General features: G+C 50.8%; 4 protein-coding genes and 1 non-coding gene across 6 annotated transcripts; 3 read left to right on the top strand and 2 right to left on the bottom strand.

Annotated features, from left to right (window-relative positions):
• Nucleotides 1-3403: 3403 nt before the first annotated feature.
• INSL3 (insulin like 3) lies at nucleotides 3404-5545 on the bottom strand. Its single transcript, XM_061149173.1, has 2 exons — nucleotides 4567-5545; nucleotides 3404-3742 (listed from the first exon to the last, which is right to left on the bottom strand). The coding sequence occupies exons 1-2, from the start codon at nucleotides 4754-4756 to the stop codon at nucleotides 3537-3539; spliced, it is 396 nt and encodes a 131-aa protein (XP_061005156.1). The 5' UTR covers nucleotides 4757-5545; the 3' UTR covers nucleotides 3404-3536.
• A 1051-nt stretch (nucleotides 5546-6596) lies between these two features.
• JAK3 (Janus kinase 3) lies at nucleotides 6597-23604 on the bottom strand. 2 transcript variants are annotated; one of them, XM_061149869.1, is made up of 25 exons: nucleotides 23471-23553; nucleotides 22529-22685; nucleotides 20541-20737; nucleotides 19993-20116; nucleotides 19561-19672; nucleotides 19157-19302; nucleotides 18474-18768; nucleotides 17764-17886; nucleotides 17501-17658; nucleotides 16968-17079; nucleotides 16567-16753; nucleotides 15641-15768; nucleotides 15279-15410; nucleotides 14488-14572; nucleotides 13569-13696; nucleotides 12739-12871; nucleotides 12504-12655; nucleotides 12214-12364; nucleotides 11468-11607; nucleotides 11207-11396; nucleotides 10484-10608; nucleotides 9786-9958; nucleotides 9317-9434; nucleotides 8859-8969; nucleotides 6597-7912 (listed from the first exon to the last, which is right to left on the bottom strand). In XM_061149869.1, exons 3-25 carry the CDS (start codon nucleotides 20722-20724, stop codon nucleotides 7805-7807), a joined length of 3315 nt encoding a protein of 1104 aa, XP_061005852.1. In that variant the 5' UTR covers nucleotides 20725-20737; nucleotides 22529-22685; nucleotides 23471-23553; the 3' UTR covers nucleotides 6597-7804. The 2 variants fall into 2 exon arrangements, with proteins under 2 accessions (XP_061005852.1, XP_061005851.1); XM_061149868.1 differs by lacking the exon at nucleotides 22529-22685 and having other exon boundaries at nucleotides 23471-23604.
• Nucleotides 23605-44874: 21270 nt separating this feature from the next.
• RPL18A (ribosomal protein L18a) lies at nucleotides 44875-48305 on the top strand. The gene is made up of 5 exons (XM_061149866.1): nucleotides 44875-44986; nucleotides 46326-46505; nucleotides 47065-47194; nucleotides 47817-47926; nucleotides 48150-48305. The coding sequence occupies exons 1-5, from the start codon at nucleotides 44969-44971 to the stop codon at nucleotides 48240-48242; spliced, it is 531 nt and encodes a 176-aa protein (XP_061005849.1). The 5' UTR covers nucleotides 44875-44968; the 3' UTR covers nucleotides 48243-48305.
• On the top strand, nucleotides 47564-47697 carry LOC133063017 (small nucleolar RNA SNORA68). The gene has a single exon (XR_009694328.1). It is a non-coding gene; the product is annotated as a small nucleolar RNA SNORA68 (small nucleolar RNA).
• Nucleotides 48306-54415: 6110 nt separating the features above from the next.
• Nucleotides 54416-67764, top strand: SLC5A5 (solute carrier family 5 member 5). The gene is made up of 15 exons (XM_061149172.1): nucleotides 54416-54772; nucleotides 55627-55692; nucleotides 56039-56090; nucleotides 56275-56342; nucleotides 57234-57388; nucleotides 57778-57918; nucleotides 57992-58121; nucleotides 58889-58977; nucleotides 59687-59799; nucleotides 59874-59944; nucleotides 60368-60454; nucleotides 60535-60728; nucleotides 65340-65464; nucleotides 66215-66330; nucleotides 67426-67764. Exons 1-15 carry the CDS (start codon nucleotides 54416-54418, stop codon nucleotides 67588-67590), a joined length of 1929 nt encoding a protein of 642 aa, XP_061005155.1. The 3' UTR covers nucleotides 67591-67764.
• The last annotated feature ends 1262 nt before the right edge of the window (nucleotides 67765-69026 follow it).

The following is a 69026-nucleotide window of genomic DNA, read 5'->3' as shown; positions in this document are numbered from 1 at the left end:
AGTGTCTTTTAATTTTATTGCTGCAATCACCATCTGCAGTGATTTTAGAGCCCCCAAAAAATAAATAAATAAAATCTGACACTGTTTCCACTGTTCCCCCATCTATTTCCCATGAAGTGATGAGACCAGATGCCATGATCTTAGTTTTCTGAATGTTGAGCTTTACCTAGACGGTGTATTAAAAAGCAGAGATATTACTTTGCCTACCAAAGTATGAATAGTCAAAGCTGTTGTTTTCCCAGTAGTCATGTACAGATGTGAGAACTGGACAGTAAAAAAGACTTGATGCCGAAGAATTGATGCCTTTGAACTGTGGTGCTGAAGAACACTTGAGAGTCCCTTGGACTGCAAGGAGATCCAACCAGTCAATCCTAAAGGAAATCAACCCTGAATATTCACTGGAAGGACTGATGCTGAAACAGAAGCTCCAATACTTTGGCACCTGATGCTAAGAGAGCCAGTTCCTAGGCAGGTGGATAAGAAGTACGGGGTCCCCGAGGAGGAAAAGGGGGTCTGGAATTCTGGAGGAGGAAAGGACAAACTTTTTTTTCTACATTCCTTAGTAAGGATTTTATAACAATAATGTATCCTCCTTGAGGACATGTTTCTCTTTCCTGAAAACCTGACTAATCCTATTATCTTAAATGTATATTATGGGAGTGGGTCTAGTAAGATCTTCTCAACCTTGAGACATTCTTTTGATTTATTGTAATAACCAATTAAAAAGTATATAATTCCCTTGCTAAGACTAGGGAACAGAGCACTCTTCATCCCCCTTCTGATGTCTATGTCAGAAGCTTTCTCTGTTCCTTTTTCACTTTAATAAAACTCTGCTACACAGAAGCTCTGGAGTGATCAAGCCTGGTTCCTGGTCCCAAAGCTAAATCTTCAGAGATCACGAATCCGGCATCGTTCACTGTAAGCTATCAATGCGAGGGGCCAACTCATTGGAAAAGACTGTGATGCTGGGAAAGATTGAAGGCAGGAGAAGGGGATGACAGAGGATGAGATGGTTGGATGGCATCACCAACTCAATGGACATGGGTTTGAGCAAACATGGGTTTGGGTCAAAAGTCAGAGGATAATTCCAAGTTGTAATGAATCTTGCTCCTCCCAGAAGCCTTCACTTGGAGATCCGTCTGGCTAAGAGGTGCATGTGCATCCCAGAGGAGGGTCCTGAGACAAATAACCAGGGGAGGGACAAAGCAAGATGACTGGCCTGAGTGAAGATAAAGACCCTAAGAACTTCCTCCTTATAAAGGATTTAAACTTCCCGAAAGTGCAACTCTCTCTGAGCTCACCCGTGTGCCTTTTCACATGTACTTTTCAATAAACTTCTTACTTTACTCTACACCTTCTGCCTCCTCGCCTGAACTCGTTCTTGACTAGGCAGGCAAGGACTAGGGATTCTAGCCCTAACTGGCTCAGCAGTTAGGACTCCCAGTCTGGGAAACTAAGACCTTGCTTCCAGTTACACCTTGCTGCTGTTTGCTGCAAGCTGCTGTTGAGCGCTGCGCATGTCCAAAATCAAGATCGTGTGGGCTTAGGGTGAACTCTGACTCCAACGAGAGTGCTTTTATAAGAGACCTAATTGAAAACCCAGAGGGACACGGGAAAGAAGGATGATGTGAAGACAGGGGCAGAGCTTGGAGAGATGCACTGACAAGGCAAGGATTGCCAGGAGCTGGGGATGACTTCCCTGATGGCCCAGTGGCTAAGACTGCAAGCTCCCAATGCAGGGCGCCTGGGTTCGACCCCTGGTCAGGGAACTAGATCCCACATGCTGCAACTAAGAGTTCACATGCTGCAACTGAGGCCCGGTGCAGCCAAAAAAAAAAAAAAGATGGCCAGTAGCCACCAAAAATTGTGAGAGGCAGGGGACAGAATATTCCTGGGGGCCTTTCAGAAAGAACCAACCTTGCCAACACCTTGATTTCTGGCCTCCAGAACTGGGAGGGTATGTTTCTACTATTTTAAGCCGCCCAATTTGTGGCCATTACAGCAGCCTTAGGAAACGAATATACATGTGAACAGATCACATAGTCAAATATCATTTTTTTCCCCAAGAAGGTCAAATCATATAATTTCCATCTCGGGATTAAGGGAGGATGCAAGTGAAAAGAATGGTGAGTGTTGGACCAATAAGTACCTACTGTGACACATGGAAAAAGACCATAAAAAGATACATGCACCCCAGTGTTCATTGTAGAACTGTTTACAATAGTCAGGACATGGAAGCAACCTAAATATCATCAACAGAAGAATGGATAAAGAAGATGTGCTACATATATACAATGAAATATTACTTAGCCATACGAAGTAATGAAAGTGTGCGATTTGCAGAGATGTGGATGGACCTAAAGATTGTCATACAGAGTTAAGTAAGTCAGAAAGAGAAAAACAAATATTGTATAATATCGTTTACATGTGGAATCTAGAAAAATGATGCAGATGAACTTATCCGCAAAACAGGAACAGAGACACAATGTAGAGAACAAATGTGTGGGTACCAAAGAGGGAAGCGAGGGCAGGATGAATTGGGAAATTGGGATTGACATATACATACATTTATATACAAAACAGATAACTAAAGAGAACCTACTGTATAGCACAGGGAGCTCTGTGGTGACCTCAGTGGGAAGGAAATCCAAAAAAGAGGGGATATACATATAGCTGAGTTACTTTGCTGTACAGAAACTAATACAACATTGTAAAGCAACTGCACCCCAAAATGTTTTTTTAAAAAATCTATCCACCATGAGGGGACTCCCCTGGTAGTCCAGTGCCTAAGACTCCATGCTTCTACTGCAAGGGGCACAGTTTCAATCCCTAGTCGGGGAGTTAAGGTCCCACATGCCATGCAGCACCGTCAAAAAAAAAAAAAGCCCACTGTGACTCATTCACACATTCATGTATTGTGTCCACTGATAAGTGGACCTTAAATGAGCTTAAGGCTTGAGACATGACAGAGACCTGGATTCAAAAAACTTGGCTGCTCCCTCCCTGTCTGAACTAGGCAAACAGCCAGCTCCCTTGGCCTGTTTCCCCACTGTGTATTGTGATGACTCTCCAATTATTATTAAGTTTCTAGAAGTGTTGGTGTGTCTGCAGCTGTCAGGGAAAAACCCCAAATGAGGGCTGACCTTGGCTTGTCCCTTTTTCTTGTGAGAAAATGCAATGTTGCTTCAGATTCTGCAGGCATCTTATTTATTTACTATTGAGGAGACAACAAGAAGGGTGTTAAAGGCAGGGAGCGGGGCACCTGGGGCTCCTCTGAGGTGAGAACATTTGAGAAGAGTGTCTGGCATCTCTGCAAAACCAAGGATCCTCCAAGCCAGATTTGGGGTCTGGTGTTCTCCCTAGTTGGTCTCCCCGAGGACAGGGGGCCTGGGTGAGGTGGTGAGCACCTTGTCCTAGGAGGTAATCAACAACATCCCCCTAGATGTGGGGCTTCATGGTGCTGTGTGGCATCAGGAGTTCACCAGACTGGACCCCTGTGGGTCTCAGGCTCCCCCAAGGCCACGCTCCAAGAGGATTCAGTGGGGACAGAGGGTCAGCAGGTCTTGCCGGGTGCAGCCGCTGAGGCAGCAGTGGCGGGCAGGGTTGATGGCAGTTGCCCGGCGGTGGTGGTGATGGCGAGAAGCCTGGGGCAGGGGTTGTGGGGCCAGAACCAGCACAGGGTCCCCACTGGCCATCAGCCCATGGAGGAGATGTTGTCCTTCCAGCCACCGTAGGAGCTCACCTGGGAACAGGGAGGAATTCAGCAGAGGGAGGAACCCGAGAGGACCCCACCCACACTGCCCCCATGGCAGCCAGACATGCATCATGCACACAAATAGTAAGCATTTATTAAGTGCCTACTCTATACCAGGCGCAGACTGAATCACCCCATCCAGACATGTACACTCTCAACCCACACCCACACTCAAGTCCCCAGCTGGGCACACTCCCACGTACCACCTACGGTAAGAAGGCATAGAGGCTTCACAGAGCAGAAGACAGTAAGGGTGGCATGTGACGCGTGCATGTACACACTCAAGAGAGCCACTTGCTCTCGTAGCCCCTCCCAGTTCCCCGACCCCACCACGTGCATCTCGGCACATCCATCTGCATCTGCCATCTGCACCCAGACTGCACACAGACTCACACACATAGGACGCCTGTGCCTGATGTTGTGCATAATACCCTCTCCCCCAGGGCCGGGTCTACCGTGAGGAGAGCTAGGCGCTGACCCAGAGCAAGCAATTTAAGGGGACACCAGGAACACTCAACAGTCAAGATCACTCCTATTATAACTGAATATTTTACTAGTAAAATTAACGCAAAAATTCCTGAAGAGCAAAATGTTGAAGTTGTAAATAAAGATAGGATCAGATCTGACCTTGCACTTGTTAAGACTCTACCTGGCTTCGCACTGATTCCCTTGCCAGGCAGGGGTTCCTCCCCGCAGACTCGCACGTGCCAGAGCAGGAAGCCAGAACATGCATGCAAATCAGTCTGCAGACACCGGCACCCCTACCCCGCCCCAGAGACCCCAGCGCACAGTCCTCGCCCGCCCCTACTCACGGTCGCCGCCAGCCACAGGTCGCCGGTCCTCGGAAGACCAGCGCGGGCCGCCGCACAGCCGCACGAGCGCGCGCACGAAGTGGTGGCCACACAGTTTCTCAGGCGCCTCCTGCGCGGCTGCAGGACTGAGGGCGATCGCAAGGGCCGGGCCCAGCAGCACCAGGGCCCAGGTGAGCGGACGACGGTCCATGGCGGTGAGCGGCACCGGGCCCCAGCGGGGATCCCCCTTATAGGCGCCCAGCCTGCCCCAGCTGGGAGCCTTGGAGAAGGGACACAGCCTTCCCAAGGGACGATGGCTCGGGGAGGTCAAGGGCGGGGTCAGGGCAAGCCTAGTGGAACCTCTGATAGTTGAGTTTTCTCATTTTTGTGATGTAAGTGCCTGACATCCTTGGATTGCTCAGGCATCAGCTTCAACCGTGGCTCCCTGATAAATATGACTAAAGGGCAGGACCACCTCTTCCCACGTTTGTTTCATTTATTTTTTTCCACGTTTGTTTTAGACATCTTGACTGATATCAGTCTCTTTCCACTGGGGCCACTTGGGCTTCTTAGCTTTGCTTTTGTTTCATTTGTTCTTCTTTTCTTATGCTTTAAACTCCAACCCTTGTTAAATTCATCAGTAAGAGTGAGCCCATGAAGCTTTAGGCTCCCATGTTTGACCCCAGTAAAAGCAGAACCCAGGCCAACGCTGCTTTCTCTACAAGAACCTGGCCCCAGGTGTGCTGGGTCATTTCCAGGTGTGCCGTGTGATTTCTAAGTAATAAATCTTGATTTTTCCAAACCTTCCTGATGGTTATTGCTGAAAGGCTCTTGCAATCGTAATAACTCCCAGGGCCAGTCCAACCACCACATTGATTATTCATAGGCTGTGTGTATGCATGCTAAGTCGCTTCAGTCGTGACCAACTCTTAGTGACCCCATGGACCATAGCCCACCAGGCTCCTCTGTCCAAGGGATTCTTCAGGCATGAATACTGGAGTGGGTTGCCATGCCCTTCTCCAAGGGATCTTCCTGACCCAGGGATGGAACCCATGTCTCTTATATCTTCTGCTTTGGCAAGCAGGTTCTTTACCACTAGCCTCACCTGGGAAACCCATTGATAGGCTGAGAGCCACACAAAATGGCCATGGTCTGTCTTCCTGGGTGTATCTTTCCCAGGGGGACCATTGAAGAGTTGTGTTTTTTTTGTTTTTTTTTTTTAACTAAAGAGAAGAAATAAACTTAGATATAATTCCCTGGGGTGGTGCTGGTGAGCATCCAACCAATTGAGACCAAAGACATTCAGAATCTTGTTATCCTTATTACTGTACAAATAAGGAAATTGAGGCTCAGAGAGGGGATCCTGTACTTGCCCAAGGTCACAAGAGGCTGGGCCCCAGGGCTGGGAGTGTTTGTTGGTTCTGCCTCCACATCAGGGTCTCCTTGGGTTGAACAGGGGCTGGAGGCCTCTACTGGGTGTCAGTTTTACCCAGGAGGGAAATTAAGGCATAGAGGTTACTCAATCCAGTGCAGGGGAGACCCTGAGCTGAAAACCCTGTGTTGCAGCCCCCTACCACTTTTCATCAAAGCAGACTATGACAGTAGGTACAGAGATCTCTGTCTCTCTCTCCCAAGCTCCCTGGTCCTTCTCCGTGTCTCTTTCTGTGTCTCTGTCTCCGTCACTCTCCAAATCTTTCCATCAGTCCTGAGGAGCAGAGGGCTGCCGTGGCCCCCAGTAATGTTGGACCTATCTCCATAGCCTAACCCTCCCAATAGGGCCTTGCCCTCTGATCTCCCCCAGAGCAGCCTGTTCCCTCCACCCCCAAGAGCCTGTAATCAGCTCCCCAGGACAGAGCCAAGGCCAGCAGCTGGGGTTTGGGGGAGGGCTTCTGTCCTTGAGGGCCTCACCCTCCTGTCCCTCCTCCCCCAGCATGCCCTGAGGCTCCCATTGAGGCCCCCAGGGGTCTCTATCCCCCAACTCTGATCACATTTCTCCCTGGCTCACACATCCCCAAGAATTCCCATTGCCCAAGTCCAGCAACAAACCATCCTTTCCACTAAATTTCTTTATTCATTCAATGAACACTCCCAGAGTCCTCTTTGTGCCCACCCCAGCCCAGCTCCCTAAGGAGCCTCCAGGTCAGAGGAGACAGAGCTGGATATAGACGTCCCCCAGCCCTAGAGCTGGAAGTATAGGGCTGAATGGGAGTAGTGGGAGAATCCCAGGGAAGGCTGCAAGGAGGTGATAGCTGGGGTTTTGAGAGATGAATAAGAGTTTTCCAGGGAGGCAAAAGTTGCAGGAAAAGCTTGCAGGCAGGTATGAAGGAGTGGTGGGGGCTGAGCCTGCACTAGATGCCTTCCCACAAGCTTCCAGAAGTTGACTCTGTAGAGCCCAAGGGCCAACACTATTGCCCATTGGACAGAGGATGGAACTGAAGCCAGAGAAAGGAAGCAACTCGCCCACCATCACACAGCAAGTAAGTGGCAGAGCTGTGGGCTCCAGCCTGTGCTCTTAACCCCTGTACTCCGAGCCTCTTCCTCTCGCCATGCCGTTTCCTCTGCCAAGAATGCCTTTCCGTCCTTCAATTGATGAAAAGCTCCTGTTAGGCACCATTGTCCACTGTATGATCCTCTGGTCCAGAGAGAAAGGGCCCCAGTTTACAGAAGCCCTGGAACACTCAGGTTCAGAGCCTGGGGACCTCAGCCTCTCCTGGTCTCTTACACAGTTCTAAACAGTCGCACAGGCTCCCCCTCAAAGAGTGGATTTTCAGCCCGGACAGTTGCTCTTGTCCTTGGCTTCCTCCAGCTAAAGAGGGAGATGGGACTAGAAGCCTGAGATGACATATTTAAAGCTACATAATGGCTCCTCTGAAAATGAGAACATGAAGGTGCAGGCTAGACCGTGAGAGGTTGGGAAGATGGAAGGTCCTTAAATGTGGTCCCTTGTTTCTGGGGAGTGGATGGAGCTCATTAGACCCCATTATGACATCTGTCTTGAATCTTTCCAAGTTCAAAAAGCCACAGGCTGCTGTTGCCCTGCCAACCAGGGTTGCTCCCCCACGTGCAATGTCAGGCACCCTATGAGGGGTCTCTGTGAAGCAGGAGGACCAGAAAGGAGCAGGTTCCTGCTCAAGGGCACACGGCAAGTCCATGGAGACCAGAGCCTAGAGGTCTGTGTGCAGGAGATATGAAAAATGACAGAGAATGGTGTTCTCCCTCTAGACAAGCAGGGAAGGTGAGAGTCTCATGCCTCTGGACACTATCCCCGGGTTCCACTCCACAGTGCATCCAGCTGGGGGCCCAGGGCACTGAAGGATGGCCGGTCTTGAGGGTTAGGGGCCCAGCACAGCTTCATGAGCTCATGAACCTGAGGGGTGGAGAAGAGACAACAGGGTCACATAGGAATGGCAGAAAGGACATGACTCCTGTTCACAGTTTTAAAATATAAGCTAGACTCTATCCTGCTCTTGCTCCAAAGCCTCCCGTGGCTCCCTATGGGTCTTAAAAAAAAATTTCATCCCCTCCCGTCTCCCTCCCTCTACCATCCCCTCCATCACCTCCTCTCGTGTTCCATGCAGCCACATCTGCCCCTGTCTCATTTTTCAAATACACCAAACTCGTCTCCACCTCAGGGCCTTTGCCCCTGTTGTGTGCTCCACTGAAAATGCTCTCTCCCACCTCTCCCCTTGGATGATATCCTCTTCCTGCCTCAGGCACCACCCCCTCTAGGAAGCTGCTCCTGACTATACCTCCCTTATCTCTTTCTAGACATTGGTCACCACCAGAATGTTCTTGTTAGCTTCTGGTGGTTACAAGGAGGAGGGGTATTATCTGTTCTGTCCTCCACTGGGTCCCCAGCACCCAGCACAAAGCCCAGCGCACAGTCAGAGCTCAATAAATGCCTGTGGCCTGAGCAAATTAATTTGTGAATGACCAACCACATGTCAAACACTTCCACAAAAGCTCTGATGAGAAACTGTAAGAGTCATTTATTGAGCACCGACTGTATGCTAGACTCCATGATGAGCACTGAAGACGTGTTAGCAAATTGGTCCTCCCCCACCCTATAAGGCATTGTTATTCCCATTTTGGAGACAGGTAAACTGAGGCTCTGAAAGTGTTTGTGCTTTACCATACAGTGAGAGAGCAGCAAAGCAGAGGCCAGAAATCCCCTTCAGCCTCATTCCCTGATCCCTGCTCTCAACCAAGAGATATCTTGGGTGGAGAGTAATTCAGAGGGATCAGCAGGCTTGCTCAAGACACCGCGGTGAATCTACAAAGTGGGAAACTGAGGCAGGCCCTCCAGAGCTCACCTCACTAGGACAGGCAGGAGGTGCGGGCAGCCTCTGGCCCTCGGCCAGCAGCTCCAGGAGGCGGCAGAGGGCTGGAACATCTCTCTCACATCCCATCATCCGCAGGAACTCCTGGAGCCAAGGGAGAGGGCCCGAGGTGGGGGAGGGGCCACCCGGCATGGAGCCGGGCGGCGGGGGGGCGCCCGTTATCGTGGGGGTCAGCCACAGTGAAGGGAGGAAGGGGATCACCCGCCCGTGGTAAGGGAAGGGGGCCCTCCTAACGGGGAGGAGGAGTTGTCTGTGACGGATGCGGAAGGCAGCTGCCTGTGATTGGAGGGGAGGAGCGGGGAGGTATCAGTCACAGTGAGAAGAGGTCCTCCCGGAGCATCCAAGGCTGGGACCGGGTGACCCTCAGCACAGAGGACTGGGGCTGGTCTGAGGGGGAAGAGGGTTTGGGGAACCCAGGGGTGCCGACTCACGGCTGAGGGGCTACAGTTCTTGTCACTGTAGGTGAAGAGCTCGTACAGGACCACCCCGAAGCTCCAGACATCCGACTGGCGCGAGAAGATGTTGTCCGAGAGGGACTCGGGGGCGTACCTGGAGGGGGCCAGGGAGGTCTTGGAAGGCGACAGTAAGGCAGAGGACAGGAAAGGGAGCAGCCCTGGACTGGGGTGGCTGGTCCCGGTAGGTGGCTATGAGAAAGTCAGTCCCAGCCAGTTCTGAGGCCTCAGCTTCCCTGGCTGTGGGATGGGAGGATGCTCCAAGGCTGTGGGGTGCCGGGGCGCGGCCAGAGCAAGAGAAGGCGCGTGATCGGGGAGGAGCCAGGGCTATGGGGGCGTGGCCACAGCAGGCCCAGCCCCGCGGGAGGCAGGGCGGAACCGAAAAGCCCCCGAGGCGGAGCGGCCCGGGTAGTGCGGCGGCAGGGTGGGGCTGGGAGGAGGTCCCTACCAGAAGATGGGGCTCTGGCCTGGCTCGCGGACCACGTAGTAGTCTTTGTCGAGAGGCAGCAGCTTGGCGAGGCCGAAGTCGGCGATCTTGACGTGCGTCTCGCTCTCCACCAGGATGTTCCGGGCCGCCAGGTCGCGGTGCACGCAGCGGCAGGAGCCCAGGTATTCCATGCCCTACGGGCGGGCATGGGGTGCGAACCCCCAGGATGACTCCGTAGGAGCCCCAAGTCTGACCTGGAATCCTACAGCAGCCCCAACCCAGATCCCAAGCCTAACCCTACCCCTGACCCATCTTGCACTCCAGTCCTCACGTTCTTATTGTTTTGGACCTACTAGAAGTGTTAGTCGCTCAGTCGTGTCCGACTCTTTGCGACCCCATGGACTGTAGCCCACCAGGCTCCTCTGTCCATGGGATTCTCCAGGCAAGAATACTGGAGTGGGTGGCTATGCCCTCCTCCAGGGGATCTTCCCGACCCAGGGATGGAACCCAGGTCTCCCGCACTGCAGGCAGATTCTTTATCGTTTGAGCCACAAGAGAAGTCCCCGACCTTAGCCCTAACTCAACCGCATTTCCAACCTGACCTAGACCCCAAACTTCAACCCTCAGCCTTCCCGGCGAATCCATGCAGACCCCGCCCATCGAGCCAGCTCTGTGGACGCGGCAGGTCCACGGTCGCCCCGCCCTCCTCCGCCCCGCACCTTGCAGATCTGGGAGGCGTAGAGGAGCAGGCGGGCAGCGTCCAGGCGGGTGCGGTGTCGCTGCAGGAAGTCGCGCAAGCAGCCGCTGGGCAGATACTCCATGACCAACCGCAGGCTCTGGCGGCCTAGGGGTGGCGGGGGAGGCAGGGAGGGGTCACCACAGCGCCTAACTTCGTCTCCTCCCCCTCCCCATTCTTCTTCCCCGATCAGAGTGGGACCGTGTGTCCCCTCCGGGCCTCAGTATTGCTTTCTATAAAATGGGAACGGCAACAGTGACACGTATCGCTAGTCTATTTGAGTACTTTCTATAATATACATTAATTCTTTTTAGCCTCATAACGACCCGTTTTTTTCAGGTGGGGAAACTGACGATGCCAAGGTAGTCTTAGGCTTCCCCGGTGGCTCCGCAGTAAAGAATCAGCCTGCAATGCGGGAGACTTGCAGGAGATACCGGTTCGATCCCTGGATGGGGAAGATCCCCTGGAGTAGGAAATGGCAACCCACTCCGGTATTCTTGCCTGGAGAATCCCACGGACAGAGGAGCCTGGGGGGCTACAGTCCGGGGGGGGGGGGCGGTCACAAACGAGTCGGACAAGACTGAGTGACTAAACCAACAAGGCAGATCTGGATAAACAAGATCAGTCAGTAGCGCCCCTGCTGGCGTTCTGAGACCACCTGAAGTGGTCGTGCAGGATAAGGGCGTGTAACTGAAGAGCGGTTCACCTGGGCCATAGCTGACACCCCGGTACTTGACGATGAAGTCGCTGTGGAGGGCTTTGAGGATCTGGATCTCCCGCTGGAAGTCCCTCTGTTGTTCTGGCCCGCTGTGCTGCAGCTGCTTCACGGCCACCAGGGCCCCTGTGTTGTCGCCCAGCGGGTCATAGCGGCACAGCTCCACGCTGCCAAAGTTGCCCTGCGGGACAACAGGGCTGGTGTCAACATGCATGAGTGCTACCCCACCCACCCCAGCCTAACCCACCTCACCTTGCCCAGCTGTGAGATGTACTTGAGGTGTCTCTCCTCAAAGATGGTAGGGTCCTGGCATGCATAGAACTGGGTGCCATTCCAGAGCCCATCACGGGGTGCCAGGGTGCCAGGTGTGGGGTCTGAGAGGAGCTCATAATCTGGGGGGCAGAGGCAGTGAGTGAGCAGTGTACTGGGCCCTGGGCCCCCGCTCCTAAGCTAACTTGCTGTGTGACCTCCATCTGCATGCTCACCCTCTCTGTGCATTATGGCAGAGCCACTGCAAGCCAAGAGGTAGTTTGTAGGGCTGGGAAAAGGTGCCTCTTGGCAAAGGCAGCCCTCTTATGCAGTGTACATGCTGCACACAGACAGAAAGGCTTTCCCCAGACTTCACTGCCATGGGGTGATAGGGGAGAGAGACGTACTGGAAGCTCCTTTAGGCCTGGCCCATGAAAACCTAGAGTGGGACCCTCTATACTCTCTTTCCTGTTTGTAGAGAAGCCAATAAGGGCCTCAGGCCACAAAGAGAGAGTTTCTTGCTGACTTGGATACACTCATGGAATGAGAACTACACATCCATCATGTGTGACCTTGAACTGAAGGGCTTGTCTGTTACAACAGCTGTTGAAGCTCATACTGACTGTAGGTCATCGATCAGTCCAACCTTGCCTGGCACGCAGGGCAGGCTCCACACACAAATCTCACTCTTCTACGGGGTCCAATATGACATCCCAGCCCTGCCCACCCTGCCTGGCCCCAGTGGGCACCTGAAGTGATGAGGCTGTTCAGGTCACGGATGACAGCGCGGAAAGAAGGCCTCTGGCCTGGCTCGTAGGCCATGCACTGTTGGATCAGCAGGGCCAGCTCCATCCACTTGGGGGCAGGCAACTGCTGCCGTTCCTGGTAAAACTGGAGCTTCTAAAGGCAGGATGAAGGGTTGGTTACCCCCAGTGAACCCTCAGAGGTACCCCCGAGACCCGCCCATCCTCCCCAAGCTGGACTTCATTCTGCCCTTCGGTCAGATGAGAGCTCTCGAAGCCAATGCTGGCGCTCTGACCTTGGCAGGCTCCAGGGCGCTGATGGACACTGTGACACCACTGAACACCTCCCAGACCGTGGCTCCAAAGCCCCACTTGTCAGCTTCCAAGCCAAGTGTTCGGGCCTCCTGGAGACATTCAGGGGCCACCCAGGGGATCCTGTCAGTGAGCACTGGTGCAGGAGGCAAGGATGGGATCAGGGATCCACTTTCTTGCCCCACTAGGTCCCTCCCTCCTTCACCCCTCAGCACTTACTCTCCAAGCTTAGCACAGTGGGGCTGACACCCGGGTCACTCAGCTTGATGAAAGGCAGGTTCCCATCAGTCCCCTCACGAGCCAAGAGCACCTTCCGGGCTGAGACATTGCCATGAGGGAGACCTTTGTCTTCCTAAGTGGTCCAAGCACAGGGAAGTGCCGAGGGTTGGGGTGGGGGTGAATGAATATGCTGGTTGGCGAACTCCTACACATCCTTCAAAGCCCACCCTGTACTGCTCAGACCATACTTGAACATCTTTCCTAGACTACTGGCAACACACCTCCCATGTCCCTCGTCTTCTTGAACACTGCTCCTTCATCCCATGGCTCCTTACTCCCTTCAGACTGGCACTCAAGGCCCCTTGAAATCCAACTCTTGGCCACTCTTCCCATGGGCTTCTCTCTCCCACATCCCCACTCTGGTCTCCTGCCAGGAGAACAGACCTGATACGCCCCTGGACAAGCAACACATCTTCTAAGCTGCAACCTTTGCCCAGGCCTTTCTCTCAGCCTGACATGCTTTCCTTCCTTTTTTTTTTCCTTAATGAGCTTCTACTCAATCTTCAAGACCCCAACTTTACTGTTCTTTCTTCTGGGGAAGTCTCCCCCCGGGGCCAGCCTCGTTGCTCACCAGTCCTCTCAACTTCCATGAATGATCAGCTGTCTCCTGTTCTTACACCTCTGAGCCTGTATGTATGCTGTTCCCTCAATCTCAAATGCCCTCCACTTGCCCTCCACCCTTGCCAAACTCCTATCCATACGACAGAACCCACTCTCAAAGCCCCGTCCACTCTATGAATGGAGGCTGGAGCAGGCAGACGAGCACTCACCAGGTAGTTGAGGGCATAGGCCAGCTGTTTGATCACCTGTAGCTTCCAGCTGGCTGGCACTAGGTGGCCACACTTGCGTAGATATGTGTCCAGCGCTCCCAGGCGTACAAATTCTTGAACCATGATACCTGGTAGAAGTAGGAAGGGGCAGGGTTGGGAGGTAGGACTATATTGTATTCAACAGGCTCTGTCCCCAACCCCAGCTTCAAGGGTCACTTGAACTCTCAGCTCTGACTTTTCCCTCCCCATTCCTCCATCCTTACCCAACTCACCTCTCTGCTTCCCCACTTCCCATCTCAGAACCATTTGCCTGTAATGCCTGGAAGGTGTCGAGCTCTCTCCATGACTCACTCCCAACCCTTTGCAAGGTCTGTGATTCTGACTGGAACACCCCTCTTCTCTCACTTCCCTAATGTCTATTTATTCTTGCCTTTCCAGCTTAGAATGTATCCTTACCTACTCAGAATCACTGCTTGACCTCCAGAGGTTAGCAGCCTCTGATCACCCACAATGACCTGTGCTGCCCCACCACACACAATTGTTTATCATCCTGCTCAGCCTGTCATGTTCTATGCTATGCACCAAGCTCCTGGCACGTGTTGGGCTCCCAATAAACAGCTGCTGAGCTGAGCTGATGGAGACAAGGCTTGCAGAGGCAGCGTGGACCTTGAAAAGCTGCAGAGATGGTACACAATAGATCAGAACCCACGTCTGCCTGACTTGAGATGATTCTGGGGGCTTAAGTATTGCTGGGAGCCTGGAGCTGCTTATTCAAAGAGTGATGATGGAGGGACATGAGTACAGGATGATAGACCCTGGTGGAATGGAGCCCCAGCCAGGGCAGGCTCTGAGTGTGTACTGCTATTGCTGCCGTAGGTGGGCTCAGTGAGGCAGGGCAGAGATGGGGAGTGTCTCTCACTGTCTCCAGCCATGCACACGCCATGGAGCAATATGAGATGCTGATATGACACTTGGCTCATCAGGCTCGCTGCTTCCAGGAATGACTGGGGAGGAAAGAATGGAGAGAACATGTATGGGTTTCTTCCACTCCTGGGTCAGACCAAAGAACCCCGAACTTGCTGCTCACAAACTTGCCTCAGGAGACCTGGCCACCAGCTTCCTTTGGCCTTGGGAGTCCACCATTAATGCACACAGCACTCCATATCATGATTTTTTTGATGGAGGCAGGAAGTCCCCACTGTAGTCTACCTTGAGTCACTCACCTTCTGACTCAAAGCTTCCTCTGTGTTGTCCAGCCCCTGAAGATGCCTCCACCCACATCATTCCTCTCTTCTCCTTTGCTCATTCCTCTCTGACCCACTGTTCTCCTTGCTATTCCTTAAACATGCCAGACTTGGCCCTGCCTCAGGACCTTTGCACTGGCTGTTCCCTCTGTCTGGTATACTCCACCTGTTTGCATCTAAATTCCTCACCATTCTATACTTCATGGAGATGCTGTGGCTACATTTCTGCTATTTTAAGACCCTGTGTGTGTTCTCTTTGTTTTGGTTTTGGGTTTCTTTTTTGGGTTTTTTTTTTTTTGCTTCCCCAATCAGAGATTGAACCTGCACCTGCTGCTGTGGGAGCATGGAGCCTTAACCACTGGACCACCAGGGAAGTCTGACCCTGTGTGTTTTTAAATTTCTCTGAGTCCACAACCCCCTCTCCAGCTAGGCCCTAACCCAGAAGGTCTGGTCCCACCCTGCTCACCTCCATGCAATTCTTGTGCTTGGCATCCATCACTTTGAGCAGCACCTCTGTCTCTCGGGCCTCCCCATCCACAATCTCATGGTGACAGCCCCGATAAATCTTGGTGAAGGACCCGTGACCTAGGTTCTCATGCTGGAGAGTGAAGAGGCAACATGAAAGGCCAGTAACAGGGCTCCCATGGGATCCTGTCCCTTAGCTCTGGCCCAAGCAAGGCATAGGTAATGGATCAATTTTACAGATGATCAAACAGAGGCACAAAGAGATTATATCACATGACTGAGGCCACACAGCAGACACGGATGCAGACCTGGTCTCTGGATCCCAACTGAAGTATGTTTCCCCCATTTCCTGGGGCCCCTTACCCACTGCAGGCTGTCAGCAGGGATCTTGTGAAACGTCATCTGACTCAGCTGGCATTGGAATTGGGGCTGAACAGGGGATGATGTGGGTGGGTTGCAACCTCTCCGGACCACAATCAGATTGGACTTTTCTATGGGGAGTGGAAAGAGGAAGAAAACTAGAGGTCAAAGGTGAAAGGTCCTCAAAGGATTGCTCACTCCCTGTCTCAGTGTGGGGACGTCCTTGGTGGCTCAGATGATAAAGAATCTGCCTGCAATGAGGGAGATCCGGGTTTGATGTCTGGGTCAGGAAGATCCCCTGGAGAAGGGAATGGCAACCCATTCTGGTATTCTTGCCTGGAGAATGGACAGAGAAGCCTGGTGGGCTACAGTCCGTGGAGTCACAAAGAGCCGGACACAACTGAGTGACAAATACTGAACTGTCTCAGCGTGGGGTTTTCTGCAGAAGCCAGGTCTAAGATGAGGGTTCCAGGGCACACGGTTTATTTGAAAGGAAACTCCAGGAAGTCCCAGTGAGGGGAGGGAGAGTGAGAACAAGATGGAAGGAACTCTGCGGGTGGTATAAATGAGCAGGTCATGCTGTGGGCAGCCTGGTCTCAAGCCCTACTAGGGACTCTGGGAAAATCTGGAGAACTCACACCTCAAAGCTGTCCCATCCCAGGGGTCTGTCTGAGAGCAAAATTCACCCAGAGCAAGAGGCAAGAGATGAACAGAGGCTAAGTGCTCGTGACATCACTCAGATCCAGCTGTGCCTGGATTCAGCCATTCCTGGAAGCAGCCTCTATCCCACAAGCCCTAGATCACCTTTTTTCCCTCCTAGACTACTTTGACCAGCAGTCTTTGTCACTTGTCACTCAAGAGCTGGGACAGATCACAGAAAGGCAGGGTCCCAGATTGCCTACTCAGCTCGGGGGAGAAGGCAGGCTCACCTTTAGGTCTGGGGTTGCAGCAGAAAGTGAGGTACAGCTCAACCCCATCCACGTGCAACCCACCGTTCCAACAGGCTGCCAGGAGCTCGCGGAGACTGCTGTGGGGACGGCCAAGGCCAGCCAGAGAGAAGGTTCCTGTGGGGTCGCACCGGATGAGGCAGCCCTTATAATCCGGGCCCAGGGGGGTCTGCAAAGAGGAGTGAGTGGTGTCTGAGTGGAAGTGGGCGGCACTCTTCCCCTCAAATCTCCAAGTCTTTGCATATTCTGTTCCCTCCACTGGGAATGCCTTTCCCCTCCCCTTCTTCAGGAAGCCATGCTGACTCATATTTCAGTTCTCAGCTCAAATTTCATCTCCTCCAGGAAGCCCTCCTTGCCCTCCTGGCCCCTGCAGGTAGACTGACCAGGACACAAACAGTTAGGAGGTAGCTGTCGAAATCCTGGGGACTGCGGCGGAGGACGTAGGAGCCGGGAAGCGAGCCCCCAGTCTTGAGTTTGTTGATGGCAAAATCCAGGCTGTGGGGAAAGGTGGAAGAGAATTGAGAGTCGAAGATGGTGAGAAACAGATGGAGGCAGAGAAACCAAACTAAACCTGAGCTCTAATCTTGGTCTCTCTGAAGCCCTGGGAACCTCACCAGGTAACAAACATTCCCTCACTCCCTCCCATGTGGAAAATGAACCGAAAGCTGGGCTTCTGCCTAGGGGATTGAAGAGGAAACCGCAGGCGAAGCCCCAAACCTGGGCACCTCCAGCATCCCCAGGAAATGGCTCTGGGGTCTCAAGGAGCCAAAGGGAGGGAAGCGGCTGCAGAAATGAGACTGCAGACTCACTGAGGGCCAGCTTTGCACCTGGTGCTGTTGAAGGGCTCCTGAGAGGCAAGGACACGGAGGCACCGAGAAGGGGAGTGCCAGAGATTTGGTCCCCAGTGAGTCCTTACGTGATGGGGCCGTGGCACTGCTCAGCCACCTCCTCCAGCAGCCGCGGCGGAGCCACCTCCTTGCAGAAGTAGTGCCGCGAGTCCGTGGTCAGCCGGAAGTAGCCATCCACGAGCGCCACGAAGGACAACGCTGCGGGGAGCCCCGGGAACTCGGCCTCCTGTGAGGACCGGTGTCAGGGCCCGCCGCGGTCCGAGGGTGACAGTCCCGCGTCCCCGCCGTCAGGGACGGAGAAGGTAGGAAGGGAGGGGGTTCCAGCACCCACCAGGATCTGGTTGTCTGTCCTGGTGATGGTGACCAGGCGATGCTCCGCAGCCGGGCCAGTGCACGGCGCCTGCTTGATGCTGATATCCACGATTTCCGGAAAGTCGCAGAAGGGCTGGAGGACCTGTGAAGAAGCGGGAGGGCTGAAGCTGGGGGTCCCGCCCCCTCCGCGAACCTAGTCCTTTCTGGAAGCCTGGACCCCACCAGTCCATACTCATGAGGCCCGCTCCTCCCAGCCTCACCGAGTCCCATCCCTTTCCAGTCAAGCCCCCACCAAGCCCTGCCTCCTTCTGTCCATACATCCCTCTCAACTCCCTCCCCTGCTCATCCCAAATATCCGCCCCCTCACCTCTGCCAAACCCCGAGTCCTGCCCTCGGCCGGTCCCCCACCCCGCCCCAGGTCCCGCCCTCACTTAACTCCCCTTTCCCTCCTGGTGTCTCAGTGCAGCCGGGAGCCTCGCCCAGCCCCCAGGCCTGCCTCTCCGCTCCACCTGCCGCTAGCCCCTTCCGAGCCCCGCACACCCACTACGTGCCGCCCTTTTCATTCCCGCTCCCTCGCTCAGCCCCACCCACACCTCCCTCGGCCGGGCGCTCGCCCCTGCGTCCCGAGCCCCCTCGCGGTCCCGCCTCTCCCTCGGCCCCGCCCACGACCCCGCCCACGACCCTGCCCTCCCCTTGGCCCCCGCTCAGCGGCCCCCCCAAGGCCCGCACCTCGTGTTCTCCTGGGCTCCAGGCGACGCCAGTGCCGCCGGCCACACGGAGCAGCCCCGGCGTACCCTGCCCACCAGCAGCGCCGGGGAGACCCACGCGGAAGGTCTCGGCGGCCCTGTCCGGATCCAGCCGCTCGAGGTCCATGATGTACTTGACCATGAGCGAGTGCCTGTCAGCCTGGCAGGCCGCCACGCGGCGCAAGGCCCGGCGCACCGTCCTTCGGATGCGCCTCCGAGTCACGAAGCTCAGGCCCTGGATGAGGTCGCGCAGGCCAGGGGGCAGGCAGACCTTGTAGCTGCAAGTGGGCCGAGTGGGGCCCTCAGTGTGGGGCGGGGTCTCCGCCCCAGAGGACCGAAGCGGCACATCAACCCAGCCTCTAGGTGCGGGGCTGGAGTGTGGCCTCAGTAGGGGGTCACGCAACATACACAGAAACACGCCCAGGGACAGGCATGGGGGTGGGGGTAGGGAGGGCCTCCATGCGACAGACAGGGACCCACATAGTCCTTTTAGCTGCCTGAGGTCTGGCTATGGAGTCTCAGCGGGGCTGGGTTCAAGGGGAGGGGGTGGGTCCCATGAACACACCGTAGGCTTGGACGTGGGGAGCCGGACTCGTGAGGCCCTGGTGGAGCCATGTTGGCTCGCTCGCAGGTAGAGGCCAAGCGCCACAGCCTGGAAGCCCTCACCTGACCGTCTTCAGCAACTCCTCGGGCCGCTGAGCCTGCTCGAGGGCCATCCGGGCCAGGTCCAGAACAGCCAAGCTGAGGCACTCACCCTGTTCCTTGAGGCTGAGGCCTACCGAGAGGCGGCCGCTCACCAGGTCATGGCGGTGCTAGGAGCCAGTCACAGCCCGATCCTGAGCCCTGATGTGGTCAATAGACCCCCCAGCCCTGGGCCGACCTCCACCTTGGGGCTGCCACTCTGAGCCCCGCCCACCCAGCTAGCCCCTCCCTCTTCACACCGCCCAATTCATTCCCACCTCCTCGCTCAGCCCTACTCACAGGAGAGTCAGCCAAAGCTGCCCAAACATGAGCCCTGACATTGCCCTGTGTACCCCCACCCCTGAGCTGATCCCCACGCAGACACCTACCTGAGCAAAGAGGTGCTCCAGGACTGGCAGATCCAAGATGGCACTGGTCAAGTCCTTTCGTAGCCCAAATCGGTGGCACTTCTCTAGTCCAAACCAGTTGGGAAAATGAAAGCTGTGGGGGAGGGGAGAACCCTGGAGTAGTGGATATGATGAGGGGGGGACTGTGCCAAGACCTCACAGAACCCAGCTTATACCCTTGACTTGCTGTGTGATGTTGGACAAGTGAACCACCCTCTCTGACGTTAGTCTTCTCATATGTGAAATGAGCAATGCTCATGCCCTCCCTGAGGCACCCACCAGGAGGTGCAGGGAGATGATGATCCAAGGGTTTCTGTGGTTTTAAACTCCCATTTCCCAAGCCCTCAGCAAAAGGCATGCCCTCCCGGTATCATTTAACCCACATTTATGGGGGTGGGGGGAGACACTTCCTACCGGAGCCTGTAGACAAGGACCTGGGTACCCGTGTCCTCCACGGAGAAGATGTGGCTCGGGGGGAACCAGCAGGACAGGTCTTCCAAAGCCAGAGCAAAGAGGGAGTGGTACACGGGCAGGATGCCTGAGGGGACACTCGCGTCAGTTCCCTCTCAAATCTCCCCATCTGTCCCCTGCAGGCCTGCCATGTTATCCTCATGCAGCCCCACAGGTGCTTTCTCACCTTCAGCTCTGACATCATGTCCCACCCCTGCCATGGACTCAGCCTGCTTCTTAGGGCTCCCTGCCTCTCTCTCCAGGGCATCTCTTTCCACTTAACAGTTTACCTCAAGGGATGGCCTTCTGTTTCTTCTAATAGACTATCATGCCTCTGAGTCTATGCACAGGCATAGAATGCCCTTGCACCCTCCTCCCTTACCAAACTCCTACTCATCCCTCAAAGCCCCAGATCCAATGCTGACTCTGCTTGACAGCTATTCCAGCTCCCAATCTGTGTTCCACACAACCCTAACCCTCCTTCTGACCAAGCCTTCTTGGGACGTACTTACCACTGGCCTTAGCAGCGCAAACACACAGGTCTTCAGCTGAGTGGTCCCCAAAGGAGAAGGACAGGCACTGTGGGGGTCCAGGGCCCCGAGGGGGCAGCAGCACGTGCAGGGCACCAGCCTCTGAAGAGGAGAGGCTGCAGGAGCGCTGAGAAATCAGGGGTGTTTCCTCACTTGGAGGTGCCATGAGTGCGGCCTGCCTGAACACAGAAAAAGGTAGCCCCTCAGTTGCGATCACAGGACAAGTTTGCAGACCTTCTGAGGTAGGAGTGGGGTGGGTGAAAGAAATACAACTGAGTGAGGTAGGGATGAAACCAGAGAAATAAGGAGGAGAGAGGGACAGAAAGAGAAGGACAGACATGGGCAGAGGCAGAGAGAGGGAGCTGAGTGTGCAAGGTGGGTGAGGAGCCATACCACCCCCGGTGAGGGCTGTGCTGGGAAGCTGGAAGACATTCACACAAATTTGTGTGAACTCACACTTCAGACTCTTGGTGCCCAGGGCAAACATTTCTAGTCAACCTCCAGCCTCCACACATACCCACTCTCCAATCCCTTCTCCAGACAGGCAGGATCAATCAATCAGTCACAGATATAGGGATTTGCTAACCAGCAAGCAGATAGTTATTGGCCTGGGCAAGTGTGCATGCTCAGTTGTGACTGATTCTTTGCGACCCCGTGAACTGTAGCCCTCCAGGCTCTTCTGTCCATGGGATTCTTCAAGCAAGAATACTGGAGTGGGTTGCGATTCCCTCCTCCAGGGGATGTTCCTGGCATGTGGATTGAACTCAGGACTCCTGCAGCTCCTGCACTGGCCAGCGCCACCTATGAAGCCCATTGGCCTGTGCACACATGTGTATAAGGAAATAGAAGTGGCCATCCCTCCTTGTGAAGCTGGAGGATTCTAGCACTTCTGAGGCTGGGGAAAGAAGCTTTTGCAGCTGGAATGGCAACCCACCCCAGTACTCTTGCCTGGAAGATCCCATGGATGGAGAAGCCTGGTCCATGGGGTCACAAAGAGTCGGACACAACTTCACCTAATGCATGCCTTGGGGGCTGATCCAGACATCAGACTCAGTCATCATCAGAGTCAATCAACAGAGATCTCTGCCTCTGTCTCCCCTGATCCCTGCATCTCTGTTCCATTAGTTCCCCAGAATAGGAAGTCCTCCCCGGGTTAGGTCCAGGAGGAAACCACCCACATTATTTCCAGGAGTTCTACACCAGTCACCTTCCAGATCTCTCTCACCCTGGTGGACCCAGAGCTCAGGACCCTGGGCTGAGTAGAGGAAGGAATTGGGTTTCACATGCCATGAGGAAAAGGAGGAAGACGAAGAAGATCTACTTAAATTGACCCAAATGAAGAAGATACAAAGAGAATATTGGTAAAAACTATGTTCCAGGGACTTCCCTGGCAGTCCAGTGGTGAGGACTGCGCTCCCAATGCAGGGGATGTGTGTTTGATCCCTGGTGGGAGAACTAAGATTCCACATGCCGCTGGATGTGGCCAAAACATGTAAAACAAAAAACAAACAACAACAAAAACTATGTTTCACAATAATAGTGGGAGTGGGTGGAGAGTGTTAATGAGATTTTAACACACTCGGAATATAAGCCGGGGGCTGGGGATCGGTGAAAACCTCAGGCTGTGGGTTCAAATCCCAGCCCCACCATATCCTGGCTTTGTGATTCCAGCAGCGCTCCCACAGTTGGGACACAGTTTTCTCAGCTATGAAATGTGCCGACTCCCATCTGCTTCAGCGAGGTAGTTTACTGAGTCCAGCCCGACCCATCCACACGTTTAAAAGTGAGAGTATTGGCCACTCAGTTGTGTCTGACTCTCACGACCCCATGGACTGTAACCCACCAGGCTCCTCAGTCCACGGAATTCTCCAGCAAAAATACTGGAGTGGGTAGCCATTCCCTTCTCCAGGGGAATCTTTCGAACCCAGGGATTGAACCCAGTTCTCCTGCATTGCAGGCAGATTCTTTACCTTCTGAGTCACCAGGAAAGCCCATTAGCACGTTCGCTGCCGCCGCTAAGGCGCTTCAGTTGTGTCTGACTCTGTGCGACCCCACAGACTGCAGCCTACCGGGCTCCACCATCCATGGGATTTTCCAGGCAAGAGTACTGGAGTGGGGTGCCATTGCCTTCTCCAATCAACACATTTAATCCCCACTAAATGATACAAACCCTTGGTGACATGCTCAGCAAGCACTTGACAAATGTCAGCCAAACCAGACGGGAAGGTCCCTTAGGACAGTGGTTTGAGGCTTACCATCAAGGAGTTAGGACATAGGGAAGAGAGAACTTTCCCCTAGGGACACTCCAGTGTTACCAGCTCCCAGACCAGGAATTGGAACTTTCCCCACCCCACCGTACTCTGTCACTTCTCACAGAGATGCCCAAAACCTTATTCCCAACAGTCGCCCTGATCTTTGCACCTTTATGTAAATAGAATCACAAAGCAGTGTCTTTTGTTTAAAATAAATCTTTAAAACGTGATTTTTTTAAATATCGAAAGTAAAAATAGGAAGTCTATTTGGCGCCCAGAGAAACGCCCCTGTTTTAACATCACAAGTCCCACATGCCCAGAAGGGGAGGTTGGTTGGTCGCCCAGTGCTCGGGCCTGGGAACCTGGGGCATAGGAGTCCCGGAGTGTGTCCCCAGAGCTTGGAGCCCTGGGCGCATGCGCAAGGACTCCTTCAGGTCCGGGAAGCTGGGAATTCGAGGCCTCGTGTTCCGGACGAAGTTGAAGCCCAGCGGGGAAGCGCTTTGCCGGAGGCCGCACCGCCAGCTGTCTCAGCTTATGTCAGAAGGCTTTTCTCTGAGACCTAGAAGGCACACTTGCCTTTGTCCCCAGCGGCGGCCGTCCACAGAGTCTTCCCCCCACCCCCACCTCCGACCCGAGCCAAGTGGCTCCATCAGCTCTTACCTGGAGGTGACCGCCCGGGGCCAGCGACGGGAGGGCAGAGCCGGAGGAAAGTCCCACTCGCTCCTTCCTGTGTGGGCCCCTCGGCTTCCTGAGCGGCTGTCACTTACCGAAAGTCATGGCCCTGTGGGGGCCGGGGCCGGGGAGGGGCAGAAAGTCCCGGAAGCCTCTGCCGCAGCCGTGCTCCTCAGGCTGCTGAAGACCCTGGACCTCAGGGAGGCAGTCACAGCGGAGAGCAGGGCCCAGGTCACCCCGAGGGGTCTCAGCAGGCTCCGGGACTCAGCCTCCGTGGGGCCCTGGCGACCGTCTGGCTTCCTCCGGCCTCAGTTTACCCATTTGTGGCGTGTGTCGGGGGGAGGGGGGGGTGGGCACCCAGAGGAACTGATTTCACACCTAAGGAAGGGAACTGGTCTGGATCTGCCCAGGAAGGAGGCAGGGAAGTTGCCCCAAACAAAAGTGAAGTTCTCCTTTACAGTCTTTTCCCAATGAGACCCTGGAAGGTATGGCGGTCCCCTTTTGTGCTCCATGCCCCAAGCCCAGCCCTAGAATCTGTGAAAACCAGACAGACTGGGTCACCTCACTGCCTGGTCTGGCGGGGAGGCAATTAATCATGGATAACCAAGAAAACCAAGATGATGGGACAGGCACAGGCTGAGGCTGAAGGGCGGGGATGAAGGGCGGGGAGCTTGGGGTCGGGCGGGGGCGCGTTCTGTGTGAAGGACATGATGGATCAAGCAGGATGTGAAGCAAGACAAAGATGACTCCTGGTGAACACCACAGGGGCAGAGACCCAGAGGTAAGAGTGAGGAGAGCTATTTAAGGCTCAGAGGGCTTCACTGGATGCAGTGGGGAGGGAGGGGGTTTGGCAGCCAGCAGGAGTCAGCTCACAGAGCCAGGTCTGATTGGGGTTTTTTTAAACACACCTGAGGCTGTCATGTGTGGAGGAGGCAGGAGGCCAGGGCAGTGCTCTTAGTAGGATACAAACCCCAGAAAGTAGAGCTTTGGGATACATTTTATTTTTTTTTAATTAATTTATTTTTTATTGATATGGGGTAAATTTTAGAGCACCTTTTCATCTCTGTGCTCCCCTGGTGTCTCAGATGGTAAAGAATCTCCCTGCAATACAGGAGACCAGGGTTTGATCCCTGGATCTGGAAGATCTGGAGAACCACTCGAGTATTCTTGCCTGGAGAATTCCACGGGAAGAGGAGCCTGGTGGGCTGCTGTCCCAAAGAGTCAGACACGACTGAGTAACCAGCACTTCATTTTCATCTCTGTAATCCCATCTCAAGCTGTGGCACAAAAGTGGTTTTGGTACATATTTTGTTGACTTCAGCTGAGTCACCCACAGACACTTACTGGGCACTTCCGGTGTACGGGGCATTGGGGACACACAGCGGGGTACAGCACAGATCCAGTCTCTGCCTGGTGGAGCCAAGAGGGAAGATGAAAATAAATTAGTATCCAGTCAGGGTTTCAGTGGCCCTCGGTGCCAGGCTTCTAGGAGAGACACTAAGTCTGGGAGGGTTTCCTGGAGGAAGTGACTTTGATATACTGAAACCCAAGGACAAGTAGGATTAACCAGTAATCCTGAGGCGTGGAGAGTCCTGGCAGAAGAACAGCCCAGGCAAAGACTGAGAAGCTGGGTAAGGTCACAGTGTTCCTGAGGACAGGGTGGCAGGGGAAAATTGTACTGAGACTTGTTTGTTGGCATCAGTGGGGCCTTTGTGGGCTTTGCGGGTGGAGAGGGAAGAGATATGAGTTGTGTCCTCACTGCAGCAGGAGCCAGAGCAGGCTTGTGGCAGGAAGTGCTGCATGGGGCTTAGCCAAAGTATTTTTCTTCCACTTCCGGGATGGCTTCAGCAGAGAAGAATGCAAAGAGTGAGTTTCTAGGCCACTCACAACTCTCACAATGTGAGGGTCACTGTGGTATACTGAGAATGAGCAGAAGGGGGACAGAGTGAGGACAGAGGCACCGTCAGTCCCAGAGAAGTCTCTGGCATGTGTCTCTGGCATGTGAAGTCTCCATGAGGTGATCCCAAGGGGCACAGCCCAGCATTTGCCCGTAAGTTGGATATTTTGTTGATGCAAACATCCTAAATTTTCTCCTGGCATAAAACCCACAAATACAAAGAATAAACAAATGGAACTGGAGACAAAGGTAAACTCATGTCATGGATAAAATATCTCCATAGTATGACAATGCCTGCATGCATGTGTGCTAAGTCGCATTAGGCATGACCAATTCTTTGCAACCTTGTAACCCGCCAGGCTCATTGGTTCGTGGGATTCTCCAGGCAAGAATACTGGAGTGGGTTGCCATGTCCTCCTCCACGGTATCATCCCAATCCAGGATCAAATCCATGTCTCTTTGTCTCCTGTATTGGCAGGAGGGTTCTTTACCATTTGCGTCACCTGGGAAGCTCAAGCAACAATTAGAAGACAATTTTTAAAAAAATTCCAGTGACTTAGCAGGATATGAATCCATAGATCACAGAAAATGAAGTACAAATGGCCCTTAAACCCAGAAAAAGATGCTCAGCCTCACTCATAATAGGAGAAATGCAAATTAAAAGTAGAGTTGACCCTCGAATAACAAGGGGTTGAACTGTGATGGTCCACTGATACACAGATTTTTTTCAATAGCTATGTACCACAGTACTGCACATTCTGCAATTGGTTGAATCAGTGGGACTTCGGGTATGGAGGGCCGTATATAATGTTATCCATGGATTTTTGACTGCACAGAGGTCAGCACTCTTAATCCCTCTGAGTTGTTCAAGGATCAACAGTATAGTGAAACCATGCTTATTCTAATGGACTCAGGAAATGATGAAATTCAACACCTACTCATGATTTTTTTTAAAAAGTCTAACAAACTATGTGCAAATGGGAATTTCCTCAATCTGATAAGGAGTATCTACCAAAAGAAGTCTACAAGTAATATTATACTTAATGTAAAAGACTAAATTGTGTCCTTCAGAGATTGGGAATAAGACAAGAATGTCTATTCAGCATTGTTCTAGAGTTCATAACCACTGCAATGAGGCAAGAAAAATAAATAAAAGGCTTAAAGATTGAAAAGGAGGAGGTAAATTTGTCCTTGTTTGCAGATGATATGATTGCTTATACTGACAATCCAACGAAGTCTATGACAACTACTGGAACTAATAAATGAATTTATTAGTTCAAAGTTCACAGTTTAAAAAGTTAATGTATAAAATTCAGTTGAATTTTTTATACTAGCAAGAAACAATTGAAAATGAAAAAAATTTTTTTTTCTTTTTTTTTTTTTTTTGGTGCATTGGCCGGGAATGAAAACTTTTAAATGCCATTTGCAACAGCACCAAAAAAGATAAAATACCTAGGAATAAATCTAACAAAAGAAGTCTAAGACTGTTATACTAAAAGTTACTGATATTGCTGAGAGAAACTCATGAATACATAAACAAATGCAAAGAAATACCTTGTTCATGGATTGGAAGACTCAGTGTTACTAAGACATTAGTTCTCCCCAAGCTGTTCTATGTGAAAGTCACTCAGTCGTGTCCGACTCTTTGCAGCCCCATGGACTATACAGTCTATGGAATTCTTCAGGCCAGAATACTGGAGTGGGTAGCCTTTCCCTTTTCCAGGGTATCTTCCCAATCCAGGTATCAAACCTAGGTCTCCCGCACTGCAGGTAGATTCTTTAACAACTGAGCTATCAGGGAAACTGGTCTATAGAATCAATGTAATTCCAATCTAAATTCAGCAGATTTTTTTTTTTTTTTAGAAACTGGCACTGACTTTAACATTCACATAGAATTATGAAGGGCCAAGCTGATTTTTTAAAAGAAGATAAAATCAGAGTAATTATTCTACCTAACTTCTAGGCTTATTATAGAGCTAGAATAATAAGACAGTTTGGTATTGGTGAAAAGATAGACAGGTAGATCAATAAAACAGAATAGACTAGAGCAACAGACCCATATAAATATAGCCAGTTGACTGTTGACACAGATACTAAGGCAATCAAAGGAGAAAGGAAAATTCTTTTCAACAAATAGTATCAAAACAACTAGACAGCATATGAAAAATAACATTAACCCTTACCTTATATCATACACAAAATTAACTCAATATGGATCACAGAGACTTGAATGCATAACCTAAAACTCTAAGACATCCAGGAAAAAGTAGAAGAAAAAAATTTTGCAAACTGGTAGGCAAAATTGTCTTAGCTAGAAAATTAATAAGTTAGACTTCATCATTTTGCTCTTCAAAAGACACCATCAAGAAAACAGAAAGGTAATACATAGATCAGGAGAAAATATTTGCAATGCATGTATTAAATAAACAAAATGTATGACAAAACCCACTGCAATGTTGTGAAGTAATTAGCCTCCAACTAATAAAAATTAAAAAATTTAAAAAAAATCCTGCATCCAGAATATATAAATAATTCTTACAATTCAGTAATAAAACAAACAACTCAATAAGAAATTGGGCAACAGATTTGAATAGACACTTCACCAAAGAGGATATATGCGTGGCCAACGAACATGTGAAAAGATGCTCAACATCACTAGCCTGGGAAGTACAAATCCAAACCACATGAAGATACCATCTCACACCCACAAAATGGGAACAGTTAAAAAGACAATAGCAAGTGTTGACAGCGCACTTCTGGTGAAAACGAAGAGTGATACAGCCACCGTGGAAAACAGTTTGGCAGTTTCTTAAAGCTAAACATAGAATTACAATCTGACCCAGTCACTCCACTCCTAGGTATTTAGCAAAAATAGAATGGATGTCCCTGCAAGGCCTTGTATACCAGCATTCATTGCAACTTTATTTGTCATCGTCCTAAACTGAAAACAACCAAAAAGTTCATCAGCAGGTGAATGAATGAACAAGCTGGTCCAGCCATCCAGGGCGATACGACTCAGCAATAAAAGGGAATAAACTACTGATAAACACAACACCATGGAACAATTGCTGAACTATCCTGTTGAGTGAAAGAAGCCGAGCACGAAGCTTCCATATAAAATTCTGAACCTTGCAAACTCATCTTAGTGATGGAAAGCAGATCAGGGTTACCTGGGAATGAAAGCATGGCATTGCAGGTATTTTCTCTCAATCTATGTCTTGCCTTTCTGTTTTCTCAGTGGTGTCTTTTGAAGAGCAAAATGATGAAGTCTAATTTATCAATGTTATCTAGCTAAGACAACTTTGCAAAAATTTTTCTTCTGTTTTTTTCTAGATGCCTTATAGTTTTAGGTTATATATTCAGGGATCAAACTCACGCTCTTGGCAATGAAATTGTGGCATCCTAACCACTGGACCAGCAGGGAATCCCCTCACTTCCCTTGCTGGGGACTAAGATCCCACAAGCCATGTGGTGGCCAAAAAAGAAAAAGTGGAAATGACCCAGCCCTGTGGAAGGGAGCAGACAAAGCTGAAGAAATTGGTCTGAAACCCAGCAAATCTCCTTCTAGCAAATGAGACTTCCAAGAGTGATACCTTTACAGCATTATTTAGTCATCAAAATCACTCTTATGACAGCAATCTGTTGGAAATAACCTAGATGTCCAGCCACAGGGGATTCATTGAATAACCTATTGCCATTCTCAGCATTGAATATTATGCAGCTATGCAAAAGAATAAGGTAGCTTAATGCTGACAGTGTGGGAAGACTTCCCAGATGCTGCAGCCAGTGCAGCAGGTAGGAATCTAAAGTGGTCGGCACACAGTTTGGAAAAAAGAAACTAGAGACAGAATTAAAGTTTTAAAGATGGGACTGGGAGACTCAAGACCTCTAGGATCAAGAGCCCTGTTCCTCGGAGTGACAACACTTTTATTTAGTGTTTAGGCAAGCAGAAAGTATCTGTTGTGCTACAATAAAATCAGCCTCCTGTGTCCCCAGTCACGTCTCCCATTTTATTGATTACTTTGAACTATCTTTGTACAAGGGGTATCAGCCAGCTGGAGGTCATAGACCCGCATATGCCTTGGGAAGATATCTTGGTGTGTGTACAAGCAACGTTTTGAATTTGCGCTGACCCAGTGTTCCAAGGTCCACACTATGTTTTTCCTTGGCTTAGCAGGGCATGATGACCCCAACTAGTCAACCTGATGTACTTTTGTTTAGATTATACTGTATTGCTATGTTTTGCTTTTATTCTTTTCCCATGGTGATTTTTCTCATGGCTTAGCCAGAGCAATAGGTGGCTGATTGTTAACCCCTGCATGTCCCTCTTTTTGTTTTTGCAGCAGAAAATATGTTGACCTCGCAACTTCTTTCTTCATTAGTTATTGGAGGGCTAGCGTGCATCTGAGGACTAAACAGATTATAGTGAAACAGCAAAACATAGCTAGCGTTCTGATGAGAACACCTCTGATACCTTTGATCCACTCGAGAGGATTTAATGAGTTAAGGCCTTCTGCTATCCCTTGAAGTATATCCGTACCTGGTAATAGTCTAAGAGAAGCATGCTGTATGCCAATAATTCTTGCTTATGGCTTTTTAATACTAGAGTAAGGTTGTCGGCCGTATGGCCCTGCAAGTGCCATTTAACATTTCCCCAGGTGTGTTCAGATTGGTTATATTCCTGAGGGGTTACACAGAAAGTAGTAATGTTCCAGTGACACTTTAAATGTATTTTTAATTTAAGATTTTGTACTTCTCCTAAAAGTAGCACTGCGTTTTCTAAATCCACCAACCTGTTGTTAATCTCCTCAACTATATGAATTTGGGCTCCCCAAGAGTAACTGGCGTTTTTATGCCACTCCTGCACAAAAGTGGTAGTTAGTACCATCTGATGGAGAGCTACTCCCCCCACTGCCGCTGTGGTGGTGATAGCAATAATGCCCATTATGGCAGCAATAAGGAACCCAATGAAATGCTTGGATCTTTTCTGAATGGTATTTAGTACTGTGAGCAAAGTATGCATGTCAGGGGAGAGTTCCGAAGACCTGCTTTGAGTTACTGGCAGCCAAACTCCTAAACGGCTGTGCAAAATCACATGGGAACGATTAGAGTTAAATAATGAACTGTTCAAGCAGGTATATGGCTTACAATCCTGGTGGGTCAGATTCCTTTCTGTCTGATTAATAGTTATAGTGCCAATCATAATTACATATGGATCCCTAACACCAGCTTGAGTATAAAATGGCCAATTTGTTGATATATTGAATGACACAGTATAATTCATGGAATAAGAATAATTTACATCCCAAATTTGATATTTTTTCAGGCTTATGGCCAACTTCCATGCTTCTGTTTGAGCCCTACCTAATTTGAGCTGTGGCTATGGCGGAGACATGCTAGATAATGGGATAGTCTGAATGTGCAGTAGTGTTAGTGTGATTGTATTCAGACACAGGCCAATGCAATTTCTTGTGAGGATTGCAGGATGAGTTATGGTATGAGCAATTAGAGACTGCATACCCCTTAGGGGACCAGTCCCAGACAATTCCATAGGAGCCATTAAGTAAGATCACCCCCTCAGTCCCACGACAATTACCCCAGCGTATTTGGTCTTGTCGGTCTGCCCATAAGCATCTGTTCTCATGCAAGAGTCTATCTGGCTTAGTTAGATTATCTTGATTAGTCTCTTGATATCCAAAGCTCAATCCAGAAGGTAAATGCAGTTGAACCTTAGTGTGATTTCCGTTTAAGGAATTTACAGAGAGCCAAGCCTGCACTGATAGATTAAGACAGCCCTGGCCAGCACCCAAGCAAAAAGGCCAAGTGTCAAAACCCAAAGTATTGTTAAAGGTGGTCTCCTCTTCTTTTTTATGAATGGGCAAATGCTTGTCTTCTGGACCAGGGATCCAGGAAGAGTCATTAACATAAACAGGGATTCACCCCAATTAACAGGCCTTAGCAATGGGGGATTTGGTACATAGATAGGACCACTAGGTATATTAGCAAAGAATAGGTATATTCTTTGCTTCTGCCAAAGCCAAGGGTGTACTCACTGCGATATCAGGGCAAACATAGCCATGATATCAGTCGCAAACAGCGACTGAACTGAACTGAACTGATATTGTATTCTATATTATCTGTTTCAAAAGGTGTTGTCGCCTACATTATATGTGTGTAGTCACAAATGTGTGACTGAGACACTGATATAATGATGGTATACAGTTCCCTATAAAATCCATAGTTATAATGGATGTAACTCATATATCTTCCTTTGGTAAGCTCTCTCATGTACATGTGACTATTGATATATGGACCACTACTCAATCCAGTGAGACTATAAAACATGTACAAAGATATTTATATGCTTGTTTTGCTGTTATAAAACTACCAAAAACTATAAAAACTGATAATGGCCCTGCTTATACCAGTAGAACATTCCAACAATTTCTTAAAATTTGGTCTATAAAACATTCTACTGACACTCCCTATAATCCACAAGGACAGGCCATAGTGGAGAGGGCTAATCAATCACTTAAACATATAATACAAAAAGGGGGACATGCCATAGGACAACAAACAATACTGAATAAAGTTTTATTTACCCTCAATTTTTTGAGTCAGAAAAGGCTTTATTTTATCAAGTAAAGTTGAGGTTTGTCAGGGAGCCGGGAAAAGCCAAGCAACTTTTGGACTTCCCATAGCCCTGCCTGGTTTATAGCCATTGTTTATCTATTTTAAATTTCCTGACGAGAGGTTAATTTTGTAGAAGCAGAACGAGCTTTGTCTATATGTGCCATAGTCTCCATAGATCATTGTGAAATATCACTCATTCATTTTATCAAAGTAACAAAAGATTTTAAAAGCAAGTATGAATCACTTAAAGACAAAGAACTTTACATAGTCTGTTATCAAAAGCTATATTCCAAAAAAACTTTGTTCTTTTAATAGGAAGAGAAAACCAAATTCCACATTGGTGCCAGCTTATATTCACTGTGAAAAAAAATAGTTATTTACTTAGTCCAAGTAACAATAAGACTTCAAAAGCAGTTTAATGTCTTAAGAAACTTGTACCATGCACAAAACTCTTCTTTCATTTGCCACAAACCTTTTTTTACACTTTTGTATTCATCACTTCATTTATTTCTTTAGAGAATAGCCACCTGTAAATTTAGACTTACCTTTTTTTAATAGACTGTAATTTCATTTTTAATACCTTTTTAATTAAAAACATAAATTATTTTCTTTAAGCAGCCATGAACTGCTGACAAATTTAGCTTACATTAAACCTAGGCACATTAAAAGTATTACATAATGTTGATGACTCAAGACATGTCTTAATTAGATTAGCAAACATTAATGTTAGATATTTAATATTGAATATTTTTCAGTTCACATGAACCTGAATTTAAATAGAGCTCATTTATAAATTAACCTCATATTATCCAAAAACAAAGACACACTGAGACACAGATAAATCTAGACAGACAGACAGACAGAGATCTCATAGTTTTCCGTTGAAATTTAAAATGTCTCTTTGCCTCTTCTTTTTCTCTTGGTTTGAGTTCTACCAATTTGTTCATGGCTGTGTATCCCAAGGACATGATAAGAGTTAACTTCAGGTTTTTACCCAGGCCTGTTTTTGTTTCTCAGGCAGAATTGGAGCTTCAAAAAAGTATTTTAGTGAGCCAACTTTTTCCTAATTGCATGTGCAAGAAGAATTGGTTTTATAATTTCAAAAAAGATTTTATTTTAGCCAGTTTTCTCTGGAGTTTAAAGAATATCATGGCTATTCAGTGTCAAAAATGTCATCTCTTTTTTTTTTTTGTAGGCATAGTTTCATAGCTAAAACTTAAACCAGAGAATGTTCAAATTGGCTCTGATGACAGGGGTAGCCTGACTGATAAGTTGTCCCAGCAGGGATTGTCTCTCTGGGGAGGTGAGGTCTTCTCTTAAAGTAAAGAAAGCCTGTGCTTTAACTTCTATTTTCTCCCAGACTCTTAAGCAGTATCACCTCACCTGTTCTATAACCTGATCTTCCATAAACTCTTGATCTTGAGTTCTCCCCCAATTTCCATTGCCTATCAATTGATCTAAAGAGATGGGGATCTGCCTGGCTTGGTTATGAGCCGCCATAATCAAGCAGGAACCCTCAGCTATTCCCTGAACTAATAACCCTGCACTATTCCCAAGGTAAAAGGAGAACTTACTTCATAGTTCTGAACAGCTTGCTTAAGTTCCTTTAGTATTTAGAAGGGAATCTAGGTACAACCTCATACACCCCATTAGGATTACTAAGATCTGCCCCAGGAGCTGTCCCTTCATGTATTGTCACTGGAAATGCCATAGTCACCTCCAAGTCACCATAGCCTTTAAGTCACTCTCCTGTCAAGCCCATCAAATACCTTTCTGGAGGGGTGACAGAACTGCCGTCTGTCGTAAGGAAGGAAAAGCTTGAGATGCTTCAGTGGTTAAGACTGGAGAGGGAGGAAGAGGAGGCAGAGGAAGTTCGTCTTCCCTAAACAAAGGCGAAGAAGGAACTGCAGCTTTGAGAGCCTTCTGAGTTTTTTGCCCTGCCCCCTCAGGCTCTAGCATATTCAGATCATCCCTTTGTTGGGGTTTCATATTCTTCCTCACGCTCTTCTGAGTTTTCTGGGGTCTGGAAAGGTTCTAAAATGGGTTTTATCAGTGCCCAGGTTGACCAGATGGATACAGGCAAGGACACTCACTCCCTTGCAAAGAAGTTTCTCGAATTCACTACCTATCTTCTCCCACGTTCCTAAATCTAAAGTACCAAGAGAAGGGAACCAGGAGCAGTGTTTCTCAATGGCTTGTAAAAGCTCCAATAACCTGCCCTCACTTAATTTTGTTCCCTCTGCTTTGAAACGCTGCCTTAAGAGGCATATATATGGCCAGTATTGTTCTGAGCTTTCTGAATTTCCCATGCTTAACACTGGTTTCAATGCCTGAGAGAGTGTTACTTACCCAGAAGAAGATTTTCAGAGGTCTCACCCCATTCTTTTTTTTTTTCTTTCACCCCATTCTTACTCCGGACCGTGTGCAGATATTTCAACTGTGGCTTCGCTCTCTGCGATCCTTTGCTTTTGAGCCCGACCTTGGGCACCATTTGCTGCAGCCAGTGCAGCAGGTAGGGATCCAAAGTAATCCACGCACAGTTTGGAAAAAAGAAACTAGAGACAGAATTAAAGTTTTAAAGATGGGACTGGGAGACTCAAGACCTCTAGGATCAAAAGCTCTGTTCCCTGGAGCGACATCATTTTTATTTAGTGTCTTGGCAAGCAGAAAGTATCTGTTGTGCTACAATAAAATCAGCCTCCTGTGTCCCCAGTCACGTCTCCCATTTTATTGATTACTTTGAACTATCTTTGTTATTTTCTTGTACAAGGGATATCACCCAGCTGGAGGTCATAGATCCGCATATGCTTTGGGAAAACATCTTGGTGTGTGCACAAGCAGCGTTTTGAATTTGTGCTGACCCAGTGTTCCAAGGTCCACACTATGTTTTTCCTTGGCTTAGGAGGGCATGATGACCCCAACTAATCAACCCGATGTACTTTTGTTTAGATTATACTGTATTGCTATATTTTGCTTTTATTCTTAAAAGAATAAATTGGAATTCTATTCCAATTTCCATAAAAATCATGGTGATTTTCTCATGGCTTAGCCAGAGCAACAGAAGGCTGATTATTAACCCTTGCACCCAGATACTCTGTGAAGGAAAAAGCAAGGTGCAGGAAGTCTGGGCAGGAGGCTTCTGTTTGTGTAGAAAGAGAAGAGACAATGAGGATTTCCTCATACTGGCAAAGACTCTGCAGGGAAACATAAAAAACTTGTTCACATGGTGTCTGCTGAGGCGGGGAACTGGGGGAGCCATGAGAAGTGAAAGAGGGAGACAGTTTATGCTGTTTATCTTTTTGTGCCTGTTGAGTTTTGTATCTGTGGTGCTCAGACGCTCAGTTGTGTTTGACTCTTTGCAACCCCATAGACTGTCCTCCGCTAGGCTCCTCTGTCCATGGAATTCTCCCAGCAAAAATACCAGGGTGGGTTGCCACTTCCTCCTCCAGGGTATCTTCCTGACCCAGGGATCAAACCCTCATCTCTTGTGTTACTTGCATTGGCAAGCAGATTCTTTACCACTAGCGCCACCTGGGAAGCTTGTACCTGTTAATAGTGTTTAAAAGTTAAGGGCTTCTCCGATGGCTCAATGGTAAGGAGACAGAGGTTCAATCCCTGGTCTGGGAAGATCCCCTGTGCCACAGGGTGACTAAGCCCATGTGCCGCAACTATTGAGCCTGCGCTCTAGAGCCAGGAGTCGTGACTGCTGAGCCCACGGGCCGCAGCTACGGAAGCCAACTCGCCCTAGAGCCCGTGCTCCACAAGAGAAGCCTCCACAGTGAGAGGCCCGAGCACCGCAGCTAGGGTAGCTCCCGCTCGCCACAGCTAAAGAAAAGCCCACACAACAACGAAGACCCAGCACAGCCAAAAGTAAATAAAATGATAAAAGTTAAGTGTTGATCAAAAAAGGAAGTATAGTTAATTACACAGATCGTGGGGGTCGGGGAACGGGAATTCCTGGAGCTGCTGTTCAGATCTTGACCGTGAACCAAACCAATCATTGGGGGTAAGAGCAACAAACACTTCTCAAGCGATCACCAGTACATCAGGTGCCCACTGCGGGTAATTCAGTTAATGCTTGAAACAACCTCAGAGGTGTGAACTGTGATACCCGTATACAGAGGGGAAAATTGAGGCTGGGGGCAGTTGAGTGACAAGAAGAAAGAGCCCCTAGCTTGCTTTGCTTCTCCTTCTCACAATGCCCTAGGATTCCCCCCAGATAGAATGAGAAATGAAAATAAGGATCTGGCCCCTGGGTGTGTGTGGGGAGGGGGGAGGGCAGATAGCTGCATAGAGACCAAACTTCCTTACTTAATTGTTCTCCCTAACCTGCACGTCACACTCTGCTGGTACATATCTTTCTTCTTTATCTTGTTTTTGGCCATTTCCCCCATTGCTATGTCAGAGCTGGAGCTTTTGGTTGTCGTGGTCACGGCTGTGTCCCCAGTTCCCAATACACAGTAGGTACTGATGAATAAATGAATGATGAATGAATGAATTCAGAGGAGGAACCTTAGGAAGGTTGAGAGCAGGGACAATTGGGGACAAGAGAGGAGCAGGGAATGAGGCTAGGGCAAGGATGGGGTGGCACCTAGGGTACAGGGGAGCAGGTGGCTTGCAGACATCTGGGGGACAAAAGGACAGGAGCAGAACTCTGGCCAGCAGAGCCCTGGAAGGATGGAGGTGCCGAGATGGAGAAGGAAGTGGTCAGGATGGCGGAGTTCCAAATGTGACAGCCAGGACAGCCCAGGAGGGGCAACTTGATGATGCAAGCCGAGGATTGCATGAGAAGCCTGGATTAACAAACTGGTCCAGGGCACTCAGGGGCGTCCTCTTGAACCAGGAACTTGGCTGCACCTAATTGAATCATGGTGACAGAAATGGAGCAACGCCTGGCTTGAGATCTCTGGTCTACGACCAGCTTATCCGGTCGGATTCCTGCTTGGCCCCAGGTGGGGGCAGCCAGGAGGGGTGCGTAGGGGCAAGAAGGTGGGTCAGGGGCGCAGCGGGAACCGTGACAGCACTTGCCAGGCAGGTGCTGTGTTGTGCCTAGTCACTCAGTCGTGTCCAGCTCTCTGTGACCCCATGGACTGCAGCCCGCCAGGCTCCTCTGTCCATGGGGTTTCTCCAGGGAAGAATACTGGAGTGGGTTGCCATGCCCTCCTGCAGGGCATCTTCCCAACCCAGGGATCAAACCTAGGTTTCCTGCATTGCAGGCAGATTCTTTACCATCTGAGCCACCAGGGAAGCCCAAGAATACTGGAGTGGGTAGCCTATCCCTTCTCCAGGGGATCTTTCAGACCCAATAGTTGGACCAGGGTCTCCTGTTTTGCAGGCAGATTCTTTGCCAGCTGAGCTAGCAGAGAAGCCAGGTAAGGCCAAAATGTAAAAACAAACAAACAAAAAAACACTTCTAGACAGAATACACACACACACACACACCCAAGTATTCGTCCCTCTTCTTAGCTGCAAGGGTCATCCTGACCCAGGCTTTGGCGACAGTAGCGCCAGGTCCCAAGGCCAGGGCTCTTCCTATCACCCTCCCTCTCCACTTCACCCTCCTCTCCTCCCTCTTCTGTTCCCCGTCCTTCCTACTGCCCCTCCTCTGGATCTTCTCCTGCCCTCGCAGGATTCATTTTGTGCACCAGGCTCTAAGACTTCTTTCCACTGCCTGTTCCCTCCCCGAAGCCTGGAGAAACTGAGACCCAGAGCGTTGAGTTCACACACAGCAGGAGGGGTACAGCCAGCAAAGACAGACAGCCCCTACCACCCCAGTACAGACAATTATACAACTTTTAAACCGCGCAATGGTTTCCCTGATGGCTCAGTTATAAAGAATCCACCTGCCAAGGCAGGAGACACAAGAGATGCGGGTTTGATCCCTGGGTCAGAAAGACTCTCTGGAGGAGAAAATGTCTTCCCTTGTAGCTCAGTTGGTAAAGAATCTGCTTGCAGCACAGGAGACCCGGGTTCTATCCTTGGGTTGGGAAGATCCCCTGGAGAAAGGAATGGTGTTACCCACTCCAGTATTCTGTTTTGTTTTGTTTTTTTTTATTGGTCTTGCTAACCCATGGGCAGAGGAGCCTGGCGGGCTGCAGTCCATGTGGTCACAAAAGAGTTGGATACAACTGAGGACGCACGCACCAGACTTCCCAACAACCCTACAGGCTGGGAACCATAATTAGCCTCATCTTGCAGATGGGGAAACTGAGGCCCAGAGTAGTAATGCCCAGGAAACTTGCTTACCCTACATCAATGTCCTAGGCTATTTGGCCTCAGCCTGGAAGACAGGCAAAGGCTCTTCTGCTATCTAGTGGACACTCATGGCAACACCGTTCGAATGGAGTCACCTCTCACCTGCCAGTGGGCCCAGGGAGGGGCCCAGTCAGGAAGGTGCAAGCCTAATGCCCTGACCACCTTTTCTCTGTCATGTTCTTCTCCCTCCAAGCATTCAAATGTTCACACCCTAAGTGTCCGCCTGAAAGGCATCAACTGACTAGTCTCCCTCCTGGGCCCTTCAGCAGAGAAAGACCCCAAAAGTTGGGCAGGGGGAGGGGGGTGACATTAATTCGATACATACAAAAAATTAAAGACCACGGATAAAGGTAATTCTGTAATTATAAAAGAACAGCATGCATGCATATTTCTCCTTTTGTCTCAACTGATTTTAAAAAGCAGTTGTATAAAAATTATTAATTTTATTTGGGGGCTTATAACATGTAGAAAGGTAATATATTTGTCAATAATAGCACAAAGGAGATGAGAGGAACAAAGCTGTATTGAAATCGGGAAATAACACCAGGTAGTAATGTTACCCAAAGTGGAGTCTGGCTGTTCACTGCTCAAAAGCCCATAAAAAGGCAAGTTGGTGGAAAGGAAAGTTTGCTTTATTTTGGATGCTGGCAACTGGGGTGCAGCCTTCCAAAGGCTGACACCCCTCCCCACCCACTGACAATCAGTGGGCAAGAGGTTTTATAGACAGAGGGAGGGGGCTACATGCAGAAATAGCACAGCCAGCTCTGACGGTCATCTTCAAATTGGTCACTCGGTGGTCTGCAGCATCACCCTGACTGCTTCCCTACAGTTCATCTTCAGTTCCAGGGTCAGTTTGTTCCCAAGTCCTTGAGGCCGGTTCTCGGAATTCTAACAGCTTAGCTTACGTCATGGCTACCGTCTGGTTATCATGTAGTTCACGTCTTCCACCTGGTAGGGATTTCAGTATCTTAAAGGCAGCACACAGCATACTGCTCAGAATATTATTTACAACCCATGAAGAGGAGCTAGAAGTCCTTGACTATGTCTAATGACTAAACTGTTACTGTTTGGTCTTGTTGAACTGTTGCCCTTTGCTTCTGCATTGTCTCACTTCTCTGATTAAACTTATTCTTTGGCTAAAGTTTTTTGTCACAGACGAAAGGCAGGCGGAGGACATGGGTCTTGTTCCATTCTGGTAACTCTAATTGACAAAAACAAAGGAATCAAACCAGAAATTCAAAAAGAGAAAACCAATATAACAACTCTGGATATTTGCCCTCCTTTATTTTTTTGGATTCTTCATCAGACATATAACTGCGGAGTAATCATTATAACAATGTATTATTTGTTCTATAACACACGTGGATGCAATATGTAAAACAATAGTAGCATAATAATAACAATAATAGCATGGGCTTTCCTGGTGGCTCAGATGGTAAAGAATCTGCCTGCAATGCAGGCGACCCGGCCGGGTTCCATCCCTGGGTCGGGAAGATCACCTGGAGAAGGGAATACAAACTCCAGTATTCTTGCCTAGAGAATTTTATGGACAGAGGGGCCTTGTGGGCTACACAGTCCAGGGGGTCAAAAAGAGTCAGAACTGAGTGACTTTCACACATAATAATAGGACAAAATGGGGAAGAGGAACTGAGATATGTAAGATCAACATTTCTATATATGTCCTTAAAATTTAGGCAGCATAGAGACTTCCCAGATGGTCTAGTGGGTAAGTCTTCGTGCTCCAAATGCAGGGGCCCAGCTTTGACCCCCAGATGAGGAACTAGATCCCACATGCATGATGCAACTTAGAGTTAGCATTCTGCATCTAAGACTCAGTGCAGCCAAAATAAATAAATATTTTTTTTAAATTTAAGACAGCAAAAATCCAAGGAAATTCTAAGTTGAAATGCATATGGTAAGCCCTAGAACAGTCACTAAGGAAATAACTCAAAATATATACCAAAGAAAATCATTAAAGGAAGTAAAATGTTACATTGGAAAATAGTTGCTTCATGCAACAGTAAGCAGTAAAGAAATAAACAAGTGGGACTACATCAAACTGAAAAGTTTCTGCACAGTAAAAGAAACCATCAACAAAGTGAAAAGACAAGCTACAGAATGGGGGAAAATATTTGCAAACTCTATATCTGATAAGGGGTTAATATCCAAAATACATAAAGAAACTCAAAACCCAAACAATATGATTTTTTTAAATGGGCAAAAGAACCAAATAGAAATTTTTTTCAAAGAAGACATCCAAATGGCCATCAGGTACAGTGCATGAAAAGATGTTTAAAGTCACTAGTCATGGGACAGATGCAAATCAAAACCACAATGAAATATCACTTCACACCTGTTAAAATGCCATCAAAAAGACAAGAGTGGGACATCCCTAGTGGTCCAGCAGTTAAGTTTCTGAGCTTCTACTGCAGGGGCTGCAGCTCTCATCCCTGGTACGGGAACTAAGATCCCTCACGCCCTGTGCGTGCGCTTAGCCACTCAGTCGTGTCCGACTCTTGCAACCCTGTAGACTACAGTCTATGGAGCCCGCTAGGCTGCTCTGTCCCTGGGACTGTCCAGGCAAGAATACTGGAGTGGATTGTGGTTTCCTTCTCCAGGGAATCTTCCTGACGCAGGAATTGAGCCCAGGTCTCCTGCATTGCAGGCAGATTCTTTACTGACTGAGCTGAGGGAAGCCCCCCTCATGCCCTGCATGGCAGAAAGAAAGAAAAAAAGACGAGAGAACAGTTGGTGTTTCAAACATGGAAGAGAAAAGAACCCTGTCAAACTGTTGGCAGAAATGTAAATTGATGAAGCCACCTATGGAAAGCAGCTTGGAGGTTCCTTTAAAAAATTAAAATTAGAACTACTATGTGTGCTAAGTCGCTTCAGTCATGTTCGACTTTGCAAACTTGTGGACCATAGTCCAACAGCCTCCTCTGTCCATGGGATTCTTCAGGCAAGAAAACTGGAGTGGGTTGCCATGCCCTCCTCCAGGGGATCTTCCCGACCCAGGAATCCAATCCATGTCTCCTACAGCTTCTGCATTGGCAGGTGGGTTCTTTACCACTAGCACCACCTGGGAAGCCCCCTATGATCCAGCAATTCCACCGCTGTATATTTATCTGGAGGAAACAATAACACTCACTCAAAAAGATATTTGCACTCTCATATTCACTGCATATGAAGTCGCATACATCCATGCTGTACCAAGGTGGCTGGCATCCTGTCATATCACTTACCTCTTAACCACTAAAGTACCATTGGAACAGCCCACATGTGTTCTATAGGACGGATGGAATGGTTGGTTCTCTGTCATCAGCTAATGCTTTGCCTTAGTAATAAATATGTGAGGCCTTTTCCGGGGGGAAAAATGGGCAGGACTTCCCTGGCAGCCCAGTGATTAAGAGTCCACCTGCCAGTGCAGGGAACACAGGTTCGATACCTGCTCCAGGAAGATTCCATATGCTGTGGAGCAGCTAACCCCGTGCACTGCTAAGACCACACGCTGTGACTGGTGAAGCCTGCGTACCCCAGAGCCCAGGCTTCGAAAACAGAGAAGCCAGTACACTGAGAAGCCTGCGCACCACAACGAGAGACCAGCGGCCCCTCAGTGCAACTGGAGGAAGCCCACAGAGCAAGGAAGACCCAGCACAGTCAAAAACACACAGACAAAATAAATGCTTTAAAAATGGGCAATGAAATTGAATAGACATTTCTCCGAAGAAGATACAGGTAGGGTCAATAAGTGCAGGAAAAGATGCCCAAAAGCAATATTGCTTTTCAGCGAAAAGCAAATCAAAACTACAATGAAATACCATTTCACACCACTAGGATGGTTATAACAAGAGAAAAATAATAAAAAGCACCAGTGAAGATGTGGAGACTTTGAAACTCTCACACATTGCTGATGGGAATGTCAAATGATACAGGCATTTTATAAACCACCCTGGCAGTTAAACACAGAATTACCAAGGGACTCGGCAATTCCACCCCTGGCAATATCCAAGAGAAATGAAAACATACCCTGACACAAGGATTTGCATGGAAATGTCATTATTTCCTTATCCACAATAGCCAAAAAGTAGAAACCACACAAGTGTTCATCAGCTGAAGAATGGATAAACAAAATACATGTATGCAAAAGAATATTACTCCGCTGTGAAAAGAAGGATCAAAGTATTGATCCATGATATAATGTCAATGAACCTTGAAAACATTATGTTAACTGAAAAAAGCCAATCACAAAAGATCTCATTTTGTGTGATTCCAATTCCCCAGGTGGCGCAGTGGAAAAGAATCCGCCTGCCAATGAAGGACATACTGGAGACAGAGACACACAGGTTCAATCCCTGGGTCAGGAAGATCCCCTGGAGGAGGAAATGGCAACCCACCACAATATTCTTGGCTGGGAAATTTTAGGGACAGAGGAGACTGGCGGACTACAGTCCTTGGGGCCCCAAAGAGTTGGACGTGACTGAGAGACTGAACATGCATGCCGTTATGTAGAATGTCTAGAATAGGGAAATCCATGGTGGTGTGAAGTAGATTCCTACAGCCTAGGGCTGGGGAATGGAGAGGGAATGGCAAGCTACTCCTAAGAGTAAGGGGCTTCTTTCAGGGGGGAAGATGGAAATGTTCTCAATTTTATGGTGATGTTGCACACCTGTGTATATATGCTGCTGCTGCTAAGTCACTTCAGTCGTGTCCGACTCTGTGCGACCCCATAGATGGCAGCCCACCAGGCTCCTCTGTCCCTGGGATTCTCCAGGCAAGAACACTGGAGTGGGTTGCCATTTCCTTCTCTAGTGTGTGTGTGTGTGTGTGTGTGTGTGTGTGTATGTAAATGTAGTTTAAAAAAATTGAATTGTACAACTTACATGTGTGAATTGTATGGCGTGTGAGCTATATCGTTTGTTTAACTGACATTCCCCTTCATAAAAAACTGTGGCTGTGCTGGGTCTTTGTTGTGGCCCTCAGGGTTTCTTCCTGTTGCAGAGCAGAGAGCTCCAGAGCAAGGAGGCGTGTGGGTTTGTGTGCCCCACCCCATGTGGGATCTCAGTTCTTTGACCCGGGATCAAACCCACCTCCCATGCATTGGAAGGCAGATTCTCAACCACTGGACCACCAGGGAAGTCCCTGTGAACCATATCTTAATTAAACTTATTAGTTTTTAATTAATAAAATAAAAATTCTAATTGGTCTCAGCTGTCACCCCCTCCAAGACCTCTCTCTCCTAATATAAACCCTCCAGTTTATCCTCTTTCATGTCTTTCTTCACAGCCTGACTTCGTGAGTTCTTTCCTTTTCCATTCTGGGTCTCCCCTCCAGAGGAGCCATTTTTTTGCCTAAACAAATTGCTAAGCCGGAAGCTTCCAAAGGTGCGGCTGCCCCTTGATCATTTTTAGCACCCCCAAAACACCACCCCCCACCCCTTGCCCAGCCCCAAGCCCTATTCTGCCCCAGGATCTGTACTGGAAACAAGCAGATGGGGTTTGAATATCTGCTACTACGAAACACAAATCAGATCCTCCCATAATAATAATTACTATTCCATTGCTTAATGAATGTTCAGTGTGTTTGCTAAGTGTGTCTGACTCTGCGATTCCATGGACTGTAGCCCATCAGGCGCCTCTGTCCATGGGATTTCCCAGGCAAGAATACCGGAGTGGGGTGCCATTTCCTTTTCCAGGGTATCTTCCTGGCCCAGGGATGGAATCCGCATCTCTTGGCAGGCAGATTCTTTACCACTGAGCCACCAGGAAAGCCTTTAATGAACGTTAGCATTTGTAAGCTGCTCTGAACCTGGCCTTTCACATGAGTTGAATGTGAATGAGTGTTATGTACTCAGTCCTATCCAACCCTTTGCGACCTCCTGGACCGTAGCCAGCCAGGCTCCACTCCTCACGGAATTTTCCAGGCAAGGATACTGCAGTGGGTTGCCATTTCCTGCTCCAAGGGATCTTCCGGACCCAGGGATCTAACCTGTGTCTCTTGGTAGGTGGATACTTGACCGCTGCGCCACCCAGCGGCGCAGTATGGTAACATTACTAGGGGAAAAAAACACCTGTACTATTCCCATTTGGGGCTTCCCTGGAGGTTCAGACGGTAAAGAATCCGTCTGCAATGCGGGACACCTGGGTTCGATCCCTGAACTGGGAAGACCCCCTGGAGGAGGGCATGGCAACCCACTCCAGTATTCTTGCCTGGAGAATCCCCATGGACAGAGGAGCCTGGCGGGCCCATGTGGTCGCAAAGAGTCGAACACGACTGAGCGACTAAGCACACATTCCCATTTTATAGAAGAGAACGCTCAGGTCCTGGAGCCTCATCACCGGGACGATGATGCACACAGTATGGATATAAAGGCAGGAACCTGGAACCGGCCTCCGAGACCGCCCGTTGTACCTACAACTCCCGGCATGCCGCGCGCGCCGACGCTCCCTTACGCCTCGCTTGCAGGAGGGCTAGTCGCGCTGCGTCTCGGGAGTTGTAGTGTCGCCGCAAAGGGAGGCCGGGCTGTGAGAGATTGGTGGATCTGGAGTCAACGAAGAAGCAAATCTTATAGAGCTCGGGGCTGAGGAGCCAATGGGCTCGCGGCATCGAAAGGGAGGGACTTCCGGCCGCGAAATCAAGGTGAGCGGCTGCGCGAGGGCGGCCACTTCCTTTTCGAGGGTGGCGGCGGTCGTGGGTAGAGCGCCATGAAGGCCTCAGGGACGGTAAGGCGGGCGCGGTGGGGCAAAGAGTCAGAGAACGCGACGCGGACAGAATCGAGGGCTGCGGGAGGAGACATGGGACACGCGGGGAGTGCGCGTTCCGGTTAGGGCCAGTGCGCCGAAGTCCCCAGTTGCGGCCAACATGGCGGCCACTGCGGGAGCCGCGTGGGGAGGCCAGAGCGTGGCCCGGGCCGGCTCGGGAATCGCAGGGGCCGGGGAGTCCGAGTCTCCTTTCAACAGGAAGAGACAAATTGAGCGGTGTGGAAACACGCGCCACGGGACCTCATCGACCTTCCGAGCCTCAGTTTCTCCGTTTGCGAAGTGAATATGGTGCCAAGGGTGGGGCTTGGTGGGCAATAGTGTTCTGTTTCTCTTGGCATGACTGTAAGAGAAAGTATAAGGAAACTAGTATAATTAGGGGCTGACATGGGGAGTGGGAGTCTTAACCGCTGTGGCAGGTGCTGGGCAAAATCAGCGTTAGTGCTCAGAGATGGAAGAGTAGACCCTGCGGAGAAGCATTTTGGGTGGGTCATTCTCAGCTTTCCAGCTCCATTTTGCACACTGGAAAGGGGTCCGACCGCATCGGTTCCTTCCTGAATGGGTGGTCTGCGAGGCCGGTGAGTCAGATTGAGAGGTTAAAGTAAGAATCGAGTTTGTGATGTTTGGGGTTGTTTTCTATTGACATTAATAGTAAAATGGTGACGAGCCATTTTTTGGTGGTGGCGCCTTTCTACTGTATCCCAGGATTTGAACGTGGCAGATATCATGCCCGTTGCATCTGTACAAACAGGGAGCTTCTGCTTGGGAGTCCAAATCTCTTGGACTGCAACTGGGAAACTGAGGCAGCTGCAAGTCATGACCTACGTCTGGGGAACCCAGAGCTGGGCAGGGAACTGGATTCTTGTCCTGATTCTGCCTGGAGTTGACTGTGAGATTCCTGGCTGGTCACTGTCTCTGGGGTCCCGAATTTTCATTTTGACAAGTTGTGAGCTGGATAGATGCGGTGTTGGAGGAACGAGGCAGCCCCACCGTTCTGTGCCCAGCTAACGTAAAGGGGGAGAGGGGCTGAGAGCCTCACCCAGCTTTCCTGAGCCAGGGCAAAGGGCATTCAGGCACCTGGGTTAATCCTCCCCACTCTCACTTCTTTTTATGTGGAAGGCTCAGACGGTGGAATGACCCACAGTCACCCAGATATCACAGGAGGGCACTGGGATGGGACTTGACCTTCTCCATCCCCTGATCCAGTTGTCAACAGGCTTGGGGAAGGGCGCAGAGTGAGTCTCCGCAGTTGCCTCTAGACTTTGGGTGCTGGTCCCCGCCTCAACCACTGTTTCTTTTTTAGCTTCGAGAGTATAAGGTGGTGGGGCGCTGCCTGCCGACCCCCAAATGCCGTACGCCGCCCCTCTATCGCATGAGGATTTTTGCGCCTAATCATGTTGTTGCCAAGTCCCGCTTCTGGTACTTTGTGTCTCAGTTGAAGAAGATGAAGAAATCCTCGGGGGAAATCGTCTACTGTGGACAGGTATGGGGTATCCGAAGCTGGGCGGGATCGGGGTGAATTTACCCTTTCCCATGGGGCATCTGTCACCCTCCAGAGCTAGCAGACTTTACAGCCCCTGATCCTGTCCCTTTGTGGTCTTCACGCCCTACATCAGGATGAAATAGGTGGTTTGGTGCCCTTTTCCTAATAAGAAACCCTGGGCCTCATCTGTAAAGTGTGGGGCTTGGCGCTGTACTCTGCACAGTGAGGCTGCCTTGGGTAACTGATGGTTTTTTGGCCCAGATGGTCCCAAGAGAATTGTTGGTTGGTTGGGGGGAGTCAGAAGCTGTGTCGGTCCCCGTGGGGGGGGAGCATCCCAGCCTGGACTGCCCTGCATCCCTGCGGTTACCATGGGGATTTCCCTCAGACAGCAGATTTCCCCGCGGGTGCCTGAAGGTGCAGGGACTGGGAGACGGGCAAGAGAGGTCCAGAGGCTGGACCATCCTTCGTAGCATTGGGGGCAGAGGTTCAGGGATGGTGGGGGGCCCTGGTCGGGGCCCACTTGCTGTTCTAGCCTCAGCCGGTCTCCTCTCCTTGACAGGTGTTCGAGAAATCTCCCCTGCGAGTGAAGAACTTCGGCATCTGGCTACGCTATGACTCCCGCAGTGGCACGCACAACATGTACCGGGAGTACCGGGACCTGACCACCGCCGGCGCCGTCACCCAGTGCTGTAAGCCGCCGGGTCTCTCCTTCAGACTCAGCAGGGCAGGCACCTTCCCTGTCAGACAGGCCTGACAAATGCAAGAGGCTTCTCGGGGCTCGGGGGCAGTCCTCAGGGATGGAGGCAGGGGGAGTGGCGAGGATGCCCCAGGCCTGCCTGTTCTGGAACCTGGCAGTAGGTGGGCTCGGGCTGGGGGTGGGTGGAGAGGAGGGGGTCTGGTCATTCCTGAGCTGGTTCACCACCACCAACTGCATCTGGAGCCTCCCTCTTGAGGTTTAAGGTCAGCCATTATATAGATGCAGCTGCCGCCCGGGGATGGGACCCAGCATTAGCAACCCTGGGTGCTCCCAGCGTGTGTCACCTGCCAGGACCAGAATCCAAGCACCTAAACCCAAGAACTGCTGTTTCTTGTAGCAGTGGTTTAAACAGAGGTGCTAACAGCAAATGTTATCTCGTCGCCTTTGTGGGGCTGCAGCCGTGCCCCTCAAAGTGAATTTGGAGGTTCTACACACTTGGTAGCCAGTGCCTGCTGGGACCAGATGCTGTGTCTCTTTGGTCCCCGAGTGCCCTCCTTCCCCACCCATGATGGGAAAATGTGTACATTCACCCTGCCCCCTCCTGATCTCTGCAGACCGAGACATGGGTGCCCGGCACCGAGCCCGGGCCCACTCAATCCAGATCATGAAGGTGGAGGAGATCGCAGCCAGCAAGTGCCGCCGACCAGCGGTCAAGCAGTTCCACGTGAGTGCCCTCAGGGCCCTGCAGGGCAGGCTGGGCTGAGGGGGCTCTGTTGGAACACCAGACTGGTCTGGCAGCGCCCCCAGCCTTGGGAGATGCAATAAGGCAGCGGGTTTGACGCAGGAGCCCAGTGGGGGGTGGCCACACCTCAGTGGTCCCTGGGAGACAAAGTTAAGAGCCTTCCACCACCACCACCACCCCTGCTACCTCCCTTTTCTTATCACAGGACTCCAAGATCAAGTTCCCACTGCCCCACCGCGTCCTCCGTCGCCAGCACAAGCCACGCTTCACCACCAAGAGGCCCAACACCTTCTTTTAGGTGCAGGCCCTCTGTCCCCGGGTCTGCCCAAATAAAACTTAATGGGAAAACCAAGTGCCCAGATACACTTCTTGTTTTCTTTACGCACCCTGCAGAACTCAAAAGGGTGCAGCCAAGCTGTGAGTGCTCTGGGAGGGGTCCTCCTCTCCTTGAGTAGGGCCCCCGCACTGGATTCTCCAAAGAGGGGGGTGGTCTAGGAATGGTGAGCCCCTCCCCACTCCCAGCTCGCTCTCCATTCAGTGCCATCAGACAGCTCTGCTGTGGGCCTTGGGGTGTGCTGTAGGCCACAGGTTTGGCCCCAGATCTGTCTTGCCTGCCTTGTTATACATGTTTCTCAGCTCTGTGCCACTCCCCCTCATTTCTTGGTGGTAAAATGACAGCTGGCTGCACGCTGCGGGCAAAGCCTATGGGTTTGGTTCTATTCCAGGTATGGTCTTCCCTACCTAGCCTCCAACCCTGTTGTAGATCCTCAGAGCAGGCACAAGGGGGCGCCCAAGAGGGCTGTGAGCCTGCTGTGCTGGCTTGTATACCCTCCACCAGCCGGGGGCCCATTGATCCCACCTAGGAGGCCAAGGTCTCTCAGTGGGCATCTTGTACTTGAGGCCTGGGGAATTCCAGGCATGAAGCTAATCCCACCCTAAGCTCCTCAACCAGAGACCGAGGCACAGCTAAGAATTCAGTTCTGGGTGTTGGCACCTTGGACAGTCCAGGCCCTTTGTACCTTGGTGTCACCCTCAGAAGGTCAGACTAGATTTGCTCAGCTGCTTTGGGGAGCCAGTGTTCTGCAGGCGGTGGACATACAGGTCAGTAAGGGCCTGCCTTGTCTTCCAGAGAGCCGTGGATGGGGAAGAAGCTGAGGCACAGAGCTAGTGTGGGGCGGGGGCTGGGAGGAGAATGGTCCTGGGCAAGGGCACAGCCTCCACTCCCCCACCTGTGCAAGGAGGGGTTTAGTTGGCGTGGTGATCTTGGGTGGTTTCCAGAAAAGCCACTCACTTCAAATCCCACCTGTTCTTGGAGAGGTTCCCGGGGCAGGGCTCAGGCATGGCTAGCCATTCTCATGGGAAAGACAGGCCCTGGGTCCTCAGTGACCCCGCTTTGCCTGCCCCAGCCCCTGGGACTTCCCAGGTGACACCAGCGGTAAAGAACCTACCTGCACATGCAGAAACGTGAGAGACACGGATTCAATCCCTGGGTCGAACGATCCCCTGGAGGAGGGCATGGCAACCCACTCCAGTATTCTTGCTTGGAGGATCCCGTGGACAGAGGAGCCTGGCGGGCTACAGTCCATGGGTCAGTAAGTCACAAAACCCATGACTGAGCTCACACAGACCAGCACCAGTGGCTCTTCCCTGCCTCCCTGCACTTGCTGAGCGCTCTGCCTAGACGACTGCACAGACCACTGCCTCCCTGGGGATTGTAGACCATACAATGATTGGTTCAGAGCACTGTCCCACACCAGACTGAGGGCAGGGACCACAAGTGTCACTGTGAGCCCAGGAGGAGTTAAATCTGAGACAGGGTTGTGATGGCAATGAACACCCTTCTACCTTCATCTGCACCACATGTGTAAGCCCTGATTGGCAGTGCTGGGCCAAGTTTTTTATATTAATGCCAAAATGCCTGCCACTAACACACTAATTAACATCACTTAATAAGAGGACTGTTTTCCTTCAGCCTTGCCAACACCATGGGTGAACAAGCTACTGGCTGAAAATAAACCTTAGGATTTGCTTTTCCTTATGTGGAAAGCATTCTGCCCTGATACAAAATAATCACTCATAGGAAAAAACCTTAGGAACTTGAATCATACCTCTCATGGGCTGCAGGGTTGGTATGGTATGGGCATTCCTTAGTGGTGCAGTGGTTGGGATTGCAGTGCTTAACACTGCCGGGGCCTGGGTTTGATCCCTGGTCAGGAACTAAAGATCTTGCAAGCCTTGTGATGTGACCAAAAAAAAAAAAAAGCTCAGGTATGTGGAGCAAAAGGCTGAAAAAATTTTCCTACATATATTAGAAATACTTTTTCCTCAGGGCACTTCATCCTGGTGTTTAAGACATTTGTCCGGCCAAATTTTTCTTGAATATCTGCCTAGGTGATTTAATTAACCCTGTAAACCCTGGCAGAAATTCCTGGTTACCCTAAAGATTTCTCGTCAGGCGTCCCCATATCTAGGTGCCACCCAGAAAGTTTGGCAGCTTCCTTTTCACTTAAGGATGGGCGTGTGATATTAGCAGTAGTGATGCATGCATTTCCAGGAAATAATCTGGCTGGGATGTAGGGACAATGGCTGGTTCTCCACCAGCTGTTTGGCCGTGAAGCGCCTGATACTTGTTACTGGGGCAGGTCAGCCCACTCTGAGCCTTAGTTTTCTCCTGTATAAAGTAGAAATGGTGATCCCTTAGGTCTCAGGTGGGGGCTTCAGATGAGATAGAGGTTGAAAGGCCAGAAATGTCAGGTGGGAGAATAGACCTCCAGGAAAGTGGAAGGCCAGAGATGGCCCCACAAAGGCCCCCCATGCACCCCCATCCCCGCCTTGAAGCTCTGCTAAAATTTCATCCACATTACAGCCTGGGAACTTGGAGAGGGCGTTGCCCCCAGCCAGCTGGGGAATGGAGTCAGTCTCATAGAGGAGGCCTTGAACCAAGAGATGAGTGAGCCCTCAGCTTGCTAACACACCTGTTCGTACACCCATCCTGCAGTCTACTCGTTGTCGCGTAACCTTGTCCACAGACACCCCCCTGCCATGTAACCGCCCACCTGGCGATTACCCCACAAAGCGTGCATAGAGCAGTCACCCAGAAGCTGGCTGAGATGAGGCCCACTGAAGCGAACCCTCCAGTCTCCAGTGGTAGTCATGCCAGGACCAACCAGCACAAAGGCCTGGAGCTAGAAGAAATGGGCCCTTCTGTGTGGGCCTGTGGAGCAAGACTGGCCACTTGGATTGCTGCCTCCCCTCAGTGGTCAGCTCGGGCCCAGGGACAAGTCTTTTCCCGGGCCCACGCGGCCAGCCCGAAGGTGGGCAGGAATCTGCTCCCCACAAACCCTTAGGTGCTGAGGCACTCCCAGGACCTACCCCAGGCTTCTCCCAGGTGCCGGCTGTCCCAGACTAGACAGGGCTGGGAGCCCTGGAGGAGGGCCGCGCCTCCCTGACCCACCCTGCATCTCGTTTCTGAGTCGGGCAAGGCAAGCGGGGGCCTCAGGTGACCCATGGTAGATCCTGAAACCCAGAGAGACTCTGGGAATCACAGGATCAGAATCCTCAGGACTTGGAATCAGGGAATCTTATAGACAATGACAGCCACTGGTGGTAATAATGGTTTGCTTTTACTGAATGCAGGATTGGATGTTCCAGGACATACCCAGCAGGCCATGCTGGAGCAGCTAGAACAGCTCACAGCCTCTCATCTCTGACCCCTGCCCTGGCTCCAGGGAGACATGAGAACACTGGGGATACCCAGGCAGCAGGCAGGAGTGGTGGCAGCAGATATCCCCTCAGCACCCCGACATCCTTGCCCCTTTTGCTTAGACCACTGCTGCTGGGCTCTCGGGGACTGCCCTGCTTCTCTCCCCCATCCAGGGGGAGTCCTCGGGTCCTGCCTGCCCTCCTCCCATCCCATAATTGGAGTCATACAGTCCAGGAAGGCATACCTTCTTCCCTTCCCTCTTCCCTGCCCTCCACACTTCCTCCCCACCCCACCACCACCACCCTGCAGGGCTTCCAACTCTGAGCCTACCAACCAGGAAATCCAAAACATGTTCTGAATCTACCCATTTTTCCCCACCCTCAACCCCTGCCTTGGACCCGGTGGGTTTTCCAGAACCTGTGGTGATTTAGTCGTTAAGTCATGCCCAGCTCTTATGACCCCATGGACTGTAGCCTGCCAGGCTCTTCTGTCCATGGGATTTCCCAAGCAAGCATGCTGGGGTGGATTGCCAGTTCCTTCTCCAGGGGTCTTCCTGACCCAGGGATCGAACCCGGATCTCCTGCTTTGCAGGTGGACTCTTCATCGACTGACCCATCAGGGAAACTAGGTCCCTCATTTGCTCCAGACTCTCCAATTGCTTCCACCCCATGCCCTCAATAAAATCCAGACCCCCTCCAAGGCTCCCAGTCTACAGTGATCCTCCCTGTCCTGCTCTTTCCAACCTCGGGGCCCTGCCCCCAGCTCTCCAAACCTGGCTCACTCTCTGCTGCAGGGTCCCCCTCTGAGGCCTCACATTAAGTGTCCCCCACCTCCATCCCCCAGGCTGTCTCCATCTCTGACCTTGCTCTTGTCATGTTAGCTTCTGAAATGGGTATTCATCTGCTGGCTCGATCAGAGCCCTGAGGGCACGAGCAGGGCATGTCCACCTGGATCCTGTTGTGTGCCCAGTGGCTGGTGCAGGGCCCTGCACACAGTAGGCGCTTAATGAAAGGGACTCAGACCAAGTGTTAGTCTGCAGCCTGGACCCTCCTTCCACCAGGGTAGGAGAAGAGAGGGGAGACAGGACAGCTTTTGCCCTAACTTGCATCAATCTGCATATATTTGCATTTTCTTGCTTGGCTTTGCGGGGAATCTTCCTGCATTTCCCTTTCCCTACAAGTTTTCGAGGAGGATGCAGCAGAGAAGGGAAAGGAGGAGGAACGCGGTGTCCTCTGCACCCTTCTGGCAAAGGCGAAGGCTGCCTGGCGGTCACTGGACCCAGCTTGGGCGATGTGACCAGAGGAGGCCACCAGGGGGCGGCAGAGGCCGAGGAGGGTCCCAGTGTCCTAGGAGGACAGATTCCCAGATCCCTCCCGCTTATGGAGGAGGGAATCCAGCTTTTGGAGCTCCAGCTAGGACTCAAACCCAGCGATCAGAACCTCCAGATGACAAAGTGTGGGTTTCTTGAGGGCATGACCCAAGACAAGCGACTCCCCCTTCCTCGGTACCTCTGATCCCATTTGTGGGACATGCCAGACACCACTTCCCCGGGTAGTCATGCCCCTCCATTTTTGGGAACATGATCATAGACAACCCCTCTGCCATGACCACCACTTTACACTTAATGTCTGGCACAGCATAGACTCTCAATGCATGTTTGGTGAAGGAACCAACGAATACACGAAGAAAGGAATGAATGAGGTACTTGTTCTGTGCCAGGCTTGTGTTATACAGGTTCAGTTTGTTCCTCTGAGGCAAGGGCTATTTTATGCTCATTTACAGATGGGGAATCTGAGGCCCAGAGAGACACCAAGTCTTTCTCAAGTATGGATGCATTCAGAACTTGAAGGAACCTGTTGCCTTCCACTCCTCTTAGCCTGAGGGCCGGGTTTGGTGATGCCCTCCTGCTAGGCTCTAGAGAAACGGAGAAGGTCAAAGTGCCCAGTGAGGGAGGGGTTGAAGCAGAGCGAATTTCCCTACCGGACCCTGCAACCCTGAAAGTAAACCCCAGTTCTGTGGGTGAGTGAGCTCCCCACAGCTCAGGTACAAAAGCACAACGGGGATCTGAGCGCTGGGCCACCGCTCCCAGCTGTGTGGCCTTGGCTGAGTGACAGGCCAACTTTGAACCTCAGTTTCCCCACCTGTCCAAGGGCGACATTAATAGCTTATGGTCAGCGGAAAGTGCCCCACAAAGCAGGGGGGAAGGGGGCGTTTGGGAGCCTCCCCCCACCCCCCGGCAGCCACCTGAGTGTCCTGTCCTGGCCCATCTGACGGAGTACAGGGCGGAAAGGGTGCGGGTCCTGCCCGCCCCAGCTCTGGAGGCGGAGTCTCGCTGACCCGGAGCCCAATAAATCCGCGGGCCGCCGCCGCCCGGAGCTGCCCCCTTAGGCCCCACCGAGCCCTCCTGCTGTTAGCCCTGAGCACAGCTCCCAAGGAGGCGGCCAGACGTCCGCGCGGGGGACGTGCCGCTTGCACCGGGCGCCTGGACGGAGCGAGCGGCCAGGCGGACGGACAAACAGACGCGAAGACGAAGAGAGGTGACAGGGGGGCAGACGACCTGCAGCGAGGAGCCAGAGATTTCTCGCCCAGGGAGCCCCGGGCCGCCGGGGACCACAGGGGACAGGCGCGCGGTGTCGCTGCCGCCGCTGAGCATCCTACCTGCGCGCTGTCTTGCCTCCTCGGCCGCTGCCAACTTCCCTCAGCCGAGACACGCCGGGTGGCTGGAAGGGGCTGAGGACGCGCCTGTCCCCTCCCGCGCACCGCACCTCATGGCCGCCGTCGAGGCAAAGGAGCGGGCCACGTTCGGAGCCTGGGACTACGGGGTCTTCGCCCTTATGCTGCTGGTGTCCACCGGCATCGGGCTGTGGGTCGGGGTAGCGCGAGGCGGGCAGCGCAGCGCTGAGGACTTCTTCACCGGGGGTCGGCGCCTGTCCGCCCTGCCGGTGGGCCTCTCGCTGGCCGCCAGCTTCATGTCGGCGGTCCAGGTGCTGGGGGTGCCCGCCGAGGCCTACCGCTATGGCCTCAAGTTCCTCTGGATGTGCCTGGGACAGCTGCTCAACTCTCTGCTCACTGCCCTGCTCTTCCTGCCGGTCTTCTACCGCCTGGGCCTCACCAGCACCTACGAGGTACTGCGCAGGGGCCCCGGGGGCTGAGGACCTGCCTGACTGGGAACGCGGGGACGTGGCAGGGGAGGCCCTAAGGCTCTGAACCGTGGTGCAGGGGGCCGCAGGCGGGCTGCGGGAGCCTCCGAGCTGGACAGGTGGGGAGGGTTCTGGCAAGAAGCCGCAGGCAGTGAGGCCGGGGCAGGAAGGAGGAAGAGGAGCCAGCGTCCTGGTTCTCTTTGGTGGAAACTCGCTCAGGTCGGAGCCAGGCTCGGCCAGGGGCGCGCTCACCTGTGGACAGGCACACCCCTGCCCCCCCAGGCCTGGGCTTGCGTCCACCTGAGTGATCCCCTGGTGGCAGACTCCGGATTCGAAATCCGACTTCCCCGCAGCGCGCCTCCTACCTTCCTCACGGGGTTGCCTCTCCGCTCGGGTTTCCCAAACGTCAAACTGGCGTTATTACAAGACCTCGCTCCGGGGCAGGGAGCACAAAGATTAAAATCTTGACCGGTCGTACAGTAGGCAGCCAGTCACAGGCACTGTCTGCATCTTGCGAAAGTTGACTCAGAGCGGCGGCAGCCCCGGGGGAACGGTCAGACATGAGTGGGAGCGTGTGGGACCACTGTGTACACGCTTGATGGTGCAGTCCTATGGGCACACGCCGTATGCACAGGCGCGGGGATGGTGCGTGTGCACAAGTGTGTGCAGATAGATTGGAAAGGGTGCTTGGCGGGAACCCCCCGCCCCATGGGCAAGAGTGTGGAGTTGGCCTCCGGTGGGCGGGCAGAAGCCAAGAGGCCGGGTGAAGGACCCAGAAGCCTCGGGCCCCTGAATGGGGACTCTCCAGGTGACCACGAGCCCTCGGCTCCTCCTTGTAGTACCTGGAGATGCGCTTCAGCCGCGCCGTGCGGCTCTGCGGGACTCTGCAGTACCTCGTGGCTACAGTGAGTGGCCTCGGCCCCGTGCTCGCGCCCAGGGTCCAGCTCGCGTCAAATATCGGACGGTCACGCCCACAACCCCGCCCCCACCCTCACGACCCCACTCCCACTCTGCACAGCCTTGTCCAGGCCCCGCCCACAATCCTTCTGGCCCCGCCCCAGGAGGCTCTATTTGCAAGTCTGGGTCGCCGGCCCCTCGCAGACCTCCGGCCTGACCCCACCCCGATCCCGCATGGCCCGGCCCATCTGCCCTCAGTCAAGTACCCCAGCTGTCCTCCTCCCCCTAGCTCCTTCCCAATACCCTCTTCGCACAGGTGCCCCCAGCCTCCCTGCCCTTGCCCTCTGTCCGCAGATGCTCTACACCGGCATAGTGATCTACGCCCCCGCGCTCATCCTGAACCAAGGTTTGAATGGGCGGGGGTGGGGAGGGTGGTGGCGGGAAGGAGCCAAGGCTTAGAGGCTGGCCGGGGTGAGGGGAGGGACAGTTCTAGGAGAGAAGAATCCTACTTCATTCCCCGCAAGGCCCCAGGACAGTGAAAGCCAAGCTTTCGGCCTGCAAATTGACCTAACAGGAGGGTCTCCTTGCAGTGACAGGGCTGGACATCTGGGCGTCGCTCCTGTCTACCGGAATCATCTGCACCTTCTACACCACTGTGGTGAATGTCCCTCTACCCCCACCCCACGTGGGGCTGCATGCCCACTGAGTGGGAGAGACCCTGAGCAGGCCCCTTCACTTCCCTACCTTCCCTTTCTCCAGAGGAAGACTGTGTCCCCACTGGGCCTGTTTCCTCATCTTTATTATGAAAAGTGACTTGAAAGGCTTATTGCTGAAAGCCCAGGGATAGGGCACGGCTGGATCCAGGGGCTGCAGGAGAGCCCTCTGTGTTCTGTCCCATCTGTTAAGAACCTCGTTAGCTCTGGGCTTCCGTCCCTTTGGGCTGCATTCTAGCAGAAAGTGAGTTCCTGTTTCAGGATGGACTGCCTGAAGTCCCAGGAGGGTTCTGTCTGGCTGGCACTGGTGTTCGGTGAAGGATGAGCCATTCGCAGAGGTGTGGGGAGCTAGGATGTTCTGTTGGCTATTCCTGGAGTTGGGGGCAGGGTTAGCCTCACCTGAATGACCTGGAACTGCGGAAGGGGCTTCTCCAAAGGAAGAAGGAGAAGCTGCCCAGGGAAGGCAAAGATGTGAAGGCTGGATGGGTAAAAACAACAGCTAATAATACCAGTAGTAGTAATAATGATAATAATAGTGGCAGCCATCACTCACTGAACACTTGTATGTGCCAGATGCTCTTCCAAATATTTTTCTTGTATTAATTAATTTATTCCTTGCAATGATACCCTGAAGAAGGTACTATTATTAACCCCATTTTACAGATGAGGAAACTGAGGCAGAGAAGACCATTGGTCCCAGCCACTACTGGAGGCCAGGCCAAATCCCCGCCAGGTCCCCCACCTGACTCCTCCGCCCTCCCACCTCCGCTCTGTCCTACAGGCCGCAGACAGATCCCCATCTGACACCCTCTCTCCCTCTCTGTTGCACCTTGCAGGGCGGCATGAAGGCTGTGATCTGGACGGACGTATTTCAGGTCCTAGTGATGCTGAGTGGTTTCTGGGTTGTCCTGGCTCGTGGAGCTGTGCTTGTGGGTGGACCTGGGCAAGTACTTGAGCTTGCCAAGAACCACTCCCGGATCAACCTGATGGAGTATGTGAAAATGTAGAGGGAGATATGGCCAAATGATGGAGCTGGCACCTCTGCCCTGGGAGAAGCTAGCCAATGCCGCCTCCCCGGAAGCCCTTCCTGCTCCCCTCCCCAGACAGAAAACCTAGACAAAACACTGGCTTCCCCTCTCTGGGGACTGAAGGCTCTCTGTGATCCCAGTTAGGCACAGAAAAAAATGTTTTTTGAATACATGTGGATGACTCAATAAACCCATGAACTTTTAATCTGGCAAACTCCTATTCACACTTCAAAATCTAGCCCCAAATGTCCCTTTAAGACCCATCAGGTCCAGAATAGGCATCTGGGGCAACCTGGGGGGGAGAAGTCAGTGTAGCATTCCGACATGGCTGACTGTCCCCGTCCTCATCCAGCTTTGACCTGGACCCGAGGAGCCGCTACACGTTCTGGACTTTTGTCGTGGGCGGCACGTTGGTGTGGCTCTCCATGTATGGGGTGAACCAAGCCCAGGTGCAGCGCTACGTGGCCTGTCGCACAGAGAGGCAAGCCAAGCTGTGAGTATTTGGCAGGGTGCCTCTGGGATGTGCCGCCCCCTTCCTCCACCCCGAGACCACCTCTCCCCTCCAGGGCTGTGCTCGTCAACCAGCTGGGCCTGTTCCTGATCGTGTCCAGCGCTGCTGCCTGTGGCGTCGTCATGTTCACCTTCTACCTTGACTGTGACCCTCTCCTGGCGGGGCGTATCTCTGCCCCAGACCAGGTGAGTCTGGTCCAGGCTCCTAGGCCACTCCTATCCACCCACCCCCACTGAGAACCTCTGAGTGAGTCACTGGGAGTGAGGGTGGAAAAGTATTCCTAGTGGAGAGATAGCCTGTGCAAATGTCCAGAGGCAGGAAAGAACTCAACACAGAGGAGGATCTGGGAGGTGATGCAGTGTTATGGGGAGGGGAGGGGCATGTCAGACCCCCTGAGGGATATCAAGGAGGCCACGGGACCACGGTTCAGCATGAAATGATGACACTGCCAATAACGACCAGCTCTCACGTCCCAAGTACCTGCACTGTGCCTCATGCCCCTTCGTGAACAGTTAGTTCCCCATCAAAATCTTTCAACATGTGATGAGGCCAAGACTGCCCTGGCCCTTGATTTACAGATGAGAAACTGAGGCAGGAGATCAGAAGTGAAGCAATCGCCTGAGGTCCACAGGCAAGACAGGGGTAGCACCAAGGCCAGGACCCAGACGTGCTCATCCTGGGGGGAGCTCTGGCCATGGGGTTCAGAGTCCATGGGGTCGGATCCCAGACTGCCTCTGTAACCTCAAGCAAGGAGTGACCCTCTTTGGCCTCACTGGCTTCATCAGTAAAGTGGGAATGACCCAGGATCACAGAGTCAGTCAAGAAGCACGCGCTGAGTGCCCACTGTCAGTCTGGTCGGTACTGGGTGTTGGGAATGTGCAGTGTGAGGACAGATAGAGGCCTCACCCTCGGGGCCTTGCTGTCCTGGAGGTTGACCCCTGACCCCCTTCAGTACATGCCCCTGCTGGTGCTGGACATCTTTGAGGACCTGCCTGGAGTCCCCGGGCTCTTTCTGGCCTGTGCCTACAGTGGGACCCTCAGGTGAGTGACCCTGCTTTCTCACTTGGCCACATCTGAGCCCCTGGGGCCTCGTCATAATGTTCTGAGCACATCCAGCATTTACTGCTCAGCCCCCAGTAAGTGGGGTCCAGTGGAAGGCATACCCTGGGCACAAGGACCCCAGATCCAGGATCTTTACCCCTTATTGCCCAGCAGGGTTACACTCGATTCCTTTCCCTTTCTTCTTTTTGTCCTCCCTCTCTCCCTCAAACAAATGTTTGTTGAGCACCTATGGGGCAGGTACTGCTGTTCTAAATATTGGGGCACAGCTGTGACCAAGCGGTCCCCCACTCCTGCCCTCAGGGGCATCACGCTCTGGCAGTTTCAGATCTCCCCTGACTTCTGGTCTCATCGCTGCTCCTGCTGTGACCAGAGTCTGTGTGGCTGTTCTCTGCACCCCATCACTGCTTTGTAATGAGGCCTTGTGTCATTAATGTTCTCAGTCATGGGTGTCCTTGCTCCCGTGAGGGTGTCTCAGGTCTGCGGGGAGAGTGGGGAGGTGGACCTCTCCTCTACTCTTGAGGGATTCTGCTGCCCAGGCCTCTGCCCTTGGCTTGGGTTGGGTCCTGGCAGGCCAGTTGGTGTGGGTAGCTGGGGGCCTCCTCCAGCAGGTAAGCCCGGGGGGCAAGAGGTGGCCAGTCCCTTGATGTGGCCTGAGGACGCCCACCTCCTTTGTACCCCCCTCTTCCAGCACCGCGTCCACCAGCATCAATGCCATGGCTGCCGTCACTGTGGAGGACCTCATCAAACCTCGGCTGCCGAGCCTGGCCCCTCGGAGACTGGTCTTCATCTCCAAGGGCCTCTGTGAGTTGGGGGAACCTGGGTGGGGGGGCAGGGAAGCCTCTCCCCACTGACAGAGCCATCCCCATCCGCTACAGCGCTCATCTACGGCTCAGCTTGTCTCACCGTGGCGGCTCTGTCGTCTCTGCTGGGGGGCGGTGTCCTCCAGGTAGGTACCCCCCTCCCCCACCGCCTCCAATCTTCCCAAGAGGTGAGGCTTCATCCACTTTGAGGCTCAGAGAAGGTTGGGCATGTCGATGGCAGAACTGAGTTCTGACATGCCACCAGCAGGATGGCCGCAGCCTGGCCTGAGACAGGGATGCGGGGAGGTGGGAATAGTGACCTTGGGGCAAGAGGGACCTCCTCCTGGCATGGTCATGGTCATGGAACCAGAGTTGTCAAGAGAGAGAATCTGCATCTCTGGGAGAGAGCTGAGAATAGGGCATCCCTTCCCCTTTAGAGAAACTGAGGCATAGAGGAGTCTCAAGACCCCCAGTGGAGTTCCCCAGGTCTTCCTTTCCCAGCGGGTAAACTGAGGCTAAGAAAGGTGGGATGACTCTGCCTTCAGTCCCACTCCCACCCACTCTCCCAGGGCTCCTTCACTGTCATGGGGGTCATCAGCGGCCCCCTCCTCGGAGCCTTCATCCTGGGGATGTTCATTCCCACCAGCAACACACCGGTGAGTATTAATATACCGGCGAGGTATGAGGAATGCGAGGGGTCAACATCCACCCCCGCTGACACTGGGTCCCTCACCAGGGCGTCCTGTCGGGGCTGGCAGTGGGCTTGGCGCTGTCGCTGTGGGTGGCCGTGGGCGCCACTCTGTACCCGCCTAGCGCGCAGTCCATGGGGGTCCTTCCGTCATCAGCCGCCGGCTGTGCTGTGCCCTCAGCCAACGCCTCTGGTCTCCTGGACCCTCTTCTCACCACCAACGCCTCGGGCAGGGTCTCCAGGTAAACTCCGAGCCGGGAAGTGTGACCAGAGAGTGTGTGGTTGGAGGGATCCTGAAGCTGAGCCCCTACTGGGAAGGAGAAGGTGCGGGCGGGGCTTGGGGAGTGGGGAGTAGGGCATTCCCTGCAGAGGAGAAAGTGCAAACTCTCTGAGGCCAGGGTTCAGGTAGTGCATGCCAACTGTGGTGAGGTTAGAGTGGATTTAATGGCAGAAGAAAGGATACGTGAGATGAGGTTCAACCAGAGAAATCGGATTCTTTTTAAACTGTGATATCACTTACAGGCCATAAAATTAGCCATTTAACAGCGATTTTTAGTATATTCACCAGATTATCCAATCATCACCACTATCTCAAGGACATTTTCATTACCTCAAAAACAAAAAAGACAAAAGCCCAAAACCCTGTACAATTTAACAGTCATTGCCCGTTTCCATCTCCCTCTAGCCCCTGGCTTCCCCGGTGGCTCAGCTGGTAGAAAATCCACCTGCAGTGCGGAAGACATGGGTTCCATCCCTGGGTTGGGAAGATCCCCTGGAGAAGGGAATGGCTGCCCACTCCAGTATTCTGGCCTGGAGAATTCCATGGACTGTATAATCCATGGGGTCACAAATGGTTGGACAGAACTGAGCGACTTTCACTTCCAGCCCCAGGCAACCACTAGTCTACTTTCTGTTGCTATGGACTTGCCTGCTCAGGACATTTCGTATAAACGGGATTGTGCAACATGACCTGTTGGGTCCAGCTGCCTTCACTCAGAATGATGTTTTGTGTGTGTGTGTGTGTGTGTGTGTGTGTGTGTGTGTAATAAAGTTTTATTAAAGTATAAAGGAGACAGAGAAAGCTTCTGACATAGGCATCAGAAGGGGGCAGAAAGGGTACCCCTCTGTTAGTCTTCAGCTGGGTGTTATATAGTCACTAGCAGTCTGTTAATGAAAAGAAAGGAATGTCTTAAAACTCAGAATGGCACCAGGCCCCTCATCCATAAATTGCATTTTGTGTTAATCCTGGCACCAGATGATTCATCCCAGGCCATGAAACGATTGACTTGAATCTTGTAGAAGGGCAGATTACCATACAAATAGTTTTGTTTACATAGATTAGGGGAACAATATCTGAGTATAACATACCTGTTTGTGAAGTAGGCTCTGAGCCATTTGGCAGAACCCACTTGAAGACAGAGTCTGGGGTAAATGCATAACACATTAACATAGCTTAAGACAAACATTTCCATAAGAAAAATGCATTGGTTAATTCAAGGTTTGAGAATAACTTCAGGTGAAACCAGGTGTCATGGCAACACAGTATTTTAAGAGAAACCTCCTTTTAAATTTGTATAGAGAAGGAAAAATATCGCTAGTTTGTTTCCTAGTTTGTTTCCTCCTGCCACTTAAGAGAGATAAAAATGTCTGACACTTGCAGCTTATTTCCTCCATTTGGAGACCTCTGGCCTTCCTGTCTGTTACCCTCTCAGTGTTCGATATACAATAGTCACTCCAAAATGCTTGTTGATGATTATATCTTATTCCAAAAAGTACTAATCCTATGGACAAAATCCACTGGGTCAATTTTGGTATAGCGCTTTGGACTAGAAAGACACTTTAAACAAAACCACATCAATTTTTAAGCCAACAAAGAAATCTTTTCACGTATCACTCACATATATATTCCTCCAGATTCTACTTAGACATTTCTAGTGATGGGTAAATCACTCCTTAAGAAGACAGTCTACTCCATTTTGACATCTCTTAAGCATTAAAATAATTAAATTCGGATGTCTTATAACTTCTACTCATCAACCCAAACTTTGCCTTCTTAATTGACACAGTGCAGTTCTTCATTCTATATGTAAACCACCCTGTAAATACTTGAAGCCAATAAGTGTGACCTCTCTCTCCATCTAAAGCTCGTTTTCATCCCTAGAAAGCATTTTTCCCATGTCAAACAGCCAAAAATATTTCCAACAATTTAGTGGTTGACTTCATAAACAAACTTGAAGTCAATCTAGTCACTCTCCAGGAGAATATCTGAGAGAGCTGCACCTTGAAGAAAATAAAATTTCAGATACAATATAGTCGGTCAGAAGTAGAGCTACCAATGGTGTTGCCCTAGATTTCTATACAGTTAAAGACTGAGTTACCTGTTATAAAGGCTAAAATATTGAAACCATGCTAAAGAATTCCTCACATCTTTTACTTCATTCAGGTTGGCATCCTACTACATTTGGTGATCTGTGCAACTAATAAGAATGTTTAAGAGTGACCAACAGTAGTAATTCACATCCCTTAACATCTCTAAATTGCTGAGCAAAGAAATCTGCTTCTTGAATTCTTAAGAACAAGTCTTTAAGAAAAGAACAAATTCTTCTATTTTCAAAAGGCATTAAGTATGTTTTCCTCTATGTCTGTGCTAAAAAAAAACTTATTATTGATTACAACTATACTTGAACTTTCTGTGCAGTTTCAGAAAGGTGAATATAAAATATGCCTTCTTACACAGTGTGCAAATTGCCTTTAGAAAGATGGATGTTTTAAGAATATGACTATTTCCCAAAAAGGAATAAATAGAGAAGAGTAAGTTTTCAGTGATTTAGTTATATAGACTAAATCACAAGATTAAGAAGTTACTAATAAAGAAGGAAGCTGAACTATAAGTAGTAAATGGTAGTTACTAGGAGAGTATGGTCTATCTGTTAGAGATAGTGATAATATTGGGAGAGGTGATGGTGTATATTACTGTTAAGTTTACACATTGCACCTGTGTTTCCAGATAAGAGATTAAATGGGTGCTAAAATGCAACTTGTGCACCCCGTGTTAAGACTTGCAACCCTAGAATGGAAGGCACCTTAACAGCAGCATCACTTTAAAATTCATCTGGGCAGAAGGGGCAATATTTTGTAACGGTGACCTTAACAAGTAGACCATCAGTTATTTCCCCAGCAAATATTATTTATTTGGGATCAGCAAATAATTGCAATTTGGAGTCTGTAACCATTCCAAGCCACATGCAAGTCCCCATACGGCAAGCCAGGGAGAATGCTTTTAACAGAATGATGTTTTTAAGGTTTGTCCACACTGTAGTGTGTCTCGGTGCTTCATTCCTTTTATGACCTCAGAGTATTTCACTGAATGGATGGACCAATTTTGTTGATCCTTCATCAGCTGATGGACATTTGGGTAGTTTCTACTTTTTGGTGATTGTGACTAGTGCTGCTATGAACATTTGTGTCCAAGTGCTGGTGTGGACATACATTTTCTTTTTTCTTGGTATATACCTAGGAGTAGAATTGCTGGGTCATATGGTAATTCTACATTTAGCTTTTAAGAAACCACCAGGTTATTTTGCATAGCCACTGCATCATTTTACATTCCTACCAGGAATGTATAAAGACTCCAACTTCTCCACATCCTTGCCAATACTTATTATTATCTCCTTCTTTTTTCTGAATTCTAACCATCGTACTGGGTATGAAATAATACTCATTGTGGTTTTGATTTGCATTTCCCTAATGACTAATGATATCGACAGTCTTTTCATGTGCTTATTGGCCATACTTATATCTTCTTTGAACAAATGTCTTCTCAAATCCCTTGCTCATTTTTAAATCGGGTCATTTGTCTTTTCATATTGAGTTCTAATTTATGTGTTCTTTATATCTTTATTCTTGATGTTAGATCTTTATCAGATGTATGATTTGCAAATATCTTCTTCCATTCTGTGGGTTTTCTTTTCATTCTGTTGACAGTATCCTTTGATACACAAAAGTTTTCCATTTGGATAAAGTTCAATTTATCCTTTTTTTTTTTTTCTTTTTCACTGGAGTGGGTTTCCATTTCCTGCTCCAGGGGATCTTCCTGACCCAGGGATCAAACCTGCGTCTCCTGCATTGGGAGGTGGGTTCTTTACCACTGAGCCATCAGGGAAGCCCTGTATGTTTGTTTTGTTTGGCCATGCTGTGCTGCTTGCGGGATCTTAGTTCTCTGACTAGAGGTTGGACACAGGCCCTCAGTAGTTAAAGCATGGAATCCTAACCACTGGACTGTCAGGGAATTACCTCCGTTTTCTTTGGTTGCTTGAGCTTTTGGTGTCATATCTAAGAAAGTGTTGCGAAACCCGTGGTCATAAAGATTCTTGCCTGTTTTCTCCTTAGAGCTTAATTTGGTTTGATTCTGAGGGTGATAAGAAGAAACAAGAGGCAACCTGAGTTACATTTTATTTGTATGTGTTCAGTCATGTCTGACTTTTTGCAACTGTAGCGGACTGTAGTGTGCCATGGAATTTTCCAGGCAGGAATACTGGAGTGGGCTGCCATTTTCTCCTCCAGGGGATCTTCCTGACCTAGGGATGAAACCCACGTCTTTTGCACCTCCTGCACTGGCAGGCAGATTCTTCACTGCGCCACCTAGGAAGCCCTGAGTTACATTTTAGTGATATTCCTCTGCTTGTGTGTAGACAATGCCTGAAGGTGTTGGTGGGATAACAAGAAGGAAGGCAAACTGGCATACACCCATACAAGCAATCACGAAGGACTGGGCTGGGTTGTGAGAGTGTAGACAGGAGGAAGCAAATGGAATGGATTTTAGACTCATGCTCATCTCTATCTCTCTCTCTTAGCCTGGAAATGGACCCTGATCAGCAGACCTTAGCTGACAACTTCTACGCCATTTCCTATCTCTATTATGGTGCCTTGGGCACATTGTGCACTGTGCTATGTGGAGCCCTTGTCAGCTGCCTGACGGGTGAGGAGGGCGTATGACATCCTTAGAGGTCACCCTGTCTACCTTCTGCCTCTGGGACCCACAGGGAGGGGAAGGAGGACCCTTCTGTCAGTCGAGCGGCCACTGTATACTAGCCACATCTGCACCATTGTTGCTGCAGTCCCTCCACCTTGTGGGACTTGCCCTATTTTGCAAAGGCAGGAACTGAGGCATCTCCTCTCCACCTCTCTATTCCCTCTTCAACCCCAAAGATAATGCCTTTGCTGGAGGATGGCGGGCGGGGGGCGAGGGGAGGGAGGGGAGGGCGGAGGCGGCGCAAGACGCTGTCCTTGGTGCTGAAATATCTTTTCCCCGAAGTCTTGGCAACTCCGCAGCCGTCTGGGAGTTCTGAATCCTGTGGAGAAGTGGAAAGAGATTAAAAGAAATCAAGAGTGATAAGAGTACCTATTCCGTCTTCCTGAGTCTCAGACTTTCCATTCACCAGGGCTGTACTGAGTCCTTCCCCAAGTTGGCCAATATTCTAGACACTGGGGACACAGCAGCATGTGATGGACCCTCCTGGCCACCCACTGTTGTCTATTACAACCTCTCACTGTGTAGATGAGAAAGTGAGGCCCAGAGAGGGGCAGAGACTTGCCAGTGTCCCCACTGGGTCACTGTCAGATCTGGGTTTGGAAGCCATCAGAGATCTCTCTTTTCTTCCCCAGCGCTTGGTCTCCAGTTCTCCCGCCACCCTCACTAAATAGCTCCATTTTCTCTCTGCCCCCTCAGGCCCCACCAAGCGTGGTGCCCTGGGTCCCGGTCTGCTCTGGTGGGACCTCATGCGGCAGACAGCATCAGTGGCCCCCAAGGAAGAGGTGGCCACCCTGGATGACAGCTTGATGAAGGTCAGTCTCAGGGCTGGGGTCCCAGAGCAGGGGGAGGAGCAGTGAAGTGGCTTCAGGGGCTCTGTTTGTGGCCTTAACTCAGGGAAGTGACATGGTGAGTCACCATCTTTGTCTTTCTCAACTTCGCCTTACTGCCAGTGGGAAGGCTCAGCTGGGAGCTAGTGCATCTTCAACACTTTCTAATACTCACTTTAACAAGGACTGAGCAGACTTTCATACTGTTCATTTTCATTGTATCTGTTTTTATAATTACCTCCAATCTATAGCAAGTGAAACTGGCTTGCCTTTCAGTTATTGATATAAAGTATCTCCTGAAAATAAAATTGCTTAATTCAAAAGTGAGTCAACTTAGAAAAAAAATCTTACATAAGAAACATGACAGGGGGTAGATCAACATTGACCAGAGCCGTGTGGTTGCTATGGGAATGCCCCGAGTTTGGGAAACACGGTCCCTGGGGGATCTGATCCAGGTCTGCTCCTGCTTTGGATTCCCTGTTTCATTCCATTATTTATTAAGCACTTGCTGTGTACCCAGACATGCTCTGGCAGGAGCAGAAGAAAGCTAAACCAAGAAAGGAATAGGATCTAAGCAGGTGGTGAGTATTAGGAAGAAAATAAAGCAGGATATGGTGATGGATGAGGTGACATTATTAATGTCCAGAATGAGAAGGAGACAACTACTGGGAGATCTGAGGGAAGGGCATTCTTGGTGGAGGGCACAGCAGATGCAAAGGCCCTGAGGTCAGAACAGATGCAATGGTGAGAGCAGGGATTTGGGATCTGAAGTGTTTTAAAGCTTCCTCACACTGCTGTGGGGAAATAATTTATTTTCTTGAAGAACACGTAGAGTCAGAGAGAGGAGAGGGGCAGGCATCATGGATGCATGGATGGGCTGGACCATAGGTGACATGGCCATGGGGGAGAGAAGTGGATGGAAATTTTGGAGGCAGAAGGGACCGGACTTGCCAAGGTGATATCGTGCCGCTCTTCCCAGGCTCTGTCCTCCCAGATCTTCTGTCCCCATCTGGAGACTATCTGAGCTGACACAGCACAAGTGAGGTCTCTGACAGGGGCTTTCTTCTCCCCTCCCCCCAGGGTGCTGAGGAGTTGCCCCCTGGAGCCAAGAGGCCTCCTGACTTTCTGCCCACTGATGAGGACCATCTGCTCTACCTGGGTCAGAAGGAGGTGAATGGAGCTGATTCCAGGACACCAGGCAGTGAACACAACAAAGGTCTTGACCTGCAGGAGACAGACCTCTGAACCTGTTGGGGGCTGACCACCTGGGATGGGACCTCAGGGGGGCCCATCCCAGGCCATAGGCCAATGGCCTTGGGCTCTGATTGGTTAGGTCACATCGTATGCAAATAAACCTGGGGCTGCACAACCCCACCCTATGGGAAGAGGTGAAGCCCTGCCTCCAGAAGATCATTTTATCCTGCCTCCTGCTTCCAGCCAGCCCCGAGTCTTAGATACTATACCCCCGCCCATTCTCCCAAAACAGAGCCAGAGTTTTCTCTACCTATAAGAGAAAGAGGTTGGAGTCCCCTCTGGACAATATAGAAAACCCCCAAGCCCAACATTGGAGTCTGAGAAAGACCCCAGGTCTTCCCTGGGAGGTATCTGAACCTTAGCATTGATTTTGGAGGTCCTCAGGCCCAAATCCCTGTAACCCACTTCACAGGTAGGGCAACTGAGGCCTGCAAATGGTCATTGACTCGGCCAAGGTCACGGAACAAAACAGAGATTCACTGAGAGTTGGAGACCAACTCTCCCTCCTTCATCTCCTCCCTGTTTTCCTCCCTTTGGCCTCTGATCTTGGGAACAGAAAGACAGGAGAAATGAGAAATAAGGTTGTCAGCCTTCCTCCTGTGCTTGGACACTTTTATCCATCTCATCCATTAAGGACCATGGACCAACTTTACAGAGGAAGAAACTGAGGCTCAGCAACTCCAGTTAGGGAAGGGACAGGCCTGGGTGCTGCATGATGCTGAGGTTCCATCGATGACATGTCACTGGGGTACAGAGTAAGATGGGCCAGGTGAGCTCACGTACCAGAGACTCATCTGACCGTCTAACCCTTGGTTGGATTCTTCATCCACACACATCAAATAAATGGACTCTTGATGTTCTGTCCTCTCTGAAAAATCATTCTGGCTGTCACCTTAAATCTCTGCAGTCAGATCTGAGTGTAAATCTCTGTATCTCTTGCCCCGAGCCTGCGAAGAATAAGCCTGAGTATTTAAAAGCATCAGAGCAGGATGATCACTCCTGCAGAGTGCATTATACTGTCCTTCCAGACATATAGTTCCTTTCCCCTCCTGACTCACTCCGAAGCCTCCCCCCCTCACTGCTCTTTTCACCCCATCCATGCATCAGTCGCTAGGGTTTCTGAGAGCTGCCTGTACCCACCTCTATCCGTGCATCTGACATGGTTCCCATGGCCTCCAGGGAAACATGCTCTGCTCACTTAGAAGTTGGGGCCCCTGTACTAGGTTCAATATGGTACTCTCAAAATTCATGTCTACCTGGAAAACGCAGAATGTGAACTCCATTGAAAATAGGGTCTTGGCAGGTATCTTTAATCGAATTAAGATAAGGTCATACTGGATTGGGATGGGCCCTGAATCCAATGATTGTGTCCTTATTAGAAGAGGAGAAAAGATACAGACCCACAGGGAGAAAATCATGAGGACACA

This window comes from Dama dama, chromosome 9 (genome assembly GCF_033118175.1).
Source record: "Dama dama isolate Ldn47 chromosome 9, ASM3311817v1, whole genome shotgun sequence".
In the NCBI taxonomy this organism is placed as follows: domain Eukaryota; kingdom Metazoa; phylum Chordata; class Mammalia; order Artiodactyla; family Cervidae; genus Dama; species Dama dama.
This window is presented reverse-complemented; position numbering and strand designations above follow the sequence as displayed.

Coding starts and splice junctions, on each gene's coding strand:
- INSL3 (XM_061149173.1), bottom strand. CDS start 4,756: ATGGACCGTCGTCCGCTCACCTGGGCCCTGGTGCTGCTGGGCCCGGCC. Junction 3,743..4,566: donor ACCTGTGGCTGGCGGCGACC/GTGAGTAGGGGC, acceptor CCCTGTTCCCAG/GTGAGCTCCTACGGTGGCTG.
- JAK3 (XM_061149868.1), bottom strand. CDS start 20,724: ATGGCACCTCCAAGTGAGGAAACACCCCTGATTTCTCAGCGCTCCTGC. Junction 19,303..19,560: donor TGGAGCACCTCTTTGCTCAG/GTAGGTGTCTGC, acceptor ACTGGCTCCTAG/CACCGCCATGACCTGGTGAG. Junction 10,609..11,206: donor GGGTGTCAGCTATGGCCCAG/GTGAACCGCTCT, acceptor CGCCACCCCTAG/GCCGCCAGAGCCTGCGGTTG.
- RPL18A (XM_061149866.1), top strand. Junction 47,195..47,816: donor CGGCGCCGTCACCCAGTGCT/GTAAGCCGCCGG, acceptor TGATCTCTGCAG/ACCGAGACATGGGTGCCCGG. Junction 47,927..48,149: donor CAGCGGTCAAGCAGTTCCAC/GTGAGTGCCCTC, acceptor TTCTTATCACAG/GACTCCAAGATCAAGTTCCC.
- SLC5A5 (XM_061149172.1), top strand. CDS start 54,416: ATGGCCGCCGTCGAGGCAAAGGAGCGGGCCACGTTCGGAGCCTGGGAC. Junction 56,343..57,233: donor GCACCTTCTACACCACTGTG/GTGAATGTCCCT, acceptor TGCACCTTGCAG/GGCGGCATGAAGGCTGTGAT. Junction 58,122..58,888: donor GTATCTCTGCCCCAGACCAG/GTGAGTCTGGTC, acceptor GACCCCCTTCAG/TACATGCCCCTGCTGGTGCT.